General features: G+C 38.9%; 2 protein-coding genes across 2 annotated transcripts; one reads left to right on the forward strand and one right to left on the reverse strand.

The window, feature by feature from the left end:
• Window positions 1-3,242: 3,242 nt before the first annotated feature.
• On the reverse strand, window positions 3,243-26,122 carry LOC108426519 (CDP-diacylglycerol--glycerol-3-phosphate 3-phosphatidyltransferase, mitochondrial). The gene is made up of 12 exons (XM_017696089.2): window positions 26,035-26,122; window positions 23,538-23,668; window positions 18,238-18,436; window positions 15,365-15,442; window positions 15,077-15,173; window positions 14,277-14,466; window positions 13,800-13,978; window positions 9,921-10,342; window positions 9,728-9,803; window positions 7,860-8,008; window positions 6,955-7,114; window positions 3,243-5,096 (listed from the first exon to the last, which is right to left on the reverse strand). The coding sequence occupies exons 1-11, from the start codon at window positions 26,062-26,064 to the stop codon at window positions 6,995-6,997; spliced, it is 1,671 nt and encodes a 556-aa protein (XP_017551578.1). The 5' UTR covers window positions 26,065-26,122; the 3' UTR covers window positions 3,243-5,096; window positions 6,955-6,994.
• A 76-nt stretch (window positions 26,123-26,198) lies between these two features.
• On the forward strand, window positions 26,199-28,998 carry socs3b (suppressor of cytokine signaling 3b). The gene has a single exon (XM_017696090.2). It carries the CDS (start codon window positions 26,233-26,235, stop codon window positions 26,905-26,907), a length of 675 nt encoding a protein of 224 aa, XP_017551579.1. The 5' UTR covers window positions 26,199-26,232; the 3' UTR covers window positions 26,908-28,998.
• The last annotated feature ends 43,091 nt before the right edge of the window (window positions 28,999-72,089 follow it).

A 72,089-nucleotide genomic window follows, 5' to 3' on the forward strand; every position in this document is an offset into this window, starting at 1 on the left:
ACAAATCTTGGCTGTTTGTTTTGCACAATCATGCATTGTGGAAACTGATGATTTTATCCACCATTTATTCTCTGCAATATAGCTCAGAGACACTTTTTATGATTTCTTTTTTTTTTTTTTGGTCACTTTTCACACATGCCTAGTTCGTAAGACTGGCCAACTTCAGCAGGGTCTTCATGTCGTAAATGCTGATAAATGACCCTTGACAGCATATAAAGTTTTACAAAGGCATTTAAACAACCTTTGCTCTTTTGATACTTCAGATAAGTTGATAGTTTAGAAAATGATCTAGAGAAAGACTGTTGGTTAAAACCATTAGTGAGACTGTAGAGCCTGTGCTGGACCCCCTTCTGGGAAGGATCACTATTATAAAGGGAAAGTAAATGTTTTGACTGAAATTGGTCTGAGTTTTGTACATTACTGTATATAGCTGATTTCTGTTCTAATCATTTACAGTTACTTATCACTTGATGCATGAACCAAAGATAACAGAAGCAAAGACCAAAGATATGAGAGACCTGCCTCTGTTCATGCAGCTTTATTGTACTTCATTCTGAATTATGTGAAATTAGCCCAAACTTTAAGTTCTCTCTGAAGGTAAACTTTTCTCTCTTCTTCTAGAAGCCTGACCAAACGAAGACATTGAATAGGCAAGTCACTGAGTTATGTGCCAATATTTTGGACATTTAGTCTGGTAGTAGAGGAGGCAGTGGATAGGGCAAGATGGAGGCAGATGATCCGCTGTGTCGACCCCTTAAAGGGAGCAGACGAAAGAAGAAGAAGTGTCTGGTGTGTTTCACATGCTGAGCCTATGGAGGATGTAAAACAACATGTCAACAACCTTATCGATGAGAACTTGCTCTGTCTTTTTGTAAACCAGTCATGTCAAACTGGGGACTTTCTTGGCCAAGGTAATGCGGATATTAGCGTTTACCCTCATTTAATGCTGAATCAGCATGCTTAGGTCTGCAGGAGTTTGGCCCGCGAGGACTGGAGCCTAATGTGATGTACATCAATCACTGCTTGTCTGAGAAGCAGAAGCTCCCATTTATCTCTCAGATCACTTTCCAAGTATGTGGATGTATTTTAAAGGGATATGTGTGCAATTTGCCATTAACCTATTTATTGTTTCTTAGTTATTAGTCATGAAGAAAGAGATAAAAGCAGACATGGCATCACCTGTGAACTACATACAATAAATATACATCTTTTTGTTTGTTATTGTGAGTTTTGAGGCAAGTCTTTTAGTTTGACATATTTGAGTGAATGTGGTGGAAGGACTTTTCTGACCACTTGTCAAAATCACCACAAAAACTTGGAAAGAAATGTTTTTTAGAGTTCTGTGTGACACATGAGGCAAATGATAATATTCACAACATATTCCCCATTTTAAAAGTTTCTCTGACTTAGTGGCTAAAAGGCTTTTCATACTTTTTCTTTATTTCATTATTTTGTTAGTAAATCTAATAAAACTTACTGGAGAGTGTTATAAGAGAGATTAATTGTTTGTGTCATTATAAGGGGATTTCCCACATACTCATAATAAACAAAAAACCATCACCAAGAACAAGAGATTAAGTGAAGAACTGCTTTGGCTTCTGTATTGTAGGTTTTGGCTGAAATAGAAGAGTTTAGGAACCTGGACAGAGATGTAGAAGGGGCAGCCAAGTGCTGGAAGATGAATCTGAGGCTCCAGAGATGGAAAAGTTTTCCCAGGAGTGGAAGAACAAGAGTAGCTTACAGGAACTGTGTATGATATATATGAGACCAGACTGAGTTATGTGCTTTCCTGTCAGGTAAGAGAAAAACAGTTTCCTAAGAAAGAGCAGGCATTGCTTGTTGATTGTTTAGCTTGGAGTAAATATCTGTCAAAAATATACAGCAAGTATGTAACACTTCTCATTTGACTCAAACATGTTAAAGCCAGGGTTGCAGGGGCGGGGGGTGGTGTAGTGATACACACACACACATTATACATACATTTATTTATTTCCATTTTCCATACTGTCCCCTTATAGGTATGAAGATGGGCTTTACCTTTCATAACACCAAGTACTACAATATGTGTCTGGGCCAGGGCAGGGAGGTGATAGAGGCCGCTGTATGTCAGGCAGCAGTGAAGGGACGGGTATCTACCAGCAGAGGGCATTGCAGGCATGTCCTTTTTAGCAATTACTCACCAAGTAAATTTCATGTTGTGTAATTTCATCTTTTGAAAATGTATGTTGTCTATTAATCATATTACTATTATATTATATTACATAATACATTTTAACAATATATGTCCCGATATTTAATTTTTCTACACTGTAACAGACCAAACAGAACCAGGAGTGTCGCATTTAAAACATACTAGCGAAGACTATGAATACAGTGATTTCATATACTGTGCTGCACTAAATCCAGTTCATCAGGAGTAATTCTGCTGTTGTAACAACAAAAAGCACAGTTGTTCAGTGTTCTTTAAGTATGACCGATATCCAGTACATGCTCAGAACATCACATTGTGACAATGATGTAAATTATCATAATAAAAATACATAAACCTGTATGGATTGCATTTTAATGCTGAATTTATTTATCAATAAAATGTCAAGATCATTGAACGAACTCAATTTAGGTCTAAAGGTTAGTGCTTTCGCTTTGAAGGGAGGCATACAAATGATTTGACAAAAATTAAGCGTCATCATAGTTTTTTAAAAACACTGTAGGGTTCCAATGTTCCTGTTTTTCAGGAACAGTTAACCATCACTACAGACATGGAAGAGCTAGGGAAGGCTCTGTTATTAGATATGGTACAGAGTCAAGGACAAAACGTGCATACCCCTCTGGCCTGGGTGCCCCCCGCTAAAAAATGTGTGCTATAGTTTTTTGATATCATGTGCAGTTGAATTCACTTGCTTTACTATCTACTTTTTGTGCCTGCAGGAATTGGAAACATGAACAGCTGACTTTGCCATGCCTGCTACAGTTTTGGTTGGCTAACTTTTTCAGCCCCCCCAGTCCTTCCCCACTACAATCATGCAGTTCATAGTCAGGGAAAATCGATGGCCTTTAGATGCAATGTTGCTGAGGTAATTAAAAAGATTTGGGAAGATACTATGAGTCCATCAAGAGAGGGTGCATTTATCTACAGCCATTTTATGTAAGGTGAGATGCATGTTTTCCTGACATGCTAGGAATGTTTACTGTTTTTTGTTAGGACCCCATCACTGCAGGGTGTAGACTGAAAAACACACAGAGTGATTACCAAAACTTTATTTTTATTTTTTCAAAACAGCAGCTAGTGAACCAGAACACAGTTTTCTACGAAAACTTAGTACATCTAATCATATACTGCATGAAGAATGAAATATGACTTTCAAGGCGGAAATTCATAGACCAGTTGGCCTAAGTCAAGGCTTCAAGTAGAACATTAAACCAGTTGCTGTAGAATTGCACAGATTCACAGCTCTCCAGCACGTTGCTCACTTACATATTGGTCTCCCTCAAATATAAACCCTAACTCACAAAAAAAAAACAACAACTTTAAATGAGACTTTAAAAATCCTCTTGCTGGTTCCAGTCTTTCAATAAACAAGCAAATGTTCAATACAGCTAGGCTCAAAAAAAAAAAAAAAAAGTAAATAAATATTCAAACATTGTAAACTGATCATTCTTTACATGCCATCATAACAGTGTAATACAGGGATGTCCAATTTTATCTGCACAGGGCTGGTGTGTTTGCAGGTTTTCACTCCAAACAAGCTGGAGCACAGCTGACTCTACTTGTTTAATTGTCCCAGTCTTCATAGATCTCAATAGGTGATCTTCTGCATGGTTGGAATGAAAACCTGCAGCCACACAGGCCCTTTGTGTATAAGACTGGACAGCCCTTGTGTAATAGTTTGCACATCAGCATGTTACAGCCTCACATTAAGCCAAAGGTGCTGAACTTATTTTTAGGGCTGGGGGTGTTACGTTTTTTTTTCCCTACTTTAGACTCGCAAAGCTTGGCCAGTCTTTAACGTTTACTCAGTCTATGTTGTAGGTGATTGTGATGGATAACATTTATACATCAAACTTCATGCTTTTTCAGCTTAAGTGCCTAATTTCAACATCTATGCCTGGAAGCAATTACACAGTAACTGAATACAAGAATAAGAGCATTAAAGTATGTTAAGGCCAACTGTGTTCATTCACCTTTGCCTGGGTTACTGTTCTGTTAAGGGAACAACTTTTGGATCTGAAGACCTAATAGAAAGAACTAGAGACAGCTGTACTTACTGCTTTCTTTACAGCTTATAGACATAATGATTTAAATGCACCTAATTATTCAACCCTTCCATTTTAATAAAACTGCACAACTGTTCTGACATTTGAAACACATGAAAACAAAACGATAAACCTGACAAATTCTGACATACCATTTGTAACAACCAGTGCATAGGAAAGAAGTGGTGACAGTAACAGGGTTATAACACTCATTTCTCAGCTCAGCAGAGCCTTAACACTCTCCACTTCTCACACTGAATCCTTTATTATATTTTCATAAATATGCCAACATTAAAAGAGGGGAAAAAATGAGGTTCATTAGCCAAGGATATGCCAAATGTACAGACACACCTATAAATAATAATGCACAGTGGAAGTTAGGTTAGCTCCATAATCACCACCACACTGGGCCATGTCTGAATGAAGCAGGGATGTCCAAACTCAGTCCTGGACTGTATCAGCACTGTACAGTCTTAGTGCTTACCCTGCTCCTCTTAGCTGATTCAATTCATCTGTTCATTGTCAAGTCACTCTGACATTACAGGGAAAGTACTAAATTCAGTGCAGCAGCCCATCTGGACTGCATCTTCAACTGCGTCCTTAAAAACATGGTGGAAATAAAGGAAATCTTTGTTGTAAAAACATTTTGAGAGAAGCTCACTGGGACACTCGGTTAGGTGTGATTGTGAATGCCCATCTAATGAAGCAGATGCCTGCCATGCCCATTATCTTCATTAAAGCTATCCTTGTGGACCACCAGGAGAGCAAAAATGTATACGAGTGCCCCATGTGCAAGACATGCATGCAAGGGCCCACCCTTGTTTGGACCTTCAACCTGAAAACTAAAGAAAAAAAAACATGTAAGAGGGTGCCCACTGCAATATGCCTGCTTCTCAGTGCCTAGAGCATTGCAGAAACAACAGACAGTGGAGGTTGGGGGGGGATTCAAATAAATAAATAAAATAATCACCACTATTGAAAAGACTGGACTTTACCATTGTCATACACACCAAATACATTCACAACGGAGTTCTAATAACAAAGTTTTTTAATTTATTTTTTTATAAAGCACATTTAAACAACATAATTAAAATGACCAGTACTCTACATATATAAGACTTAACATATTAAGATACAGAAAATAGATGAGAAGTAAAATATAATAATAATATTAATAATAATAAAATAAATTAATAAATAAAAATAAGAATTCTTAAGGCTAATGTACAAGAGTTTTAAGTCTTGATTTAAAGACCATATTTAGATACTCCTAATATTTAGGGGTAGGCTGCTCCAAAGCAGTGGAACAGCAACCATAAAAGCAGGCAACCTTCAAGCTTCAATCAAAACTGTGGAGCTGTTCTGAATACCTCAGAGACCTCCAAGCAGAGAAGGGTGAAGCAAATCTGCGATGTAGGAAGAGCTAGTCTATTAAGAGCTTTAAAACTATTAAAAGAATAGGATAATAACAACAGAATCCTGTGAGGCTGAAACCAGGGTAACATGGTCCCTTTTTCTTGGTGCCTGTAACCAGTCTGCCAGCTGGATTTTGTATTAATTGAAGGCAAGTTAACAATGACTTAAGTCCAACTTAGCACAATAAAGCACAAATTACTTTTTTTTCCAGGTCTTGAAAGGAGAAAAATGCATAACATCTGTTTTTTCTTCATTTAAGTCGTAGGGAACCGTCCAGCTTTTAATATCCTCCAGACACTCACTGAGACACTAATGAGATGTTGTTGGGCTGAGAAGGAAGATACAGTTGGGTGCCATTGGCATAAAAACTAAAATAAATTTGATGTCTCTAATATTACACAAGGGAAGCATGTAAAATGAAGAGGACAGGCCCTAATATAGAACCTTGGGGGACATCATAGCCAATGGTAGCAGCAGGCGAAAAACAATTGTCAAGCATTGTTAAGCATTAAAAACTCACTATAAGATCTTTTTTGTAGTTTGTATCATTAAATATATTATTTCTATGGGTATAATATAGAAATCTAAAAGTATATATACACTCATATCCAACATTCTTGGATATTCTTGAGAATTCTGCGTCTGAGATATAGGCTACATCTATGTGATATATCGCAGACACAAAACAGTTGAAAAATGCTCCACATGTTAGCTGAAAGAGGTCAATGCTAGTACAGCTCAGAGGCTAAAACCTGGCAGCACTGGAACAGCGCATGACCAAATTCGTGCTGTGGTCTGGCCATGCTAGTTCTACACTCAGCTATGACATGGGATTTAGGCTGGAGGAACCACTACAGTGACACTGCACATTCTTAAGAACCCACTGTCTGGCAGTTTGGGGTTTTGTGTATGCATATTCATGGAAACTCTACATGTGCAAAGAAAAAAACAAACCAGTCAGACAAACCCAAAAACAAAATGCCGATTGCTGTTTGTGTGAGCATCACTCTCATAGAAGAGGGTTTTGGATTCTTTAAAACTCAATCAAATATCAAAGTACTGACATTGACAGATTATGAAATTTTACACTGATATCAAAATTATGTAGGACACTTTACATATTGACTGTTGAAGTATGCTTAGTTTTCAAGCTTTCAGAAAAAAAATAATTAAGTTCATTATATATGTTTCACGCTCTTTATGAACCCAATCAATTGTTCTATGAAAACATGGAGGTCAGGGGGGATTTGCATGTCACAGTACCTCAGTATTAGATTAACCAACCTGGTACGTAAGAAGATCAGAAACTCAGGCATGTGGATTCTCAGAAGAAGTTCTTAATGAGAGGAGTGACCAGCTTCACCCATAACTTAACATAGCGATTAGGCTGCTTAAAGGTGGAGCTTGAAACCTCTGTGGACCTCTGGTACAACAGCTCTTGCTCCTGAAGAAGAGAGAAAGCAGTTGCACGTCTAATGACCTGTATTAAATTTGGATTAGTTTCCCAGCATTGTTTGCATGAATCAAAGTAATTATGTATGAAAAATTTAAATCCCCTCACATCATTCTAGCAAAGAACCAAGATCCCTAAAATAATCTATAACAAATAACAAAATACACAGTACAGTTTTTTTTCTAATGTGTTTTTCTCTGCCATTCTGACCACTGTACAGTAGTAACCTTTTTGCAACATGTCAGTCATACTAAGAAACAACACCAACAACACCAACAACCTATTTTTGTTCTTTAAGAAAACTCTGAGGCTTGGAGCTTGTACTTAACAATTGATCTTTACTCTAGCCATAATTCAGAATATTCATGTGATGACCATCAGAGGCCATGGCTTTATTGCCCTTGCTGTAAGCTTATGTAACCTTTATCTGATAAGTACTGACAGGAACTTTGTCATCCGAAGAGCTAGTGAGCCTTTGTACCTATTTATGATTACTTAGACTTTATTACGACTCATTAATGGGTTTCCCAGAAGGATCACGTGTCCTTGGCCTAATGATATACTGATGACTAAATGTTGTGCATACAACAGGCTTACTAACAGTGTCCAACATAAAAAAGGGAAAGGTGGTGTGGACTTGCAATATAATATCAGTCATATAATTACACAGACAATGTCCATAAAGTTTTGAGCTCAAATGAATATGCCGACTTTGTTATGCAAGAGTGATTCTAACCTTTTGCAAGTGGGCCTGGAGCTCTTCATTCTCTGTTAATATGGCAAGCTGAGCCTCTAAATCCCTGTGAACAGAGCGATAACCAAAATTGGGAGAGCCAATAAGAGTGAGGCAGGGATGGTGTTTTCCTTCCAGGTAGTACCACAGTCCTGTGAAGAAAGAAGAGGCTTATTGAGGCTGGGGAAAAAATAAGAAGAGGAAAAAGAAAAACATTCATGAAGGGAACAACAGACAGTTCCCATTCAGTACCAACACACACAAACACTCTTTTCCAATCAAGTCAATTGGTACAGAGCAGCATTTCAAAGAAATTGGTTGTCAGATATGTGGTGGACATTCAAACTAGGTTAGTTGTGGTTTCCGTAGGAAAGCAAAAGTATTTGTAAATACAAGAGTCTATGTGAACGTTGCCCAGCTTAAATAGCATTATTTCAGCTTGGCCACATTTCGTAGCTGGCCCATGGTTTGTGAGCTCAATGACATGTGGCCTCCATTCAGCTCTTACAGGAAACCCTGAACATGAAATATGATATCTTGGCATTTCGGGACAAACAGATCCTTCCATGCCTTCAGTTCAGAGGCAGGGACTCAGCTGTCAGTACAGCCAGATTAGACTTGAGTACTTCATATCATCAAAATTACAAGATTAAAAAAAGTAAGAGACAAATTATGATGTAATACTTCAAAGGTCTTTACTTAGTGCTACATAAAATGTCACAATGAGAAGCATTTTACCCTCAGGTAACATTCTTTACAGATCAGGCAACACTGACGGGAAGGCACTTATTCTTCAGGACTTCCTTGTATGTACAAACTGTCTATCATGCATCCCAAATGCCTTTGTGGTAACTGAAGGAGTTTACTCAGTGCCTGAACTATACTATTCAATTTCAAAACATTTTAGTTAAAGGAGTTACATCATGACCATACTTTATCTCTTCTCCTGCCTCCCCCTGTCCATTGCTCACTCACTCAATCAGTCAGTCAGTCACCCTCACTTAGGCCAGCTCATTGTCTCTTGCCTGGGGTGAATAGGTCCCTTATAGGCTGAGGGCCAGCGTCAGAATGCCAGCTAATGGTCATTGATTCTTTTTCTTGCTTGACCGAGGGGACCTCTGCACCCCATCTATTCCCACTTCTGCTCCTCTGTTTACTAGAAATGACGGCACTGACGGGGCTTTATCTAATAAGCGGGACTTCTCAACGGGAGCGTGAAATTGAATTCCAGTGATGCTGCCCATATTTACTGAACTTCAGCTCTCTTGCTCTCGCTCCCTGCTCTATTCTAGTCTCTCCCTTCCCTGTCCTGCTCCCTCCCTCCAGCTCATCTCTAGGTCAGGAAACAAATGGTGTACAAATACTGTTTTGTTTTATCCATTTTGTTCAAACATTATGAATAAGTATTAAGTATTACTAAGTCATTGGAATTGCTAATTAAATCTATCACTCCATATATCCATTTCATGGAAAAACCCGAAAAAAAACACACAAAAAAAGTTAATGTTGTTATTGGCGCTCCTGGAGTTTTCAATTTGTCTTAATTGACAGCCCAGAACAGAAACGCTGAGATGCCTCAGATGTCAGCAAAAGCCAAAGAATCTGGTCTGTGCATTCTTTTGGTTTACAGAGAAAACATTACAAGTGTCTGGCAGCCTCAGTGGCCTAAAGCAGAGCGGGAAAGGATCAGAGGCTAACCCATCAGACAAGAGATGCTGGGAAACCGACTCAGTTTCTTAAAATGAGTTTTCCAGGTATCCTGAAGTTTCCCTTACAGGGTTTACTGGGACCGTGGCACCACAGGGCCTCCAATTATTCAGTGTATATAAGGAGATGGTGTACACACAGGGTGAACTGTCAATACCACTCACCCTTGGCATGGAAAGTCCAGTCAGAACGATGATACTCATGTAGACGGACACGACCCTGCTGACCTAGGTCACATACCTTTAATTTTAAAAATGTATATAAATAAAAACAGGCAGTACCACATTTTATTATAAGAACTATAAACATGTTTCTAGATCAACAGTTATTGCCAAATAAATCAAGGGGCTTGCTCACCTTTCTGTAGAACTGGTGCGCAAGGTGAACGTAGGCTTCAGGAATGGCACCTGCCACCCCCTTGGCCCCAAAGAACCCATTGACCTCTGGTGAGGCCATGAGGATGCTGTAATCTGCGGCAGTTCCCAACACCAGTTTCATGTAGGTTTGTGTCAGGTTGAAGTAACCTGAGGTCAAGTAAACTGTGTCTCCACCTGCCTCCCTCAACAGTCTCTGTGTTACTTCCTCATCTAGTCGAATGCCCAAAGGCTTCATCTGGACAAGAGGGAAGACCCATGTGTCACTGGGCTCTTCGCCACATTCTAGTTCCAAGTCTGAATCCTCTGAGCATTCCAAATCCAGCATGTGCCGCTGGGTCCTAGCAGTGTTCATCACCTCCATAATCTGCTGCCGTGCTGAGGCTGAGAATTCCAAGCGGTTACCTGAAAATCAGAGATTACAGTAAGAGGAGAAACTTCTACATCCACTGCTTGCCAGGCATTTGGAATTATCTGAAGCAATAGCTCTATGAAAATTCTGATTTACAAACTTCCCCCTATGTCAAATGTAGTGAATCAGCCAAGACATGTTTAGTGTTAGGACTGCTTCTTTATTTTGGCACTGGAAATGTGAGACTAATTAGGCTAAAAAGTAACAGAAGCTTACACAACAACTATAAAAGAAGACATATTACCATCAGACAGTTAAAAACAGTAATAGCAGTCCACTTGAAGTCTGAATTCTGTCCATTTCCCCCTTAATTATTAATGTTAGAAACAAGCAAGAACACTTGAGATAAGTGTGTGACAATTTAGGCCTGCGGTTTGCAAGTTGCTAATTGGTGTGCATAACCTTCCACTGTTAGCTATTTTAGCCTCATTAGCTCCAATGCAAAACTAAACAAAGAAATTTCAGACACCAGACTTGATTGCACAAATTTTGCCCATACCTCAGATGAAGTAAAATTTGACTTTTGCCAAACTATCACTTTAGAACTACCACTAGTAATGCTGGATCAAATGGTATATTCATAACTCTTTGCCTTCTTTAAACACAAGGGTCTTGAGTGGAGAAACATCAGCTTAATTCACAACTCATGTCGACATGTGTATTAAAAGCACTGCCAAAACTGCCTTTTTTCAATTTATATGTACTCCATGCTTCTCAGAGAGGCACGTATAAGGATCTCGCAAATGCATGATCCAAACCTCAGAGAAGCGGGTCAATAACTGCTGACCGTCTGGAAAGGCGCTCTGTCAAAGCCTGGCGCCTCTGCTAGACATAATGTGCCACGGTGAGTCATAGAAAGAGATGCAATCTGTAAATAATGAATTAGTTTCAGGACAAAAGCGCTGTGTGTTTATAATGTATGGTTCAATCCTACTGATCTAGGGCCAGTTTGGTTGTGCACTCCACAATGAGGATGTGTTAAAAATCGAGTGGGAGAAGCTAATCCAAAGACTGTTTTCCGACCGTAGAAAGGAAGCAAAGCCGCAAATATGTGTGGAGCAAACAAGCCACGCTTTGATGGCAAAGACAGGGGCTTTCCCCACAGGCAGAGCACCAGCAACCCCAAGCCTCTGAAGCCTCTGAGGACCAAACACATCCAGTTAAGAGGGCCGTGGAGTTCAGCCGCTCTTACCGACAGGCAGGAGGATCTGATTACTGGTGCTACACAGGCAGTGAAGTGCAAACTCAGCAGATGGGTTTTTCAATGGTCATCCACTTCCAGTTTAGTGGAAAGGGAGCTTTCATGCTCTGTCTTTATCACTCCTCTGCATAATTTGTTTAATAAGAAGGTGTTAGGGGTTAAAAGAGAACAAAAATAATTACGTCTGCATCGATCTAGAATGTCTGAGCCAAGAACAATAACTGGTAACTAACAAGATGTTGTGTCAAATACAAATTATGATCCAAAGATTGATCCATACATGAAGTGCAGTAAACATTAGACTTAAAATATGTTTCAAAACTGGATCACTGATTAAAGTTACCCAGTCATGACAGGAACAGTTACTGTATTTGGGTCATTCCACGCCTTTCTGGCCATGTGATGGATTTCCATGAAGAACATTCGAATATTGAGTTTACTTGCTTACAGATTGACCTAATGGAGCTTAAATAATAATTTGTACAAAGAGTGTTTCATTCCAAAATGCTGTAATTCAATTTGTAACAATTTTGTAAATACATGTTTATTAAAGGAATAATAGCTGATGTATAATAAAAAACAATTTTATTCCTCTGAAAAGGAAGTGTAATAATCATGTAGCGCTGGCATAGGACTGATATGTCACTGATATTTCTAGTGTTTATAGCCCACTCCCAACAATAAACATCATGGAAAAATAGAGTTTTTTAAAACGTGGTCTATAATGCATTTCGGAAAGAAACTCTTAAAATACAAACTATAATATTTAACTTTAAAAATCAACTGGTTTCATGTTAAAGTCATACAGATTATCTTATAAGAAGATGCACCTTTATGTCAGATGTGCAATACTTCAAAATGCATTTTTCCTGTCAGTTTTCAAGATTTTCAAAATGGTGTTATCCACTATGCCATCCATTTCAGTGACCGATTTGTTCATAAAATAAACTTTGAAAAGAACTGAAATGCCAATTCAGTAGTGGGCATATGTGCATAAGCCAAGCAAAAACAGGGTGCCAAGTTACTGGTTGTCATTTCATTATGGGATTGATGATGACAATTTTGAACATTTATCAATGACTAACGTATCATGTACACCATTTTTCCTCCTTATGCTTATACTTAATTTATACGTTTACATTCTGCCCATCAGCCCATCTCTCCTTGGCAGATTCCCATCTCAACAGACTCTTGCAAAGCCTTGCTCACACCTTCATATTTATCTATCTATTGCACCCTCCCTCTATCCCTCCCTTTGCTGATCATTTACCACCAGCAAGGTGACATCACCACTCTATTTCTGGGATCTGTGACAAACTGTAGTCCCGTTCAAGAGTGGTTATGTCATGGTCCGGTTCTAGCTTCTCAGTGGCGGTGCTTGGGTTACGGATATGGCTTTACAGAGTGGACGTAATCACTCATTCACTCGTCTGTGCTCCTCTCTGAGCCCATGGAGCAGTCTAAATGTAAGACACACCAGCCATAGATCAAGGAGGGTACTGCTGCCACTGCCAGCATCTCTGGAGCCTACTAAAGACTCGACTGGCATAGGCAAACTTACAACAATACAAAGGTTTTTTAAAAAATTTGAGTGCTACAAGGAAATGCAAGTTCAAAGCTTTAGCTGCAATACAAACATCTTATCCATGTATGTTATTGTAAGAGGAGAAAAGGGTGTGTCAAGTGTCACCAATCATAGAAAACAATCCACAGCTCTTGCCAACAGTTCTGTAACTCTTTCTGAGTTTTCTATCTTTTGTAGACTTCCTCAACCACAGCATAAACAGAAGAATATTTCACATGATCCGCTGTGGCGACCCCTAAAGGGAGCAGTCGAAAGAAGAAGACTGTATTAACATGCTACTTGACAGCATACTCTGACCAAAAAAAGAAAGGTAAAGTAAATCAACTTTACACATTACATATGCCTTATCCTATGTGTAACTGATCAGCCAAGACATTTTAGCTTCTAAAACTAGTTTTAGTTTTACAATAGACCTTCAAGGCTAATGTAGCTAATAACTAATGCAACAATACGCTGTACCAAGAAGATCATAAAACTGTACACCTAAATGATCAGCACTTGCCTCACAGGATCAAACATAAGCAGGTCCAATCTGAAATTACTTAACAACTCAGTGCATAAGTGCTTTATGACCGTGTATTTTATTTTTCACTGAACTACTGATTAAATCTGGCTTTGTGCTGTACTGGTTCACTGATAGCCAGAATAGCAGACATCCACTTGCCTTTGTAGGGGTGAACCATTCCCTCCTTCATGTGAACAGTATCATCAGGGCCCAGCTGCAGTGACACATCACCCACAGCTCGCACCAGCTCAGCAAAGAAATCCGCCACCTCTCTGCAATCTTCCAATAGCACATAGCGATCCTGACGATTAGTGAAGTAGGAATCGCTCAGATTCGCTCTGCCAGAGGAGGTCATATAAATGATCACTCAATGAACACTGCTGGGTGTTAGTGTTTTTTATTATTAAGCCACTAAATGGTGTTGATCTTATTCTGATCACAGGTGGGGTGTAAGGGATTAATAATAGAAGTAGTTTTAATAATGCAAAGTATATTTAAGTTAAAATAAGCAACATTTAGCGGCCATGTGAAACAAAAATACTGAATTTTAACATTCTAAAATTTGCATGCATATGTAAGAACTGTATGTATTTGCGTTTGATGACAGATAAGTGCGTGTGTTCTTTCTGTCCATACCCACTGATGATCAGGCTGTCATCAAACAGGTAGGCTTTGATATGCTGCACGCCAATAGTCTCATTGAAGCGTTCAGGAACTAAAAGGCGCAGAAGACCCCGCAGGTCTGGTGTGTGGTACAGACACACCCTCATCTGCTCTGGGAAACGCTGCAGCAATGGCAACAGCATTGTACGAGAATTATTCTTTCCTGGAGAAGACACAGAGGCAAATTCGCACACAAACACACACATAAGCAAAATAAAATCATGTATACAGGCAGCTACCCAAATACTGTATAGGATCACATACCTATTTAATGCAAGCCAAGCTACATGAAACCACAATAGCACATTATGATTACTCAATGTTAATCACTGACTGAATGGACTCAACAAAAACATATTTTGCCACATTCTCAAGTGTGATGCAAAGCTGAAATGATAGGTCAATAACAATTCCTGAAAAGTTCCCCTTCTTGCCACAAGAAAAGCCCATAACATAACAACTGTAATCATCACTATGGAAGAAAAGCACATGCATAAGCAATGCAAAATTACGGAATTGCACCAATATGCACAGACTACACTGTTAGCTGTGCACCTCAGTAATTCTACAGAAAGGAAGTAGAAGACTGGGTTTTCCCTAAGTGATTTCTGCCTCATCATCTTTTCTTAGGAATATAATCATAACGATCATGTTATAACATGCTGTCATGTTAGTTGTGGACCACTGTGTTGTAAATACATGTGGGTAACAAAGCTTGAGCAACTGAGAACACAAGAGAGCATGAGCAGGAAGGACAACAGTTCCTTACTAACCTCTTGATCCTCTGGTGTAGTCCAGTAGTACAGAGACTTTGAAATCGGCAGCTGTATCTTCCTGAGAGCGCTTAAGTGCCTCTTCCATACAATCAACCTGTATTGAAGTTATTTACTTTAGAATTAAAGTGATTAGCAATTTTCTGCAAACATAATTATGCAGCAATTGAATTCTTTAGCAGCAGACAAGTCTAAACTTTTATAAAGACAGTAAATGTTCAGTTATCATTCAGCAGATCTTATAGACAGTTTCAGGTTCACTTAAACAGGTACATAAAGAATACATACAAGATCTTGTTCTAGTGGTCCTGTGCCGAGATACAAGGATGCCAACACCACCCGTCTCTTGGCTGTATTGATACGAGCCTGGCAAATCACAAAAATGGACACTTTAAGAGAGACAAAACATTAGCGCTACATCACAGCAGAACACGACGTTACTGTGACTGACTGACACGGTCATTATAATTCCTAATTGTGCACGACTGTGGTGTCAGCTGTCTTGGTTATCGAATTCTTCGTAAACTATTTGACTCCCCATACAGGCTGTAAGCTCCAGAAGCCAATTCATGCAGCAGCTGTTCAGTGGCTACATTTCTGAGGCTTCATAATAGTGTCCAAAGCCATTTCATGCACTGGTATCCCAAAATATTTCATATAAAGAGAGCAGTAATAAGACCCTTCGCTAAAGAGGTTGTTAGCTGTTAAATGTTAAATTATACTAAATTCACATCATGCTCCCTCATCTGATTTCATTCCTTTCTTATTTCTATTTTCAGCTCTTCAGTTTTCAAATAATTGCCAAATACTAGATCATAAAGCTGTTACAATTACTCAATAAAAATTCAAGTGATTGAGTTTAAATCTGTGAAAGGCTACGAATTGATTGTTACTGTTCAGTTAAGTAGCTTTTTTGGTCTTTTTAAAAAAAAACGTAATTGTTAATTAATAAACTATTCTAGCAAATAAATTACCCAAACATAATCTACAGTGACAGCACTACACTACATGAAGCAAATTTCATGTTTTTGCTGTTTCCACTCTCAAAAAGATGTCTTTTATCAGCAACCTCTCAGTAATTTATAAATTCAGCAAAAAAAAAAATCAACCATATAGCTCTGAGTGGGTCTTCAAGATCAGCAAAAGTTTCAAGACCAATCAATCAATACTCTTTCAAGTAAGTGCAGTGTGTCCTATAAGGTAACAACCCATTCTAGTGAATAGAACCGCACACAACATAGAGTGTATAATTACAGCACTGACGTGGAGAAAGCCAATCACATCTAACCTAGTGATGGGCTAGCAGAGAAACCAAGCTGAAAAGGCTTAATTCTGACTTTTGTTTATTATTTATATTGTTGTTTAAAACAACATTGAGTATTACCTAAAGACTAACCGGACACAGCAATAAAGTTATATCATAGCAGAATAGAATGCTATACTTTAAGGGGGCAGGGAAAAAAACAAACAAAAAAAAAACACCATGTGATCAACAGCAAGCCAGTAATATCAGGCTTGCCAGTAACAGGAGGAGTAATTGCTGGTTTGGAAATAAAACACCCAACATTAATTCTCAGACACGTCACACAGAAAGCATTTTGCACTTCAGTTTGAAGGCCCTTCCTGTCATATCAGTAACAAATAGAATTAATTACTCTGACTGATGGCAATTGGCTGATAATGTTGGCCAATTGAAAATTTTCAAAAAGCTACACTTAAATTACATTTATTTACTGCAAAATTATGACTCTTCTCTTTTTTGATGCCCAACAGCAGGGCTTTAAACATGATAACAGTTTATCAGTGTTATGTATTTGCCAACATTCCTTTTCATCTGTTGTAAAATAATATCTACCGTTGCAGAATGATGTTACAAATAGTTAGCTAGCTAAGTTAGCTTCTCTTAGCTGCTGGCAGTTTGATGAATTATTCAGATTATAGTGTTTACATTTGCAATTACAACAAGATGATAAATATGAATGGACTTGCATCGAATCCTTTGCATTTTTTGAGACGCTCTAGAAAACTACATATGTTCACATCTAATGTTGCACTGACCAATTTTAGTCTGTCCATTCAATCAGATTATTTATGATTGTTTATGACTTACTTTCTGATATGGGGAATGGCCATCATATACAGTACTAAAGTACCAAAGTCTTAGGCACGAAGCAAATTATAAGTACAGTAAAAATGAAGATAAAAAAAGATTAATGTTTTCAGAAAACATTAATCTTGTTGATATCTTGTGAACTAGTTTGCACATCTGTCCTAAATTGTCCCTAGGTGTGAGTGTGTGAGTGACTGTCTGTGTCTGTGTGTCTGCCCTGCGATGGACTGGCGACCTGTCCAGGGTGTATCCTGCCTTCCGCCCGAAGACTGCTGGGATAGGCTCCAGCTCCCCCCCGCGACCCTGACGGAGAAGCGGCTTAGAAAATGGATGGATGGATGGATGGATAGTTTGCACATCAAATGGGGCTCCATATTTCTCCTGGACACCCCAGCCATTACATAGATTTGTTAAAATTCCACCGCCAGCACACTAGATTGAACATAATTAAGTGCTGATTAGCTAAACCAGGTGGTGTAAATGGTAACTACAAAAAAAATGCAGGCTTTCCTCCAGGAGAGGTTTGGAAATGGAAAAAGAAAAAAAAACATTGACGTACATTAAGTTAATTGAAGTACATTAAGCATTTGTATTTATTCTAATAAGAGTTTTTTTCCTGAGTAAACAGAAAAACACTAAGTACCTAGATAAATAGCTTTTTAAACAGAATTTTCTCAGGTCTCAAAAACCTTTTCCCAGCACTGTATATAATCAGGTCACTCACCTCCCTTGGCATTTAATAAAATCTATATTTACATACACAAACGTACATTTGTACTGTGCTAACTGGACCTGATGTGATATGTATTACCTTAATTCAGAGATTTCCAGCTATGTGCTTTAATTATCCATATTTTTTCAGACCATGAACTACTGGTCATGTCACTACATGGATAGAGTATAATCTGAAAGCTTGACATGAAATGTCCATCTCTTATAGCTACACATGATCTCAATGCAAATCCTGTGATTAAGTGATGAACTTCATGCACAAATTATAGGGAAATAAAACAGTATATACTGGGTTCAGATCCAACATGCACGCACATACCTTCATAGCCTGATAGAACTCATCAGGGGAGTGCAGGATATGGATGCGGCCCCCAGGCACTCTGAAGGCAGGCACATGGTCAGCAATCCAATGGAAGCGAGAATGGAGCCTTGCAGCTCCAGTAGAGCTTGGGGACCTGGAAGAAGCTAGCGTGGGGTCTGCCTCAGCCAGGAGAGGAGCCAGGAGTAGCAAAGAGGATCTTTACAGTGAGAAGAGTGCAAAACATAAAAATTATATACAACATAGCATCGTACAGTATGTTATAAGCTTGTTTTATAATAATGTTTTGGCTCATTTGAAGACTAACAGGATAGTAAAATTGATTTCTTAGTCTTAAAGATACAGCTGGCACTGACAATTCTTTTTGTCTTCCTGCCAAAGTTTGTGTCAGTAAACTGGTTGGAATGGTTGAATAGTATAGTGGATAACACTGTTATCATGCACATTGTCATGCACAATGTTTTCTTTCCTGTCCAGGCAGCAATGCCAATGCTATAAAAAAGTCCTTTTGGGCTGGACTCCTAATAGTACACTTACCTACCACTGCTCTGGAAAAGATAACCTGCAAGTTATTAACATGTTTTGGTGTAAAATAAGCATAGATTTTTCCACATCACAATTCTGTTTTGCTTTAACAGAAAAGATTAAAAGTTAGAAAAATAAATAAAGTGCTACTTTATTAGAACAAGGAAAGTTCTTTTTTTGTAGTCAAAAATAATACATCACAACATATCACAATATGTCATGTCACAACACTTGCAATAGATTTGTCCTGCAAAATAACAGAAATAGAATTATCTTATGGTGATTTGCACTACTAAAAACAATGCTGAAATGGAGGTTTTAAAAAAAGAACACTTAATCCTATGCAGGAAGTTAACAGTTATTATGCACTTCCACTTACCAAAGAAAAATAAATACCAAAGAATCTACTTTAAAGATGTACACAAATATGTCAAAATCATGATTAAGTTTCCACCTGATGTTAAATGCTACTGTTTCAAAAAGTGTGGCAGAAAGAATGAGCCATCATGAGATCATTTCTGGTTAATGTATTTCATCAGTTTCCTCTGACGTGATTGTAGTTTTTGTTCCTATTTCACCTCCTACTGAAGATGGTAATGTTCATAGGGAGAATATGACAGTTTTACTTAAACATCACAACTTTTAAAGAATAAAACACAAGCTGGTTAGAGGGACAATGTGATTAGTCATACAGCTGTGATAAATAAAATAATCTGTGGTTGAGGATTCAAAGGAACTTGACAAACGTTCCTGGTCTGAAACAATAAAAACACCAATTATTTTCATCCGTTTCCAAAAAAGAATTCTCAATATTAGATACAGGTCATAATGACTTCATCTTCTTGCTAGAGGGTGACTCTACTCTGGAAACAGAGAAATACAATTTTCATAATACGAACCTCAATATCTAACAGGAACATTTTAACAACATAGTGGCAGATGCTTCTGGTTAGTGGTTAGAAAGAATGTCAGTGAGTTCACAAAATGAAAATGAAATAAAAGATACTAGATAATGGAAACCTCAGACATCTAACTTTTCATTTCAATGTGGAACGGCACTATTTCAAAACACCTGGCAACATTTTAAATACTTGTGCCAGATCCTTCCAAAGCATATTGTCACTGTCATAAAAACAAAAAAACAACACAAACAAACATGCACGTCCATTATTTTTCTACATCATTTGAGCACAGCAGCTGCTCTTCATATTGTGTAAAAAGTTTAGAGAATAATGTAAAAAATTAACATTTTGGGGATACATGTTTTTTTTTAAGACAGTGACAATGTGCTCATTATTTGCGATTGCAAAGTTATTATGTACATAATTTGAGGGATAAACACGTAGCAGATTTATTTGTTTATCTACCAACACTTCACATTTTCATTCAACACTTTTGAGCAGCATAGCACAGCTACTTAAACAGAACATCAAATTCAGTGCCAAAAACTACAGTACTCAGATGACAGGAAGGCAATAACACAGCCTAGGAGAGACGGCATGAAGTCTAACTCTACAACTCTACTTAGATCCACTGCCAAACACCAAGGTCATCCTGAGTTCACCACAACCCAATCCCAGACATGTTTTTCTCAACTGAACTTGCTCTTGCCACACAAATACAGTTAGACTTCAAACTCTTACTGTAAAATCAAAAGGAGGGAGGTACTTTTAGACTACCATGCAAAGAAACCATAACCCTGCTCAAGCTGTAGCCACCCCAAGAATAAATAAAGAAAATATGACAGATGACACATGAGTTACTGGTTCCATCTACTTCTGTGATTAGCTTACTCTCATTGGTTCACAACTCAAGGCCCAATGCATTTGTATCATTCTCAGCATAGAACAATGTATGATTGTTTTGTTGCTGTGCACCACTGAATAATGAAAATGATAAGCTAATTAAAATAGACAATGTGCCTGCTAGCCAATGACAGCATAGTCAGATTACATTCACTATGAGCTAGAGCAAGATCAAAATACAAGTTTGTCAGCCAACCTGATTATGCAATCTGATTACATATGCATTCGCAACTGGCTCCAAATTGATATCAGTCAATGAACAAAACATTAAGCTATAGCTGTTTTAGGCCAAAGTCCTTACAGGAAGTCTGTCCACTCAACAGCCAACTTGGCAGCACCACCAGGCAGTTTCCAGTCATACAAGACCAGACTCCTATCTCTCTGAATAGGAAGATCCCTACAAAACTGAAATCAAAATACACATTAACGTTTCAAATATATACCCGAAATCACTGATAAAAATCACAAAAACAGTATAAGTAGTCTACAGCATTTGGCTTAGATAACACACAAAACACAGAATTTTGCAGCCTGCTCTGGCTACTGCACTCACACAGATCTCCACAAAGAGTGGGGGCTTTTCCCACTTGTGGCTTAACCTGCAAGCTGATTGGCTAATTAACGGACATCATGTTGAGGGTTACAAGCTTTCCCATTCATCTTCCAACCACTGATCAGTCTCTTCCTTTATTATGAATCTGATTAAGCTTTAATGCAAGGTACAGATGGGCCTACACAACATGAACAACTACAAAATAAACTTATAAAAACTTCTGGACTTGCCAAATATGAGTAATGAAGTTACAAAGTGAAGTTCCAGACTTTGAGATACAACAAAAATGCATGTCTCGTTGGTTTGTCCTGTTTGATTTCTTTGAATTCTTTCATTGTTGATCAGTGAACTTTTACTCGTCTTACTAGTGCTACATTTATTAATCTTAACCCTATATAAGTTAACATCTTTATATAAGTAGATAGACTAAACATTAGTTTAAGATAGTACAGGTAGATATTAACATTTTGGCTCTTTAGAACACCAAAATCTGATTTTGAAACATCAGAATAGCAATGGATAAACTTTCATTTGAAAGTATTTATAACCAAACAGGATATTTACATTTTCAAACATTCAACCATTTTCACAGCCGCACACTTGCATTCACATTGCATATACATAACGGCCAGACTTAAGTGTAGGGCTTGCTCTTGTTCTAGGAATCTGGGTCTGACAAAATTAGGACAAATGAAGGACCAGATGAAGAAATATCAGTAAAACATCTAAAACAGGCATGCCAGCTACTAATTACAATTACAAATAGCTCCCCAAGAAACCTGCATGGACAAGGAACTATCTGATGATGACCACAAAACACTTAGTTGTTTAAAAACAAACAAACAAAAAAACCCCCACAAGACAGTCCAACAGATGAGGAACACTAAACAGAGGAAACGCTTACACATTCTAGAAAATCTGCAGAATGTCAGTGATCAAAGCATGCAATAAATCCTTTGTTGACAAATGACAAACATTGTGAAAAACAAGAATGACACAAAAAAGGAACTGCCATTAACCACACATTTACACTTAATGCCTGAATCATGGTGGAGACCGTTTTGCAACTTCAGAAAACATTGTTGCCAAAACTAGCTCAGTATTCTTGACCAATGGTGTAGCTGCTCATTACTGTACACTCTTGGCAAAAGGGGTTCTACACAGTGTCCAAAAAAAAAGTTTTCTGACTTGAAACAACAGTAGGACCATTTTTGGTACTATACAGAACCATTTTAACAGTTTTAAAAGAACCAATAACAATAACACAGAGCAACTATTACAGAAAATAAACATTTAACTATGAAAAAATTATTCATATGTTCAAAAGGTTACAGTCAAAACCCTACATATTGCCATATGCCCCACATATTACATATTTTCTTTACTAAATAATCCTTGAAGTACCACTTTTAAGGGGTGTACCAGCAGGATCACTTCAGAAGATAAACAGAAAAACATTTTCAAGATACCCAAAAGCATAAAGATGTCCGTAAGGGACAGTTACCCCAAACACACTGCCCTGTAAAAGTCAAACTGAAATCAATTTACACACTGTAGGTGAGGCTCTGAAAGATGCCTGAAACAAAGATGGGTGGACAAGCAGAGCCTCACTCATGAGACCAGGAGCAAATCTACAGATCATAATCCAAACACTCAAAGCACACTTTTGGTATTGAGTATAAGCTTGTCAGACAGGAGTGGATGAGTGGGTAACACAGGTTTCAGATCACACTTTAGGATTTGGATGCTGATGCTTGAATAGGTAATTACCATTTTAAGGCAGTTTGATTATGTAATAGCTGAACATGAGGTGTCAGGAACGACTTGCTGATGAGGTCACTCAAAAGATTCAACTGAAGGAAATGCTAAAGGGCATCAGGCAGCCAATGGCATCAGGCAGAGTGGGGTATCATGCAGAGTGGGGCATCAGGCAGAATGGGGCATCAGGCAGAGTGGGGCATCAGGCAGAATGGGGCAGCAGGCAGAGTGGGGCATCAGGCAGCCTCGGTGACAACAACTTTACACCGGATAAACAGCACGTGTGTTTCTCGTAATTTAATAGTAAATAACACTTGAACAAATACTATGTTAAGTATACATCTGTCGGTGAAAACAGATGACTGCGTGTTAATGTTCCTGCCTCTAAAACGAAAGGTACCCTAACCTGAACTGAAATAAGGGGTCAGTCTAGTGCCGGAGAGTTAGAGCTTAACGTTCAGCGCTGTGATGATTCGCTAAAACAGGACAAACTGCGCAATTTCAAAACTGACAAACACGAATTGACTGTTCACCAAGGCGCAGCGTTAACAGGCTACCCAGAGGGAAAGGCGGGCGTGTGGACGTGTTTACAGTGTTTACAACCGAACTGCTGGAGGGACACCACACCGACCGAACGCTGAAAAGGAACCAGAATTTACCCTCGTCTCTTGTCGTGTGTCCTCACAAATCTGTCTGAAATCCTGGTGAAAACGCCAAACAGAGCCGGAGTACACACAGAGTACATCAGTCTCCTCCAAGTCATGGGGGCCGCCATTTTTCCAAAGCCTTCCTGAATAATCGAATAAACTTTATGTGAATGAGAGAGCGGGAGCGGGAACACACACACACACACACACACACACACACACACACACACACACACACACACACACACACACACAGCACTTACAACGATAAAAGCACGACAATAAAAATAATATTAAATATATTTAATGAGATATTCTTTAAATTCTTTAAATATTATTTAATAACAAATGATCTTTCATTATTTTTATAGCATATAGCTTTCTATTTTAACATAACATTTTAACAACACTTACCATATTATGTTTTTTAGCTAAAAAAGTGAATTATTTATTTTGCCACTTGACTCCGTCCATATATGTTTTATAACTGTTTCTAGTAATGGAGCAGAGGTGCATTTTACATTTTTACGCATACGCATGGCGCTTTTATTATTGTCTGAATATATATATATGATATGATATATGATGATGATGATGATTATGATGATAATATATATATATATATATATATATATATATATATATATATATATATATATATATATATATATATATATATGTTTATGATTTTTGACTGCGCCCGTATCTGTTTTTGTAACTGGGGTAGAGGAGCGCTACACACACACACACACACACACACACACACACACACACACACACTACTTATTTATGGTTTGATTATTATTATTATCATAATCATCATCATATCATCATCATTGTCATTATTTTTATTATACGAGAAGAAGCACAGTCTCTGGACAATACGTTGACCAAGGTGGTCTTGGTAAAAATGAACCTACAGCTAAACATCGTGATCGCTCTCCTGATCATGGGGCTCTGACTGTAAAGCGCCATACTCGCTTCACCCTATAGGCGGCGGACGACCGGCACCGTCTTACCCTCCGTGTACGGTATGCATTTTTCTAGGATGGAGAAAGTTGCTAATTAAAAAAATAGCGCATTTGGAACGAATGTTTCGGCATTGCGTGTCTGCAGAGCTTAGACCTCCTGCTGTTCATCTGCTGGTGTTTAAGAGTGCCAACAGTTGAAGCCTCAAATTGATGAAAAATACATAAAGTCACTAAAAATGTGCAGTATTAATATATCTATGATTAAAAGAACAGCGTTGCGTTGCGTTGCGTGCGCTCGAGGCTGTGCAGCTAATTCTGCAAGGGCGCTTTAACTTTTTCACCTTGCAGCCTGGCGGAGAAGGGGGAGGGGAGGACTGACTGCCAATACCAGGAATCGTCCCGTAGAAAAAGGTCACGCTGATTATTTATTGGCAGTCCGCCAGAGAGTGAGAAAAAAGTGTGTGTGTGTGTGTGTGTGTGTGTGTGTGAGAGAGAGTGTGTGTGTGTGTGTGTGTGTGTGTGCGCGCGCGCCCTTGCTTACTGGAAGAAGAAGGGGTGGAGCCTTTTTGAAAATATCAGTCTGCTCTGACTCGATGAGAAGAACAGTACTTCCACTACCCCTCATCTGGGGGAGATGTGAGAAGGTTTACCAACCGAATCCGAACTGATAAGCATTAAATCATTTCCACAGCATCATTACGTGTTAAAAGGATCCCACACGGAGCGCCACAGCCCTCTGGTTAAAAAAGGAACACCTTGGAGATTGGGATCGGATAAGACTTTCAAGGTAACTCTAGCCGTTTAGCTCTGTTACACTGTTTTGTATTCAGGCGTTAGCGCTGCGCTGTGTAGCTCTGTAACGTTACTGTTAGTGACTGTATGTTTCCGTTGCACTGTGGATCAACCGTCCCTGTTTCTACTTATTATGCTACAGTGTGAGGCAGTGTTAGGTGTCATTTGGTGTTAGAAGAGTGAAGTCTGCTAAATAGTCTACCGTCGTCCTGCTAAACACTGTCGTCATGGCTGGACCACTGCACCCTGGCGCCTTCTCTTAGTGTTCTGCATGGGATCGGTAGCCCCTCTCAGCTATTGTGTCCAGCTTGCAGGATATATTCACAATGCAACACGAGAAAGAGCACGTTTGGCATGAATGAGGAATTGGGTCATTCACAATGAACTGGAGGACCTCATTCACATTATCTGGCTCGCCAAAAGCCCGTAGGCGATCGAAGTGTTGCCTGTATCAGGTGTACATGCGCGGCAGTGCAGCAGTTAACTAAAGATGAAGTTTCGATTGCGCTCCAGTTAATCTGCCTGCATGAATATTATGCAGTATAGGACATACTGATTCCCCCCTTCATGTGGACATCATGAATCGGTTCTGTTTAATCTCTGAACCTACAGGTCGTTTGGTTGTTCAGTTACAGCTATAAGCGCATGGGTCCTCTCATCATCTCAGATGTCTGAGTTTTCTCATCAGAACTGGCGCCAAGAACTGCTCAAAGCCTATGACATGTTCCATGCAAATACTGACATACCTTTTCCTCCTTTCCTTCATTCAGCTGCATCTCTTACCCATTGAGACATCATTGCTTCTTGATGTTGAGGAGGCAGTGGAACTCTGGGCTTTGTGTTGCTGCTCCCCGGTGCACACGCGCCCTGGCTGGGACGGCCCCTCGGCCCTGGACCCCGAGCCCCAGCGGCGGCTGGGCGGGACAGGGCGCAGGCAGAGCGCCATGGTAACGCACAGCAGGTTTGACGGCGCCATGAGCAGCAGCCCCTTCCAAGGCGGAGTGCGCCTGCCCCCCCACCGCTACAAAACCTTCAGCTCCAGGGCACAGTATCAGATGGTGCTGGCGGCTGTGCGCAAGCTGCAGGAGAGTGGCTTCTATTGGAGCACCGTGAGCGGCAAGGAGGCCAGCGCCCTGCTGAGCGCTGAGCCCCCTGGCACCTTCCTGGTGCGGGACAGCTCTGACCACCATCACTTCTTCACCCTGAGCGTGAAGACAGCCACTGGCACCAAGAACTTGCGCATCCAGTGCGATGCATGCTCCTTCTTCCTGCAGACGGACCCCCGGAGCTTGCAGGCTGTGCCGCGTTTCGATTGCGTCCTGAAACTTATACATCATTACATGCCCTCAGCCAGAGGAGCAGGAGCCACCACATCTGTGGAGCAGGCTGGAGTGGACAGTGTCGATGGCAGCAGCGGGGTAGATGGGAGTACGTACTTCATCTACTCCGGAGGAGAGAAGATTCCACTGGAGCTGCTCCGACCGCTGGCCTCCAGTATGTCGAGTCTACAGCACCTCTGCCGTAAGACGCTTAACGGCCACATAGACATGTCCGCTAAGCGGGACCAGCTGCCTCAGACGCTTCAAGAGTTCCTTGAGGAGTATGATGCTCCCATCTAAACAGCCACCATATGGTTCTGGAGCAGAGATGCTGAACCAGATGTGTCTTTAGATGTGCAGAACTGTATGGGCAGTGGCAGAATTGACCAGCAAAAGCCCATAAAAAGATGGGAGAGTGGAGCAGTGGCACAAGCACCAGAGTTTAATGGGTGTGAATGGTTTGCTCCAAAAAGCTCTTGGCATCTATCAGTATTGCAGGCCAGCCATGGTCTACCGTGCCTTTGACCTCTGTAGTGTGAACTTTGGGCAGTCGGTTGCTGTATGTGATGGACAGCACAAAGTATGTACAAACTGTTGAACTGATAGCAGAGCAGCCGTGGACACGAGTGACACCAGATCGCTCGGTCATCATTTTTAGCCCCCAGCTTTTTGTTCTCGGGTCTGTTCTGCAAACAGACCCTGCTGAAGATTCACACAAGTGAGATGAAGTTAGTGCAAGGGTTAAATGTGCTGCTGTGGCTAAGTTCTAGCCTTTTGCCATAGGAAAAGCTCTCTCACACTTTCTCATCCCCTGTTGACATTTTGACTCTGCGTTCGCCTGTGTTCAAGGGAGTGCCTAGAGCTGGGTGTTTGCAGTGACATATACATTTCCACTGGGGCTTGCCAAGCATAACTGCCTCATGAGTAGGTGCAGGGAAGCGGACGGGGCAGATACTCACTACTGGCACCGCTGTGTCAACACTGGCCACTATGCGGGGTCACAACACAAGACTGACGTTTCAAAAACGCATTGAGACGGAAGGATCAAAGCAGACAGGAGAGGCCTGTTTCTACAGGCAGTTTCAACCTCTGGTCTTACACCTCTCTCTGAAGGAAAACTCGGCTGACTGTTGTAACTTTGTTCTCAACAGGAACCAAGGTAAACAGTTTCAGTTTTGCTGGGAAATGGCAGACGAATATAAAACAACATGCTAGTGAAGAAATTACAATACAATACAAACTTCCAAGAGCTGACCGTTTCATGTACTGTGAAGCAAAGCCAAGCACAGTATGCAAGAGCCTTATTTACTGGTCCTGGAGTTTGACATGGAGGATTGTGTTCCTCTAAAAGCAGGGGCGTTCATTCAGACTGTATGTGCTAAGGAGTAATCAGTCATGCCTCGTAACCCTCGTTCAATAACAATGACGTAGTGTTTCTTTCAGCAGGACATGCTTTCTACAATTAAATGAATGTATTGTGAGTCAATGGAAGGGCTTATGGTTCCACTTGTAGTTCTTTGCTTTTTTTGTATTTTGTCCAAGAGACAATGTTTACATGTGTCACCACAAGAGGACAACATGTTTTGTACTCTGTCTTTTATAAAGATGTGGCATCTTAAGGTCTAATCTAATGACCCACAGTGCAAGCTTGAAAATCAGAAAAAACAAAGGCATTACAATAAAAAATGCAGCAAGGAACATTGCACATATTTATATTTATAAAATATTTCAATAATTTATATTAAAGAGTACTATTTTTACAAAACAGATCTTGCTGTGTGCTTTAACTTCTTGAGAAAATCCATTCTTCAGTTTCGTTATCACATGCATCCATGCACAGTTTGATACTTGTCCTGTTTTTATTTCTTTTGCTTGAGCATTCTGTGTAGAAAACAGATTTTCCTCTTGCTATACACAGACACACATACGCGCTGATGGAAATACCACAGCTACTCTCTCTCTCTCATAAACAAAGAACTGAGGCTCTCTTTTTTCACTCCTTCATGTTTTGTGTGTGTTCTCACAGGATGTCACCTTGTGCATTCTCTTCAGCTCAAAGCTAAACTCTGCACCTCCTTTCACCTCAGAGCTCTAATAACTTCCTTTATAACTATATCCCACAACATCACACCAATCTCATGTAAAACAGCTGCATAGCCATGTAACATCAAGGTGGGATCCAGCAGTTCACATTAAATATGTATAATTTCTTTGAGTTTTGACCATCTATGAAATGCTATACTACATAAACTGAGTTTGCTGCTGTATTTAAAGTCGGCAGACTTTTTTCCTCTTGCTCTGAGCACCAGACTCCAAGCTCTTAATGATGCCTCATTGATTACTGACTCCCTGATTGATTATTTTGCACTGTAAGTAAAAGCTGTTATCAGATCTCTGTCTTCTTATTATTGTAATTAACACACTGCAAGAGTAGTAGCCAATGAAGCACCACTTAATGGCGAAGTGAAAATGAAATAAATAGTCTTGGATGGATTCCCAAGTCAGGCTGGATGCATGAAGTGGTAAGACCTCGGTCATAATCTCTCTGAGCGCTTCTAGCAAAGCAACTTAGATAATGCTATTCTTTTGATTTTGGGAAAGCACATTTCTTCACAAAAAGTGAAACAGATAGCAATTATTACAGTATTGTTACTATCATAGATCATTGTTCTATAGAGTAATTCATTGTGCTGTTTAGCCACTCAAAATGAAGGCATTACTCTTTATCTAAGACTTTAAAAACACAGTAATAGTGAGAAGATTTGGTCACATATTTGCTTATTACAGTGGAGAAAATCCTGTCCTTGTCTGAGATTTACTGTGAACAACTTTCCATTCACATTTTAATATTATGTAAGGCAGCAGGTGTTTCAATTTACATATACATATACACACTCCACAGTTTATTTGCATGGCACTATAATATAATGCTTATTTGCATCAAACCAGGCTTGGTCTTTCCTAAAAATATATTGCTAAAAATATATTGCTCTTACTGCAAGAGCTGCCACCTGTATGTCTGTCTGTTCCTCTGCACATCACGTGCAGTGACATTAAAGCTGAAATATTCAAGTTCCGTGACATTTCATAATACTGAATACTGGCTCAGACCACTGAAGACAAGATTTGAATGAAGAGAGTCCACCTACCAACGCTCAATAACCATAATAATAAAAGATGATAGCAGAAGAATCCGTGGAAAAAATTGCAGATCGGAATGTTATTACAGTGTTTTCATAATTCCACCATCATATTCAAGTTTATAGTATATATTAATGTATTGTAGTTCTCGAGTCCAGCCTCAGTCTTGAGATAAGATGGACTTGGAAATTGTTCTCGAGCTAAGCGCAGTGCCTCTGAGGTAACTGGAAGTCTTATCTCTACATGTTTAATTGGGTTTTTTTTTTTTATTATTTGTTGATGTTCATTGGTTCATTGCATTTGATGGCAGATCAGTATGTTATTAGTATGTTTTCATGTAATAATAAATGTTTTTTGGTTTAGGTGGTGATTCTGAATAAGTCTTAGAGAAGAAGAGACATAATCTCACCATCATTCGCTTCCAAAAGTTACCGAGCAAATTTATATTAGGATTATAATATAATATAAATTATTTTTATGCAAGACATTATTTAATGTAATATTTTACAAAATATACTATAAAATATAATATTATTTATTAATATGTATAATGTATACGGATGATAATTACAAAGTACAATGAACTACAAATTAATTCTACTTTTTATTTTTATATTCTGAAAAAATCTTAATCTGGTCTTGACTCTGCCTCACCATATATGGTCTCAGTCTTGACTACAAAGTCTTGGTCTTGAGTCTGTCTAGGTCTCAGTATTGACTGTGATTAAAAATAATTGTAAAATGGAATATTTTGTATGAAATATTTAAAACACTAGTATTTGATAAATACCAGAAAGTAGTATTTTTGTATGGAATCTGTCATTATGCACTTGGTGGATGTATGTGGACAACACATCCATATGTGCCTGTTGAACATCTCATTTCAGAACTATGAGAATTAATCCAGACTTTATATATTAATCCCTTTGCTACTGTAATACCCTCTACTCTTCTGAGAAATCTTTCCACCACATTTTGCTATGTAGCTAGAAGGATTCACTTCCACTGAGCTAAAAAGACCATCAGTGGGATTGAGCATTGACACTGGGTGAGAAGGCCTGGTTTACAGTCAGCGTTCCAGTTCTTCCCAAAGTTGTTTGAGGGGTCAGAGCTCTGTGCAGACCAGTGAAGTTCTTCTACACCAGCCTCAACAGGCCGTTTATGGACATCACTTTGCACAAGGGCATTGTCAAGTTAAAACAGGAAAGAAAAACAGTTGGAAGCGCACAATTCTCTAGAATGCCACTGTATCCATTAAGTAGCATTAAACTTTCCCTTCACTAGAACTAAGGGGCACAGCTCAAACCGTGAAAAACAAACAACTTCAGATTCCTCTTCCACTAAACTACAGTTAGCACTATGCATTCAGGCAGGTAGTGTTCTGCCTAAGTTCATCTGTCAGACTGACAGACACCAAAGTGAGATTTGTCACGCCAGAGAATGTGTTTCATTGTGATCGTAGGCTTGTATGTGGGTATACATACAGTTGTGTGCAAAAGTTTGAGTATGCCCTGGTCAAAGTACACGTTTTGTTAATTTTCCAAGTGAAAATAAGGAAACACATCTTCTACACGGATCAAACTTTTTTCTAACTTGATTACTCTCTAACGGCACTGTCAGGACAATATCCGGTTTTTTACATAATTTGTAAACATCAGCTGTGCTTTACACTGTGTGTCACTGCATTTTATGTTTTTTTATGTTAAATTCAGCAAATAAACAACAATTGTGCATTAAATTGTGCAGAAGTGCAGAAGTGTGTTCTGTAGAGGATGTGTTAACTTCAGTAAAACATGTAATTTGATCAGGGGTGCCCAACTGTTTAAAATTGCTTGTTGAATTAATGATTGCTGTAACTGCATTCTGCAACAACAATGATTGCTGTATTCTGCAGTAACTAATACAATGTAGGTTGAAATATTATAAGCTGTGAGAACATATTTGTTTTCAGAAGAAAACCTTGTATCTCCAAAATGGAAACTTTACAGAAAAAGCAAAAAAACAACAACTTTACTTTTATTGTAAATCAATGGAACCAGATTTTTTTCCAAGTTGTTTTGGTCCGTTTCTTTTGGTCCATTTCAAATTATGTCAAAAACTCAAAAACAACAAAAATGACATACAAGGTTTTTCTTCTGACAGCAGTGATTTGTGATTGAATGATAAGTAATATATTAAATATCTAATTATAATAATTTCCTGATATTTTATCTGCCTCAAGGTTTGACCACCATTTTTCAAATACCAAACATTCTTGAACTTAATTTTATTATAACTTTATTCTCAGTTTTACATGGCATTTTCAGTTATTACAGAATCATCTACAGCTCTGTTCATCATTCTAAACACATCTACCATTTCTTATTTTATTTTTTTACAGCCAGCTATTTATTATTAGTAGAAACCTAAAAATCTGCATTGTAAAGATGTAGCATTATAACAAGATTCATTTTGTACATGCACTGCCACAAAACAGATTTTATATTAAAGGAAATCCCAACTTCTGAACAGTAATGTATATTAGATCATTGCATTGTTGTGTATTCAAATAAAAGAAGCAGAGCCAAATCTAATCTTGTAATTGCAGCTTGCTATTTAAATGATGCATGTTGACTAATAAAGAAAACAAAGGCTGCTTTACTTGCATGCTTGAAATGAAAAATGAGAAATGGTGAATTCTTCTGTCCTTTTTTCACTTTTAGTTGTGTCTGAGCATTATGGGTAAATTCCATACTCATTAGTACGAGACATTCAAACAGTAGCTGTGGTGTGCTTTGTGTGAGATGATGTGGAGGAGCCAGGCAGAAGTACACAAGGAAAAGAGAGGTAGACTCTGTGGCTGGTTTATATTACAGGAAATATTTGCAAAAGAGGTACACACACACACACACACACACACACACACACACACACACACACACACACACACACACACACACACACACAAACACACACACACACACACACACACACATACATACTATGATTGCTTCTCCCAACTCCACTATCTGCTGGTGTTTTCTTTTCATGCCATTTGGGAAATCTGCACCTTTCCTTTGCGCTCATTTAGGCCCCTCCTCCCCTCCATCCATCTCCTCCAAGGTCCAGAAACAAAAGCTGCTGTCAGTGAGTCCATGGCTTAAACAGTCAGAGACAACGCCCGCCAAACACAAAGCCCCAGGGCCGTGGAGTTCCCGACACAACCAACCCCCCTCCCTCCCCCTAATACAGTATTGCTTTTGTGTACACAAAATATGACACACTCACACACGCAAAGCCCACAGAAAATGATTTCCTCCACATATGACACAAAACACCCGCTGCAGCCAGAGAAGAAAAGATAGCAGGATTGCAGGAAGTTTACATTTCCCAGCTATCAACAGCTATCAAGGTGTAATCAGGGCTTTCCTGTAAATCAGCTCTCAACCTTTTCGCTGTATTCCATTCTGATGGGCTTGCTGTGAACAGTAAGGACCTGCAGTCTGCCGAGTTTGAATTGTATGAACTTGGATTTTGCTTATCATTGCTGTTGGAATTAAACTTTGTATTTACATTTTTTTGAAGTTGAAAATACTAGCTGCCCTTTACATTGTGTGGAAATTTCTTGATGAACAGATCAACAGACATTAATTACGAATAAAATCTTTTTACCTTTACTTACCTTTTTACCTTTACTTAACTTTTTATCTTTACTTACATTGAGAACATATTTGCAGAAATACAAAAATCGAAGCCCTTATAATGCAAACTCAGCAATGCAAAAGAGTGCTACTCTTGATCCAGATATTGCTTATCATGTTTATCAGACCATCAGGTTATAAGCTCCTGTACAGGTCTAATTCTGTTCACTTGCCAGCATATATGATAGTTTTATTGATGTTACTGTTAGCTTCTGTGCATGAGGAAATGTGCATGATAAACATGCATTCACTTTCATTCTAAACAAATCTATTATGCGCATCCACACTGTGGAAAATGGTTTAACAAAAAATCTATCTATGGTAATAAGCAACTGAGTTAGTTTTATTCAACTAAAAAAAACTTTGACAGAATGGTTAATTCAAAGTAAATATATAAGTTGAATAAAAACACTTTATTAGTTGAATAAAACTGATTTCCTTGTTACCACATGAAGTAATATTTTGGTTGAATTGACAAACTATTTTTACAGTGCATTGTGCTTTGAAGGTACAGTGCATTCTGCAGTTATAAACTTACATATTTGAGCTCAGATATGACTTAATCACTTGGTTTTGTTGTAAAATTGAACAGGAGTCTTTAAGCTCAGAGTTCTAGATGGATCAACCAAAAGTAACCTGAATAAACATGTTTTAGAGCTCTGCTTCCTGTGTTTATACAAGCATTGCTTGCAAAAACCTCTCATAATTGGTTCAGTGCTTATATATTGGCAAAAGAGTTTAGAATCCTCAGGGAATCTTCAATAACAAATGTTTCAATACAGTAAAGCTCATGTAAACAAAAGACTGCAGAATTCCCAATATGGTACAGAAAAGCATACATAGTGAAATGAAAACTTCTGCTTTATATCTGTGCAGAGCTAACAATGCACAGCTGGTCTGAGAACAGTTTATGCTGCCACTATTTGGATAAGTTGGGCCTTGCAAGTTCGGGTTTACTGAAGAAGCAGTGTTCTCACTTCTGCTGTGTGTTTGTATGAGTGTATGTGAATGTGTGTGTGTGTGTGTAGAGGCCTCACTGAGTGACTAGGAGTAACAGGACTCCAGAGGGTTTGTGTGTGCTGGGAAGGAGTCCAGTCCTCTCGTGTGTCAGTCCCATATTGTGGTTGACCTAACAGGAAAGGAATGTGAGGCTGTTTTTTATACATCCTGTACCACTGCAGAGGCCCAGGGAAGACTGTGTTATGAGTGGTTGTATGTGTGTGCATAAGAGAGAGTGTGAGAGGAATGTGGAATGTGTATGTATGTGAATGCTTTACTTGTGTTGCATATTCATATTTATGCATACTTCTGTCAACAGTGTCACCTAAAAGAAGGAATCCATTGTATACCTAACATACTGTACCTCACAAGTCCCTTTAGATACTAATCAGAATAATATTCATTTATCATCAGCCTTTGTTCCTGTTAAAATGAACAAAATGAACAAACTTTCAAAGCAGTTAAATTGATCACTTTCTCTGTCTCCACCACCTTAATGTGTAGTCTTTCAGCTTCACCATCATTTCCATGACATCAGCATCAGGAAACTGCTATCAAAACAATGAACCCAACGGCACTGGCAGGACAGGGTGTGTATGCTTCGATGAAATTACATGTTCACATGATGCCTCACACAGTACATGCAGATAACTCACATGGCGTATGCATTACATCACTGAAATTTTAATTTATTCTCAGGGTCCAGTGGGGTATCCTAGTTATTGGTTGGGCTTCTGATCTCTAGAGGCAGGGAATCCCAGTGAGAAAGCTTTTGTTTGGGGCTATTTACTCTAGAAATAGAGACACTTCATCCTAATGAGAGAGCTGTTGGTTAGGCCAGTGTTTTTCTTGTGTACCTACCGCCCTTTCAATTATTCCCTGCTCCAGCACACCTGATTCAGCTTACCAGGTAATTATCAAACTTTTCATGACCTGAAACATATGTGTTAGGGCCAGAGAAAACATGAAACTACGAAGGGTGATGAATCTCCAGGACCTAAACTGAAAAGCATTAGGTTAGGTCTATGCTCCCAAATGAAGTGGTTCTCAATCCTTATCCTGCCCTGCACATTTTAGAGTGCTCTCAACACACTTGATAAAAACTAATAAACTAATCCACATCACTTCCTGAAGTGCAAGGAAAGTACTTCAACATGCACGGCACCAGTTTAACAGGACAAAGACTAGAGGGAGAGGAAGGCAGAGATTATGCTAGTGAGAGAGGTGCTGATTGGATGTATATTTTCTAGAAGCAGGGAAAGGTTTTCCCCATGAAAGAGGTGTTGGTTGGACCTACATTCTCTAGAGGTAGGGGAAGTTTATCCTAGGGGATGAGATGCTGGTTGGGCCTATGTTCTCTAGAGGCAGGAAAAGGTTATGCCAGTGAGAGGGGTGTTGTTACACCTATGTTCTCTAGAGGAGTGTGTTTCTCAACCCTTGTCATGGAGGCCCCTGCATTTTTAGTGTTTCCCTACTTCATACAAACCCAATCCAACTAATCGGCTCATTAACAACGCAGTATTGAGATAAAGTGGGTGAAAGTTGAGAACCTTAGGGGCCACGGGAGTTCATCACAGTGAAAGAGGTTGGGCCTATGTTCTCTAGAGGCATGGAAAGGTAAGGCCAGTGAAAGAGGTGTTGGTTGGGCCTATGCTCTCCGGAGGCAGGGAGAGGTTATCCTAATAAGAGAGCGGTTGGTTGGGGCTATGTTTTCTGCAGGGGTTTTAGTGCTGTGGGAGGTCACAATGCGCAGCCTGGGATGAAAGATGGCTTGTGGGAGAGATTTACAATGGGGACTCTGTGGTCAAACATTTAAGGCTTGTGGCATTATGTGAGTGCATCTGATTGTGGGTGAGAAATGAGAGAAAGGGGTTATGGGGAAGAAGGAAAATGGCTAAGTCTTGAATTCCGCTGAATTTCAAGGTAATCATGCATAGTAGAAAGCTGAGACTGTGCTCACTTTCCTCACCCTCTAGCACCGAGGACACTCCATCTCTCCCCTCCTCATTCTTCTGTTCTTTCTCACCGGGTGCCTACTTCATCAACCTCCTATCTTTCCCTTCCTTATTTCTGCCCTTTGACTCTGTCTCTCCCCCAGTCCCCAACACACTCACACACACACACGCACACACACACACACACACACACACACACACACACACACACACACACACACACACACACAAACACTAACCCTACCCCAGCTAACACACATGGTTCCCATTCGCTACATACCTCCTGTGCCATCAGAGCCTGGTTTCCAGGAAAGAGGCTCTTTAATTGAGTTGACTCTTTACTGCTCGCGCATTGTGTGTGCGTGTGTGCGTGTGAGAAAGGGAGACCGAATGAAAGAGAGGGAGAAAGAGAGAAAGAATAAAAGAGGGGGTAGTGCATGTGTATGAGAGCTTAAGTGTGTGTGTGTGTGTGTCTGAGAGAGAGAGAGAGAGGACACAGGCAGGAAGGGGAGGTGCAGAGCGGGAGCTCATGCTCAAACTCACGTTCCTTTACTGTAAGAACTCATTTCCCCCCTCCTTACCGCTCACTTTTTTTCTTCTTTTCTCCTTGCTTTCTTTTCTCTTTGTTTTGAACAATGTCCTGACAACAAGACGTTCTCTGCAGAGACAACATGACCGCTTGATAATGATTCACATTTGATATATGGTTGACCTAAAAGCATGCATTAATGAAATTATGTTAGAGGATAACGCAATGATATGAGCACAGATCAAATTATTCAGATGTTTATTCAGTCTTTTAACTGCAGTGTAAATCAGCTAAGATAGATAAATGTGCACTGCCGTTGCAAGGAACAAAAATATTGGTGCCCGAAGGTTTGTGTGCAGGATGCCATAAAAGAACCTTTTTGGCTTCCTAAACAACCATCCGTTGAGCAGTTCTTTAGGGGGCCCACTTTTGTAAATGAGATGTGTAAGTGCTGAGAACCTTTTTAAAGTTTCTTTTTGAAGAATCTCCACACAATGTACCTTTAAATGGTTCTTTACACTCACACATTTCATTTACAAATATGATTCTTCAGAGAACTATAATGGTTCTTCTATGGCATCACTCAAAGAACCCTTATCAGCACCTCTTTATGGAGCAAATAGCTCCAGATAATAAATGCATTTCAGCACACAATGTCTCTGTGGTGAACTCATGATTCTCACATGGTGAGGAAAGCATATCTGTTTAAATGAAACGGTGCAAATATTTTACAATGAAAAGCCTGTGTCATGAACCCATAGGCTTTCAGAAGCACCAGCAAAGTCTTATGTGCTTCATGAATTTACATGGCTGAGTAAGTGCTTTAGCATGCACAACAGCAGCAAAGCTTTACAACCTCTTGCACGTACTGCCTTTATATCAGTTCCCACTATTAAGCCTGGATCCTGTTTCTTGCACTCTGTGAATAGGTTATATAAGTTATCAGAGGTGTACCATACCTGGCATGGCATGAATGGCCCAGAGGGTCAATTATGATATTTTTTCTTGCAGCTTTTTCAATGCATGGTACCAGATTCACTTGAATTGATTCTACTGGTGCTTTGGTTTTCCATTGGTAACTGGTAGACCTGCTATTTTTGGTATCACCTCCATCGAGGTTTCAAGCGAGCTGAGCTGATACCAAAAGGGGATGTGTAAAATTGAAAAAAAAGTTAAAAATCTGAAAAAGTTTGTTTCCCAAACTCTCCTTTCATTTTTCACTAGTTTTGCTGCCATCAGTCTCTTTTGAACAAAATTTGTCTCCTTCACTGCGTTTTTATGTGGTGTCACTGTGATGGCCAGCTACATTGAGGGGACACTTTATCTGTAGTGAAAATGATGTAGATGGTCCCAATAGCTGGTGAAAAAATATCTTTAGTTTTTATTTTCCAACCTGTCTTTAACCTTTAGTCTAAAAACTAGCTGTTTTTGTTACTGTGCCTTTAAGACTGTGTAAATGTAAATATCCTCCGCTCTGATTGGCTGCCTTGTGCCTCATCCATAAAGCAGTCCAGGCTGAAACACTCTTGAAAACATCAGCATGAATGGGCAAGGCTAAACTGCTCTAGACTGAATAAATGTATACATCAAAGTGCAAAAAAAAATTTGTAACACCACAAAAACAGTAAATTCAAAATGGGCTGTTTTTGCAGCTTGTATGGCCTGAGACTGTCTATGTGATACTTAAAACTCTTTCATTCAACAAAAAAAAGGTGGGGGGGGTAGAAATGTTTTTCCATGATACAGGCCCTTTAACTGACTTAAAAAGATAAGCAATGAGGATGAGAGAAGACTTGAGTCATTGATGGCAAATGTCAGAGACATCAAAGAACAAGATTCAGAACAAGCTGCATTAACAAAGCTGCAGTGAAGAAAGCAGAGCGATAGAGGCTGAGAAAAAATAAAGAGAGAGAGAGAGAGAGCTGGCGAACACAGAGTATTCTCGGCTCGAGCGGACAGGAAACCAGAGAGATGAGGGGCTTCCTGTCTGCTTGGTTAAAAAGGAATAAAGGTGACACCTGAACATTTCAGTAACGTTCCTCACACATAAACATCAAACCACTCACCACACACACCTACAGCACCACCAAAACAACACACAGTGGCTCTACCAAGAAATGAAGTGCAAATATATGCACACAAGCACATACGCACATGGCTTTGTCTTAACCAGTGCATTTTTGCACAGAGGAGAGGTTAGAGCGCACATGTGGGCGGAATGAGTTTCGAAGAAATCTCACAAGGTAGTGTGTGATGTAAAGATACCCTAGAAGAAAATGAGGGTGAGAGAGAGAGAGTGTGGTAGAGGTGTTAGAAGTAACACAAAAAGAACTAGACACATGACAAGATGCTTTGTCACCAGTACAGATTAACTGGCAGATGCTTCTGGTGGTTGTTTTGTTTGACTTCTGCTTCACCTCTGGTTCTGTGGTGGTGGAGAGTCAGCTTACTGGAACATGAACATGGGCAACGTACGTCTTTTTCTATCCGAGCTGATATCTGACCTCATTTTTCTCCTATCCCATTACCAAAGATATTCATATAACTGTGACCTCAACCCACATTTACAGCTTTAAAGAAAAACTTGGTTTAGGCCGCATTTAAACCCTCATATTTCCTGAAAACGGAGAAGCCACAGCAGAATGTGCTGCTTCCTAGATATATGTAATGGCTAACTAGGGCTTGGTTCCTTACAAGAATGCTTGATAGTCTGTTTGGAAAGGCTGTGTTTAATCAATTTAATGCTTTGAAAAATATTTTTTGTATCCTGCTGAACTTTGGTGCTCTGCTTATATAACATATAGGTCACACTATTTTTACTATAATCCTGGGCAGTAGATAGAGGTAGTCAATTATTATTACTGTTATGAAATTCTCAGACTATGCATTAGATATATAAGTTTAAGCATGTGCAGTGTTTCCAACCAATGCAGGGAATAAGTGATTTCTCAAAAGCTCGGTAATAAATTATTCATTTAAATAAGTTTTTTATTAGCTAAATTTAACAGTGCTGTGTCATTTGAATTGTCATTCTCCAAAAAACAATGTGTCTTCATTTCTTAGATTTTTATTTTTATACATCAGTTGAACTCAGCAGCTGTACTTTTTACTGTGTAAAAATGAATGGACCAATAGAAATGGAGGAATGCTGTCTTTTGTGGACAGGAAAAAGTCATTTTACAGGTGGAAAGATTTAAGCAAATATAAAACTGGTGACACATTGGTGAAGTCCAAAAGCTCTAAAACTGGCTAAGCTTTTACATTTTCTTTTATGGCTAACATTTTTGACACCTATTATTGCAATATAGCCTATATGTAAAGCATCAATAATCTCAGTAGCAAAGATTATTCAGGCTTTTAATTAGCAAACAATGAGCAGTAGCTATTTTTCAGCAATACTTAACTCTTTTATGCATGGTGTCCACATAAGTGGATAACTTCATTTCTTTTTTTTAAAGGTGATCCAATATTTAGAAGCATTTTTGCATATTGCTGCTGTCAAAATAAATAATAAAAAAAAGTATTTCTATTTTTGTGACTTTAGTTTTCTGCATAATTTTATCTCAGCAGCTTTATGTTAGGACCAATAGAAATGCTGCTTGGAATACAATCAGCCAATTAGCCTAGTAAGGAGCATTTTTGCCCTCTCCTGTAAAGTTACCATTTTGGAGACACTTGTTTTTATTTGGACAATGACACTACACATGATATGGTTTTAAGTCAGCTGAGTAATGAATTAACCTATGTTAAATGCGAAAATTACACATGTGCATTACCAAACCAAAGCAATATGTTTGTGTGACAAATCTATGGGTCATTTAGAAGTTCCTAAGAAGTAGCTTATTTAAGTAGCACTACTGCAGAACTTCCACTGAAGTATATTTTCAGCTTCTACTTAGTAAGTCATGGTAAATGATCTAATTGGCCACAGTGTATGGAGAAGACCTTAGTGTGGAACATCTCAGTCTCAGTCAAGACTCAGCACTTATGTGACTCAGAAATGACTTACAGATTACTTAACTGATACAATGACGTTCTCTGCAAGACAATTACAATAGGTTTAAGATTCAATTATCAAGCTTTTTAATTGCTTGTGGTTGATTACTGATGTCCTAGTCTGATGATCTAGGGTTATTTGGTCAGTATGACAATATGCTGCATGCTTCTTAGGCATGTTGGGATAATAATAATAATGTTTGAGCACTTCAGTTTATACAGATATGTACCCTGACACTGATATACACTGCTCAAAAAAATAAAGGGAACACTTAAACAACACAATATAACTCCAAGTCAATCAAACTTCTGTGAAATCAAACTGTCCACTTAGGAAGCAACACTGATTGACAATCAATTTCACATGCTGTTGTGCAAATGGAATAGACAACAGGTAGAAATTATTGACAATTAGCAAGACACATTCAATAAAGGAGTGGTTCTGCAGGTGGGGACCACAGACCACTTCTCAGTACCTATGATTTGCCAGAGAACACCAGGATTGGCAAATTCGCCACTGGCGTCCTGTGCTCTTCACAGATGAAAGCAGGTTCACACTGAACACATGTGACAGACGTAACAGAGTCTGGAGACAAGGTGGAGAGCGATCTGCTGCCTGCAACATCCTTCAGCATGACCAGTTTGGCAGTGGGTCAGTAATGATGTGGGATGGCATTTCTTTGGAGGGCCGCACAGCCCTCCATGTGCTCGCCAGAGGTAGCCTGACTGCCATTAGGTACTGAGATGAGATCCTCAGACCCCTTGTGAGACCATATGCTGGTGCGGTTGGCCCTGGGATCCTCCTAATGCAGGACAATGCTAGACCTCATGTGGCTGGAGTGTCAGCAGTTCCTGCAAGATGAGGGCATTGAAGCTATGGACTGGCCCGCCCGTTCCCCAGACCTGAATCCGATTGAGCACATCTGGGACATCATGTCTCGCTCCATCCACCAACACCACGTTGCACCACAGACTGTCCAGGAGTTGGCGTATGCATTAGTCCAGGTCTGGGAGGAGATCCCTAAGGAGACCATTCGCCACCTCATCAGGAGCATGCCCAGGCATTGTAGGGAGGTCATACAGGCACATGGAGGCCACACACAATACTGAGCCTCATTTTGACTTGTTTTAAGGACATTACATCAAAGTTGGATCAGCCTGTAGTGTGTTTTTCCACTTTAATTTTGTATGTGACTCCAAATCCAGGCCTCCATTGGTTAATAAATTTGATTTCCATTGATGATTTTTGTGTGATTTTGTTGTCAGCACATTCAACTTTGTACAGAACGAAGTATTCAATGAGAATATTTCATTCATTCAGATCTAGGATGTGTTATTTGAGTGTTCCCTTTATTTTTTTGAGCAGTGTAGATGTAAAATATTTTGAACCATTCTCATTTAAACCGGCACATGAAAACAATGACTTAAACGTTTCTATAACTTTGCTGGTGTGACGCGATGACAGAGTACCAGACGCTTGCGGATAAAAAAAAATCCAGAAAGGGAAATCCACAAATCAAAGTCGAATTCCAGGCAAGAGTAGTGAAACACAGTGAAGCTCGAATAAAGAAAGGTACAAAAGGGTCAGGCAAAAATCCAAGTAGAGAAAAACAGGAAATCAGGTCGATACGGAAGAGACAAGTAAATCATAAGAAAAGATACTAAAGACTGAGTATGAGATATTTTTTCTTATGTCATTTGATCAATGCATAGATGATAATAATTTTAGAGATTCTAATTCATTATTCAACCTGGTTTTACAGTAAAGATGCATCACCATACATTGCACTTGCATACATTGCATCTCTCTCCCTCAGCACAGTGCTAACTGATGTAGGCATCTGTAAGCTGCTGTAACAAAAGTGACAAATCGCATTGTCCTCCAAGCATGATCAGCTGTCCAGTGGTATTACATGATCAGCAGTTTGAAAAGATGTGGTGGCATTGTACGTTATTTGGAGGAAGCATGTACTGTGTGAGTCATAGGCAGAAACCTAACTAGCAGTTGGGAACTGACACTGACCAAATAAAAAACATTCCCACATGTTGTCCAGCTCTACAGGTGGACGCAAGTAAGAATACACAAGCCATTTCAATAAATGCAATTAGGAAGGTATATTTATACACTGAAATGCAAATTAAATCAGACATGCCATCAGAGTTGACTGACATGCCTCACTGACATGGATTTAGGTCTGGACTGTGTGGACTGTGCCAAGTTTATTTACACACAGTGTTTTCCTCTGTCAGATCTAATCAATACTTTTATTTCTGCTGCCAGAGGACTCTTCATGAAGTCATGACCTAGACCCCTCTCCCTCAACAAACAGTGACACACAATATTTATTACACATACACAATCACATACATGTGCACACCAGAGATTTCCAGAGATGTATGGACTAAATGGATTGTATACCGTAAACAGCAGTGTACTGTCATATTTTAGTAAATTTGTCTTAGCACTCATGACATGAATATAGATCTATAAATACATGCTATTCAGTTTTATATTAGTGATGGAGCTTCATGACAGATGACATGTCAACATTTTTTACTGCATTTCTTTCCAGTGTCCTTGTCAGACTAAAAGAGCAGGGCTATACCAGCTGTGCTTATGTTACCCATATGTGTGCTATTTGCCTCTTCCTGGAATATCACAGAGGTTAATGATTATGGAAATACTATTTTTGTAGTGTTTTTACATCTTGGGACATGCATGCATCCTTGCGCCAGACTGAGCTTAAGCTCATTTCCCTGAACTTCCACAAAGCATAATAATTATACTTGATGACAGAAACGTTTGCATACTAAGAGCCTGATGCACTAAGGCTTTTATGCCAACAAATCAGAATCATTTTGTCCATGTGTTATGCATGGCGCTGATGCCATAGCCTAATTACACAGTATATAGGATGTGTGCATGGAAAAATGCAAGATGTGCTTTTCTTCTGCGTGCATATGCGTATAAGGAAGGGCCATGCAAGATGTGGGAGGATGGTGCAAAAAGTACAAGAAGATATTACTTGTGGACATATTCTACAGCTGTCTGACTGTTCTGCTTGTTGGGATCTTAAAAGATGTGTTGTTATAAAAATACCTGTTATTTCCGAATGGGCAAATCTTTTCAGTAATTTCAATGTAACCCCACTTGACTATTGTATGTTATTACATGATGACACAGCCATGTGATGATAGACTGGTATGAAAAAGGCACTGATCTATATTTTGGAGATGTGGTCCTTTAGTACAGTCTTCTGAATGTTGACAAAGATATTCAAAAAGTTATCCAAATGCAGCGGAGAAATGCAAAAACAACCGCAAACAAGCATTCAAACATAGTATTGCAAAGTCTTCTGGATGTCTACACTGGAAATGTCTCAAACTAACATTTTTTACTATTATTCTGACTCACTAAGTCAACATCTTGAGAAAATAAGTCAGTATTTCGACCTAACGAGTCACAGTTTGAACCCGAAACAGATATTTTCTGATGGATTAAAAAGATTATAACATTTTTTATACTAGGTGAAAATGGGCTTTCATATGAAAACTTTGTGACTCAAATGTGGTTATATCACACTGCTCAAGTTAACCTGTTAAAATGTTGTTATCTGTGTTCATTTGCATGGAAGTTCTTAGAAGATAATTTACTAAATGGGCCACCCCCACCAGCACAAAGTGTAGGCAGGCTGTCGGTAATTAGGGCCTATTTTCTGCCTCTCAGGTGTATGTGTGTGAGAAGATCCATCCATCCATCCATCCATCCATTTTCTAAGCCGCTTCTCCGTCAGGGTCGCGGGGGGGTGCTGGAGCCTATCCCAGCAGTCTTCGAGCGAAAGGCACGATACACCCTGGACAGGTCGCCAGTCCATTGCAGGGCAGACAGACAGACACAGACAGTCACTCACACACACACTCACACCTAGGGGCAATTTAGCATGTCCAATTGGCCTGACTGCATGTCTTTGGACTGTGGGAGGAAACCAGAGAACCCAGAGGAAACCCACGCAGACACGGGGAGAACATGCAAACTCCACACAGAGAGGACCCTGGTCGCCCGGCCGGGGAATTGAACCCAGGCCCTTCTTGCTGTGAGGCGACAGCGCTACCCACCACGCCATATTTCTTGCCTGCAGTAAAATAACACACTCACAAAATGTTTTGGTGGGAAAGAATTTCACCTGTAAACTTTCATTTTCTTTTTTGTCTCACGCTTGTCAACATCTTTACAGGGCTTTTTTTTAACCCTGCACCTCACAAGCCAGGAGTGAGTAGGTGGGGCTATACACAGTTTGCCTGATTAGCTGCATTCTTCATAAACCAATGTTAAATTCACATATTGTGTATGCAATAAAGGCAACTAAGGCTGTTAGACTAAAGATTAAAGGATTATCACGATTATAAGGTTTAACAGGGAAGCAATGAAATATTTGGTCTCCTCTCATAAATTGAGCCAAGATGCAACAGCATTTCTTCATCCTTCAGCCTATACAAGTAAAATGCACCAATGTTGAACCCAACCTTTGGCCAATGATTAATTAAATTACCCAATTCAAGAAGTAACATTAAAGTCAGACAATGCTAGACGAGATGAAAATGTTGAAATCATCCATTTCTCTTACCCTCTCTTTCTGCTTTTCATGAAATTGACATTTCCAAATACAGCAAATGTACAAAGGAAGTGCGCTTCTGTTTGAACTGTTTCTCAATTTCTCTTCTTCTTCTGTTTTTTGTGTTTTCCTGCAATGCAGTCTGGAAAAAAGATTGCCAGAATTGCGGCGCATTGCAGGCAGTGACTGACGCAAACGGAACAGCTGTAAGACAATGTGTCTTCCTTCCCAAATATGCTCCAAAATAAAGGTGCTACAAAAATAGAAGGGCTCTCAGACTGCCGAACAAAACACCACACTCTCAAAAATAGAGGAATAACAATAATGTCTTACTAGTATTTGTTAGTGAATTAGTTTTGAAAGACAAAGATTGCCAAAACTGCAGAACCTGACAAGATATGCTCAGACATAAAGAAGGGTAGCAGAAAGGAAATAGGAAATAGAAATACGTGCATGATAGAGACAGGAGACTCCCTCTGCTCAAATGTGTCATTCCCAGCTGTTGTCTGGAAAAGAGAGAAAAGTCTTTCCCTCCTGACATCAATGAGAGACTGTGACTCAAGCTTACTTCCACAAAGTTATCCCCCTTCCACGTCTGCTGACCGCGCAGCCAGATAAAGCAGGCTTCTTTTGTAATGAACAGTAATAAGAAGCCTTTAGACAATACTGAGCGCACTAAAAGTGCAGGAATTTTAACTGCAGTACAGTAAAGTAATTTAACCATCCTTCAACCAACATGCAGTAAATCTGTTCATAAGAAACACTGCCATGTCAACAAATGTTAAATGTTAACCCCTGAGAAGCTAAGCCCTCCCACTCATAACTACATAACTTAATGAAATTTCTGAATAGTCTTTATCACTCATTTTTAATTCACATTCAGTTTTTTTATAAACAATTTAAGATAGATAACAATAACAAGCCTGGGTTCAAGGAGTTTAACTAAAATCTAAGCATGGCTTTTCCATTAGTCAAGTTCTGAGGAATTTCCAGCGATTTTGTGCTTGCCTTTAAAGCAAACGGCATTTATTTATTAATTTTCATTCCTTTCTCCAAACCTCCTCACTATGAACAAACCTCACACTGAACAGACGAAAACAACAGCCCTGCCAATTTTCCTGGAAATGCTGAGTTTACCCACCATCCTTCAGGCAGGCATGTTCCCAGATGTCACGTTGATTATGTGACAAAATGGATACAGCTCAGTAAGCTTCCCCTGGAGAGTCAGAGTGTATGGGTTATTAGGTAAGAGAAGCCTATTGTTGGGAAAATAGGACAAAACCCATTGGAAATGCTTGCTTCAGTGAACAGAATATGTTTTCCTGGCTGTGCTCAGTGGTGATTGTGGCCTTGGTGGTGATGTGTCATGTTAGGACAGGCAGGATAGACCAATCTCCTACAAGCTTTGTGTGTGTTGCTGTATGACTGACTGACCTGGTTTACCAGAAACACCATCAGATATTTCCTGTATCGTGGATAACCGCTGCTGCTTCTTAAGCAAGCTTAATCACATTTCCTTAGATGAAGTGAATTGTACTTCAAAGAAAGGTGATCCAGGCCAGGGCCTGTGCCCCACATTAGCATTTTAAAAACAACATCTTTTGAGAACCCCTCCCAGCAGTGCCAGGAATAACTGGATGGACAATCTCAGAATTTTTTCTAATCAGTTCCTGTTGTCTCGTTCTGAAAAGAATTTCCTTTTTGCTTATCTTGGCTACATCCTAAGACATTCTTGTTGGCATTCTTCTGCATAAGGGGATTTGCAAGCTATTTCTCAACAAGGCAAAAAAAGAGTTAATACATATACAAACATACACACACATGCACAAAAGTCACCCTTCATTTATTTAATTTCCAATCCGAAGTCAAATTTTTTCAGACTTAGACAAAAAAAATCAGAAACCGTATATTTACGAGAAATTAGTGATATTTTTCCACACCTCTAAAGTTCTGTCTTCGAAGTTGGTTACATTTTCTGCTTCTAAGTAAAACACAAACACATTCAGTGATGTTGAGTCCACTGCTCTGAGAACACCAGCAGCTTCTTTGCTTCTTCGTCTCTCAAACATGAAAGTACAATTTATGTGATGGTGACCGTTTTGGTGGCCTAGCAGGTCTTGCACAGTTTTTAGGATCCCATTTTCAACACCCTTAATAATTTTTCAACAATTTAATTTTGGATAATCTCTCTTTTTCACTTCTTATCTTTGACTTTCTCCTTCCTTATGTAAGTGCAATTTTCCTATTTGCTCCTCTGAAACAGTGACCTTCAATTCCCAGAACCTCTTGGATGGCCACGTGACTCTGACTTCTCAACACACAACCTATCCGAGATCAGCCTTGCCTGAATATTCTCACCTATTCTGTTTATCATGTGATCTGTTAGGTCAGCTTTATAAGCCTGGGCTTTAGCTTGGACAATTTGCATGGTATTGCTGCTGTTCCCAGAGCTGCTGAGTGTTTCATTGTGCATTCTGGTTTCTTTTCCCTGTTCATTCACCATTTGCCTGTTTATTACAACTCTGACTTTCTGCCTTATCCCTTTGACTTTGTTGTGATGGTGTTTTCCCGGTTTTGGATTGTTTTGGACTTGTTTTTTGACAATAACTATCTTGCTAATAATTCTATCTTCTTACACTGGAAATGAAAGAACTGTAGGCTCTCTGACCTTCATACTGCACATTATCTGCAAAGAAAATTCCATTCAAGTGGATTATTTTTCAATTTTCACAGTACATTCAGAAAGAAGCATTTCCACTAGCCCTGATACTATAAGTACAACACACTACAAAAAGAAGGCGTAAATGGAGAAATAATCTTTGTACAAGTACTTACTCTCTAAACAGTTTGCATTAAATGTGCAACATAATGACAGTATCCAGCACTATGCAATGCTGCATAGCCCAGCTAATCAAGTAAAACAAAATCTCAGATCAGGATGGACTATAGAAAGCAATAAGCAGGTTCTCAGAAGACAGACACTGAAGCAGGGCAGTAAAGTGTGTACAGAAAATAAGATATTGGTGAAAGAGTTGCTGTGATAGAAATTAAAGTGTGTTTTGTGGAAAGTAAATATAATTCCTCAGTAGAAAAAGTGAGGGAGGGAGAGGTTTACGGAATCTGCAGGTGAGGTATAAGTCCAGTAAGTCAGGGGAGTCCAATTCCAGTACTGGAGGGCTGGACTCGAGCGCAGTCTGGTGATTTTCCGGCTCAAACACACCTTTTAAAGCTGGTAACTAACTGCTGGGTTGAATCAGGTGTGCTTGAACAGGAAAATGTGTTGGACTAAGGCCCTTCTGGACCACAGCTGGACACTAAGGAGACATGAGGGTCCTGTGGTTAGAGATTGGATAAATATAGAGAAACAGTTTACAGATTTGAGGTGCAGAGGCTGTTTAATGAATATAAGACCTTACAAAAATAATAAAGTGTAATTGTTTAGTTGCATTTTTTTATTTAAACATACTTATTATCCATGGACTGTTATTATCAAATATGGTGATAATTTAAATAGGTGACAATATTTCTTTATATTTATTAAACTATTCCCTTTGTTCCCTTTCCCTCAGACATACATGCTTTAAACACCATTTGGAAAGATTATAAAATTTGATGTACTCTCCTGTAGAGAGAAAAGTAGATAAGGCTCCTCTGCTGTGGACCCGATTCAGTTTTTATTGTACTGAGCTAAATGATGCATCTTGAGATGTGCTTGTAGATTGTTAGTATTACCTGTCTTACTAATAACAGGTTTTATGCAAAGACAACATAAAAAGTTAAAATCCAGTGGTTCTCCACATTTATGTGGTTGGAAACCAAAATATTGCCAAACTGGCATTTAAATTATTAAGTAATATCACAAGCTAACATGGATAGTAATTACATGATAATTGTGTAATGCCATCAGGGTAGCCACAAGCTATAGGCTAAGGCTCTGTAAAACTTACTCGGTGTGTGCAGCTGAGATTTAAAGTTACATTACTGTCCAAGCTTAGTTAGAACTTATGTTACATTGTAATTACATTTTTAAGGCAACCATGACTTCATGGTTATTTCCTTAAAATGACAAAACATAACCACAAACAAACTGTTGAGTGACTACAAATTGTGAAACTAATTTAGAAGATAATGGGCAAAACCAAAAGAAACTCACATTTGTTTGAAAAATTATTAAATAGTTCCAGTCCAAAAATCTAATTGGCTGAGCTGTGTTCAAAATCACTGTAGAATGTCTCACAATAACTGAACTCTGTATTACTGCATCACATCATGACAAATCATTGTGCTGTTAATGGAATAATATTTGATTATAATGCTGCTCACGAGGACAGAGCGCACTGATGGAGTAAGAACTCATTTCTGTTTATACTGGTGCTGATAATTTGTTTTCTTAACTAGAACCAGGATATTCAGCTAGTTAACAGAATAAAAGATAGATAGCAGGCTTGAATGAAAATACGATACGATACACTATAAAACTGCAATATAAAACTTTTAAGAATGTCAATTCAATGGCTTACATGTTTCAGTAGCATTAAAGTAATAGCATTAAATCCAGGCTGAATCTCAAATGGCACCATACTCCTTAAATAGTGTACTATTCAAGTTTTGAAATTGTAGCTTCTATAGCCAAATGTAGCATTGTTTGTTGGGTATAGATGTGGCTTTAGAATGCCTATTTTTATTGATATTATGCACTGTTGGTGCCAGTGTTAAGTTCTTATGTACTCCACTTGTTAGGGAGCATGGAGCTGTCTGGAATTCAGCCCCAGCGAGTTTGGTGAGCAAAAAGTACTTATAAAGCAAATGTTTTTTGCATTATACCACACTATTATATCTAACCAGTCATGGGCTGGAGGTTAGGGAACCAGCCCTGTGACTGGAAGGTTGCTGGTTTGATCCCCAGAGCTGACAGCACATGACTGCAGTCTCTTTGAGCAAGGCACCCCCAACTGCTCCCTGAAGCGCTGGGCTGCCCACTGCTCCGGGCAAGTGTGCTCACTGGCCCCTAGTGTGTGTGTTCACTAGTGTGTATGTGGTGTTTCACTTCACAGATGGGTTAAATGTGGAAGTGAATTGATTTCCCCCTTGTGGGACTAATAAAGGTCACTTAACTAACTATGTTTCCTATACATTTTTATACGACAAAAAGTTCCAAAATAATGAAATGACTGCAGTATACTGTGTGCGACTGAATGGTCTTCTCCTCATTCAACAGTGAATGGTTAATTGCCAATAATACCATATGCTAAAGGGGTTAAGTTTTTGGCAGAATATTTGTTTAGGTTGATTATTATTAATAACAAATCATTTTATCACATTTTATGTTGGCCACCATTTTATGAAGCCAGCTTTGCATCGTGCCTAAGAACACATGTCCTTGAGATAAAATCGCAGTAGTGCATGCTGCTTTATTGTAGTATGTATGGAAACTGAGGGCCGGAGTCTAGCACAGTTTGATGATTTCCTTGCTCTAGCACACCAGCCAAACTTGGTAATTAGCTGATGAATTGAATCAGGTGTGCTTGAGCAGGAAAAGCTTCAAGCTGTGTAGGAATCTAGCCCTCCAGGACCGGAGTTTCCCGCCCCTGTATTATAGTTTATGTGCCCAGTAATTGGAAACAGTGAAAACTATGAATAATAATATTATCACAGCTAAACATTAATTAATATTATAGCATTACATTATAGTAAACAGATGTGGAATTAATTACACACTAATTAAACATGAATAATTCATATTTTATGATTAATCCTCCACGTGTTATGTACAATTAAACAATAATTAGTTCTGGCCACGCGAGCCAATTGGTTGAGAAGCGTTCTAACTGTGCTGTTATTTTGCCGTAACAACACATTACTTTCACAAGCACTATCACTCCGCTGAGATGCTGTTGCTAAGGGATGACTTTGACAGATGTGGGATTCGCTCAAGGCATTTCAATGTTTTTACTTCTTAATTTGCACATGAACAGAAAATGGACAATTTTAAGATCACATTTGAACCACAACTGATTTGGTCAGACTCTGAAGATGAGACAACACTAGAACACCTAAACAGCCTGGAATTAGCCAGAAATTAACCGAATATCATCCACCAAACAAAATAGGCTGTAAAATGTTTTACAGACTTGGTGAAACAAGACAACATTAATATGGATCTAACAAAAACTGACAAAAACGAAGCTAAACTTGATATTGCAGCAGTTTTATGGCTCTGTCTGATTTGGATAGACTCTGAAGATGACACTACACATTTGAAGAATGGTATTCGGGTATAGTCGAACACATGGTGGAGAGTGTGTTCTTGCAAAATTACATCACGGCTGTGATTTGGTCATAGGCATGAGCTGAAGGCGATGTTATTTCGCGATAACACATTCCCTCTCGTGTTCTATTGCTTAAATATTCTATATATTATTATCACAGCAATTTCTTCATCATCTTCACTTCTTTGGTAACCACCAATGACAGTACTTCAGCTCACCATACACTCATGACAGAGGAGCAGCAGGTTAACAATGTATTGTAAGCCAAGCAGTCACCATTAGATGCCAGCCACAACCCAGAGGATACATTAATAGTTTTGTTGGTCATTTACTTTCATGCAGCCGCTGGAGTTAGTCTCAAAGCTGCCATATTCATTCACTGTGTCACTGCAGCAGAAGAGCCAAGAACAACGGCTGAGTCTATCTGCCTGGAAACACATAGACGCCTTGAAAAACAAAAGTCATCTCTATGGCAATGGCAGGGTTAGCATAAGAGATCCAAATGAGTTCCAGAATGATGGATGATTTCCCTACACTGTAAGGGTGTATGAATTCAAAACAGAACAGTGTGAGACATTCAAGATTCGGCTAGAAACATGCCCATGAAAAGTACCATGTGTATGGCTATGGCATTCAAAAAGTTTGATGTCACTGGCTTTCACTGAATGCCTGGAAAAAATCAAACCTTATAGCATGTCACGATGAAGTTTACACAACACTTACTGGGGTAAACTTTTATCAGATGCAGACACTGGAAAGTGAAACCCGAAAGTGCCTATTGTAATGAAGACATTGAAAGAGATGTCATGCAAAAGCATCACTTCACCCAGTTAAAGAGGTGGAAACTTTTCAGATGCTTTTGATATGATTTTAGCTGTAAATGACACTGTAGATTATGTACATCTTGGGATTTGACTACTACACTGTTACAAGTTCATGTGAAAGCCTCAATCAATCAAATGCAAAGACATTCAAATTCAGAAGGCTGGACTGTACAATACATAAATTGGCTTCAGCCTGTGAGACTATCTTTGAATCTATTTTTTGCTTCACCCATTGGCACCTCTGAAAATGAGTTGCAGTACGATGACCACAAAGCGGTATACTGGCCTGTCCGTCACCTCTTTGCTAACCAGGCTCAAATTTACTTTGAAACTCCTGTTCAGAGGTGAAATAAGGAGACTGCCAAGGCCATGCAGAGGGCGTGAGCAGGGGGGCAACAATACTAGACTTACAGACTCTCTCTGACTCAGTCTCACACATGTGATCCAGCAGTCGTGGATCACCCTAAACTGCAGAGTCAGAGTCATTTCACAGCAAAGCAGAGCAGAGTACAGATCATATCTAAACCCACAGAACAACTATAGGGTAACCACTACAGTAGGAAATGAAAAGAACCCAGTCATTTAGTACCACAGAGGTACAGTAAAACCTTTAATTTCATTTTAACTTTATCAGTAATGTCACAGAAACAAATGTCTCTCTTTGACCTAGAGATGTAGGCCAGTACTATGAGGCAGACCATTAGGCTGAAAAGAGATTAATGATCTCTCCTCAGCCTAAAAGGGGACTAACTAAAGACATGATTCCCACATAAAAAATATACAAAGATCTAAATGTAGAAAAAATGCTAATTTCTTCAAACTTCTCTTGAGGGTTTTGAAGCGTTTGTGAGTGGGAGTATGACAGCAGGCCTAGTGAACTCTCAGCAGGCTTTAAAAAGGCTATTGGAGAGTAGAGAGAAGGGTCTGAGTCACCTTCAGGAACAGATGTGTCCTCACACGCTACACTCTGCCTCCATGTGCGCACAGCATGCGTCACTACTAAACCCCCTCCACATCATCACCCACCACCATGGAGTTTCAGCCCACAGTTAATAATTATGGAGAAGTAAGTATGTATATATTTAGACAAATTGGTTCAAATCCAGGCCAGGCTTGCTTGCAAAGTAAATGTCCCAATTACTCTTACACTTCAGTCAAACAGTCAAGCTGTAAATCGCAGGAGATAACAATCAATGCATTATATTGCCTAGCTACATACTTTTAGAGATGAAAAAGTTCATTTTCCAGGAACTACACTGTTATTACGGGCCAAAGCTCAGACAAACATGTTGTAACATACATTCAAAGTGATAGCAGCCTGCAAACAACCCGGATACAACTTCACGATTAGCAGTAGTCTACAAGATAACACTTCAGCTGTATTCTAGTTACGTAATTTAGCTTTAGGCTAAAATTTAATGTACATACGTAAACAAATGAAATAATGAGGCATTCTATATTAAAAACCTAACAACATAAACATAAAAAACATATAAGAGAGGATGTGTTTCTTCCATTTAGAGTCATTTAAAACATCACTATCAGAATCACAAGGCTCTTGCCTTTTCATGTGGTTGAAAGTTGCTCTCAACTGTGGTCCCACTTTCAGTAAGTGCTGTGTGTTACTCGTTGTTTTCTTACTGGTTGCTTCATCTCAGAGTTCCAGCTTTGCATTGCACTGTTGAAATTCAGTGAGGGGTCACAGCTCACCACAGGATTGGGCCACTATCATCAGGAATGAGGGTACATGTTTACACTGAGGGCAAAGGGCTGCTAGAGTTGTTTGAAAATGTTATGGGCCTGGGTTTTCCAGATGCTAAATGAACTTATGCTAAATCATAATGTAAGTAGGATAACATCAAAATAACATCTAAGTCCATTTCCAACTATTAAAATTCAGGAATCTGTTAGCTGGAAGGCCTGCCAGCTCACATTTTTTCTGTGCATGAGGCACTTCTAGCTAAACGCTACAATGTAAAAAGACTGGCTGCATTTATAGTGCAGTCTGTAAGTATTTTAATGTTGAAACAATGACTATGAACAATGACTATTAAGTTAAAGGGTATGTATTTCCATACTGAAGGAACCATGTAGAAATGACAGATCTGCTTTTACATGCTCCTCCTATATTAAGGGTCCAAATGAACAAATCTCAATCCCAAAAATGTTGAGATAGAAAGCAGTGATTACTAGTTTCTGTTTGACCTGTATTAAATTTTAAGCAGTACAAAAACATTTTTTTTTCTAAAAGCACTCTTTCCAAACTAGAGTAGAGTAGCATGTTTTCCACAGTGTTACATCCCCTTTAGTTTTAATAACACTTTATTTGGGGACTGAAGACACCAATTGATTTTGAAAGCAGGATTTTACATGGGTTCTGCTTTGTACAATACAGTTATAACATGCATTTGTGGATGTAGCAACAGTTTTTTCTGACAACAGTTTGTCAAAGTATTCCTGACTCCAAGTGGTGATATGTATCATAGAAGCATGACAGGTTTTAATGCAGGAAAGCTTGAACTGGCGAGCACTGATCCATCCTTGTCCTTTCCTAAATGTTCCTTTTATTCCCAAGCATGATTGCACCACCTGTTTAAGATGTTTTTTGAACATTTCACAATGTTTCTGGTCTGAATTTGCCATCACAATTTTGGAATGCAGGCATCAGTGTCAGAATTAGTGTATACTTAAAATCATAATCATTACTCAGCATCACTTTTATTTATTTAGCACCTTTCCCATGCTCAAGGATGCTTTCCAATCAGAAAGTAACAAAATACATGATCAAGAATACACACACACATACACTTCCATGGTTCCCACAGCTACTGGGATGGTTGTGGATTTCACTGACCACGGTATAGAGTCATTTAGCTATCCCAGAAAGAGTCTTTGGCCACAGAGGAAAGTCTCACACCAAAACTACAGCACATCACACATAAGGCCAGCCCGGGAAGCTTCAAAGGTGGAAAATGTCATGAAGACATGAAGGGGTAGCATTTTCCTGCAGCTGAACACCACCTGTCTTGGCAGCCTCATAGCTGCAAAGCAGTGTCACTCAAGTAGCTGGCTAAGGCAGCCACGTAGCTGCAATGTAGTGTTGCTTAGGCAGCCAGCTCAAGATGCCTTGTAGTTGCAATACAGCATCACTCAAGTGGTTGGTCCAGGCTGCACCATACCTGTGATGTAGCATCACCCAAACAGCAACAACAAGAAGCCTCTGATCCACAGTTGCTCTTGGCCACTATCTCACTGGATATGATGGCAAACTTATCAGCCAGCAGGGAAACAACAAAACATACACACAAACAATACAAAAGAAAGAAAAAAGACGATGTAAAGCGGCAGCCAGCACACTTACAGCCAAGCACACGTGTAAACCCAACAATGAAGTTGATAAGGTAAAAGATTACAGAGATAATAAAATTTACTTGCATGTTACATTCTGTCCTTACTTTTTTGGAATTAGGTTAGTAATTGAATAGCTGGCTCCTGCCTTGTTACTTGGCTAACTTCATGCTGTTGGGTTGTTTGTTTATGCTTAAGAGAGCTAACAAAAAGTCTAGTGTTGAATCTAGATGTGGCATTTGCATCTGGAATCTGCTGCCAACACTGGGACCGAAGAACTGTCAATGCTGGTAAAGCAGGCTGTCATTACATTGCTAAATCAGAATAAACTAGAAAAATAGCCAAAACACACTGAGTGCATCAAAATCAAATGCTTGGTACAATTTTAAAAAGCAGGGAAGCCAAATGACCTGGCAGACTAGGGAAGACCTCAGCAGTGGATACATGAAGAAAAGTTTTAGTCATAAAGAACAGATGAACAGATCATGGGCAAAGATCATGGGCAAAAATGACAGAAAGACTATCACAACATTAGAGGATTCACAGACAAATCACTGGTTTGTCTCGAGACCAGAAATGCCAGCTTACAGTTTGCTTAAATTCTATTGAGATTTGGGCCAAGGTCTCATGGGCAGAATAAAATGAACCTGCACTAGAGCGAGGGAAGCTAGAGAGTATGAATATTCTGTAAAATAGTATAGTATAGGTATGTACGGCAGAACTGAGCACCTGTCTCTTTTGATGATGACTGTCAGTCCTCTTGAACATCTTGAAAAATTCCTCAGAAGTCAGTGGATGGCATTTCACCTTGCAGCAATACAATGACCCAGCACATACTGCTAAAGCAACTATGGAGCCTTTCAGGGCCAAAAACAGTCACCTTCCCTGAGCTTGCATTTCACTTACTGAAGGCAAATCCAGGAACTATAAATGGCTGCTTTACAGTTCTGTGAGAGGAACACTATGAAAGAAGGTCAGAGCCTGGTGGTGATCTGTGGGTCACAGAGTTCAAGTAGTCTTTTGCAAATGCTGAAGTACTATAAAAGAAGTATAAATTGATTAAGGATGTTCATTTGCCCATTTACTTTTTTCCCTGATATTTTGAGACTTTATATAAAAGGGTTCATATGATTCAGTCAATATAAAAGAAGTAATCGATTAATTAAGTCCAGAGAATTAAAGCTGATATTCTGCTCATAAAACCAAACAACAGAAATTCAGTCAAGTCTAATACTTTCTGGACTAAATCACTCAAATAAAGCTGAATATTTATGTGCTAAAAATTTTTGGAGCTATGGTCTCCAAAACTAATCTCTGACTTGAACAAGCTATTTGGAAACTCTGAGTAATAAACTGATAAACTCATTTGTATGAAGCACAGAATGTTAGCCACTCTTAGCAGCTGTCACTTGAATGATGGTATTCTGTATGTGTGTGTGTGTGTGTGTGTGCGTGTTGGGGGGACATTATGTTAGGGATGCGCAATGCATGTATGTCAGGAGATGTTCTAACTAGACATTGCCCAATTCAGCCATTCAAGGAATTGCTTGCAGACACTGGGAAGATGACTCATGCCTCTGTCAGGAAACCCTTCTCTCTTTAACCGCAAAGTGCCTTGAGCAAGACACGTCCTGTACAGCTTGAATACCAACTTTAGGGTAGGCTGTGAATAGCATTGGGTCACCATACATGTCCTTAGGTGATTAACTAAACTCCTCCCTCTTCTGATTAGATTGAAGTCAGTGTCACTACACATAATGTAATAAACAGTCTTTATGCATGTGCTAATGTCTCCTTATGCAAATAATGTTTGTTGCTGTGGCAACATTTCATGATCACAATGTAGACATGGCAGTGGAAATGATTAAAGCAAGAAGAATGGGCATCTCTCATGGCAGCCAAAAGATTAAAGGGGAATTCTATTGATTTTTCAAAATGTCTGAGTAAATAAATCATGAAGAGGTAAACAGAGACATTCTCAGTGGTATGATGTGAAATGTTCCTTCCTCAAAAACTAGGCAAGTCAGCATTGTTTACAGCAGTGGTGATAGGAACCAAACAACCAAAGTGTTAAAAGTCTGTAAAAGGGTTTTGCTTATGACAGCTTTGTGGTACGATTTTGGTCCAAATGTAATTTTTAAAATACATTGACAGTGGAGAGGGACATGCAGGTCATTATAAGGCAAAATAGTTCCCAAAGAAAGCTTATTTCCTCAGATTTACCACTATTTAACCAACTTCAACAGAAGACACATGTAGGTTCACTGTCCTTTTGGATAGCAAATACAGTAACTATTTGCATAGTAGATACTGCAACACTGCAACACCACAAATTTGAGTTTGTAAGTTTCTCTACAATGCTGGGACATTTCAGAAAAAAGACAAGAATCTGTGATTTGTTAATTCTCTTGAACCTTTTCTCAACTAACAAAAGTACAAAGAAAAGACTAACTTAATTTGATTTGGTAAATATAAACAAACTAATTTGATGCCTGCAACACACTCAGATAAATTGGGTCAGAGGCATGTTTATCACTGTGGTACATCACCTTTCCATTAAATTACACTTTCTGTTGAACTCGTTCGGATTCAGGATACTCATTGTTTCAGTTCAGCACATTTGCAGTGCTTATATTTGGTGGTATAGCTTTGTTCTTGGACCTCCCAGGACAATCTAGCCAGCAAGAGATTGCAAAGTGGCTTACAGGGGAGCAACAAGAATGGACAGACTATAGCAGCTTAAATAAGTGCCCTGATGAGTTTAGCCAATGACATGTGCAGCAAGTGATTAACCGATTGAGATCAGTTGAGAACAGCTTGTGATTTGAGATTGGGGCCTGAGCTTGACTTCATGGACTACCTGAACTAACACTATACTCAATTTTTGCAAATTTAATTTTTCCCCATTCTTGCTTGATCAGCTCAGATTTTCAATAGGAGTAGCATGGCACGATCTGTGTCAATGATATCTTCACAAGTCAGCCATGCCGTGGGCACTGATTTAATGACAGATGTTGGCTTTGCACCTTGTGATGATAAAAGTCCTGAAAGGTTCCTTGTCTTTGGCACGGAGACTCAGTGATTGTTTTTCCCAAAAACAGGCTGAAACATGAACTCATATAACCAAAGAACACATGCCACTGTCTTTCAGACCATCCGAGATGAACTTGGGCCCAGAGACCTAGGTATTGTTTCTGCATTGAATTGATGTAAAGCTTTCTCCTTGTGTGATAAAGTTTCAGGTTGTATTTCTTAGTGTAGCAGCAGACTGGGTTATGTGACAACGGTTTTCTGAAATACTTCTGAGCCCATGTGAGTATATTTAACATAGTAGTGTTAGTGATGATTTCTCATGCATTACCTTCTGAGGGCTTTATTATGTACGTTAGATGGTTAAAGACCAAAATTCTTTGTAAACTTGCATTAATAATGGTCTTTTTGAGCTGTTTGACAGCTCCCTCACAAAGTGTGGCACATAGTGGTGAGCCACAACCCATTTTTGCTTGCAAAGAATAAGCTTAAAACATTTCATTCTTATTTTGCTCCATCACAACTTTTTTGAGCGTACTACATGCATCAGATTCAAAATTAGTTTATATTTACAAAATATAAACAAGTTAAAGTCATTTTTTTGTTCTTTTGCCAGTTGAATACAGGTCCAAGCAAATTAAGGAATCACAGATTCTTGCTTTTATGGCATTGAACAAATGTCCCAACTTTTCCAAATAGGGTTTTACTTCTTATCAAATAGCTTTGAATGATGTTGTTTACATCTCAACAATTGAATTATAAAGAAATTTTGAAAAATCACCAGAATTCCCCTTTGATCATAGAGTTGGTCAAAATATCCCAAATGAAATTGTGGATCTTTTACAGTCGTGGATCTGCTATTTTGAAGACATATGACTTACTAAGAAGGAAACCATACAGCTTACTTTCTTATGTGTCACTTTATATTAGGAAATACTGGTTTTGGGCAGGAGGTATCTGAATAATGCCATTAGGATGTGGCTTCTTTCTCATTCAACTTCAAGTAGGGGCACAGTTAAAAAGACATACTTTAAATATGTTACAGATATAGGATGAGAAAAAATTGGATAGAAAAACTAAAAAGGACCAAGAGACTTTTCACTATTACTGGTATAATACTAACCAGAAGCCTAACTGGAAATGGAAGTCTCTGCATGAAAATGTCATAATATGAGAGCCTAATTTTTTGATTGTTTGATTTTCAGTTCAGGAATTGGGTTCAATTCTAGTGTGAGCAATCACTGCTTCTATGCTAGTTCACTGTGACGCATTCTTGATACTCACTGTTTATGAAACCGTCTCTTGGGCCTAAACATAGTGGTTTTGAATTTGAATTAGAGGCAATAAATACAAATAAACATTATCCCCATAGCAACATTATTTCTGTTGAATTGACTGTAGGTACTGTTAGATCTGCTAAGAATGAGAAACGGTCAGAGGAAAAGCCTCCAACCTAGCTCATGCCAAATAACTGACCGAGAAGCATGACTCATGGCTTCCTTGCAGTGCAAAACTATAGTGAATTCCACCCTCAGGCAAATGGTGCAGCTATGGAAAAGAGTTGTTAGCACGTCTCTCTGTTAACTCCTTATGAGCCAAATGTAGCTGTTACTGCAATAGTGTTCTTTTATAGTGGTATACAGTTTTATCTAGCCCTTCTTATTGGAACAGCCAACAGCTTTTCTACAAAGACCTTTTCGACTCAAGTTTAAAGCCTAAAAAGCAGTCACTGAGATATTCTTACTTGGCAAGTATTGTCTAATTAGATCATTGATTTAAATAACTGCAGTAAGGTCTTACAAATACCCTTTGATCTTCCAATAAATAGAAGCAACTACAGATATAAAATCCTATTTGTCATGGCAAAGTTCTCTGATTTTTTGCAGGAGAGAAAACTTTTCAAGTTTCAATATCATGTTCAAATCTATGTGACGGCTCACATAGAAGAACTTATAAATGTAAGATTTTTTACTTCATTGGTGGCAACTTGGCCACCTTCCATTCTATCCCTTATATGTACACATACCTAAGAACCATAAGACTGAACATTAAGGTCAGGCCTATATACTCAAGTTAACTCACTGAACCTGTCATAACAAAAACCCCTCTGGAGTTCCAGGAATCCCTCTTTGTGGGCCTAGGCTGAGCTAATTCCATTAAAGCCACTGCAGATAAAGCCAGAGGCATTCCAGGAACCAGAGGTGCTTTCAGCCACATTCCTCCACACAGCATCAGCATCTGCCAGACTGACTCTACTTCTGCTGTCATCGGGTTTGTGCAGTTCAACAGAGAAAAGTCTGCCAATTTTCCTCTAATAATACCCTCATCTGCCTTTTTAAGGAGGCTCCTGGTGAACACATTCAACATGAGGGGTTAGCGTCTTGCTAGATGTGGCACACATGATTGCATTAAACAAAATATTCAGTGTGTATTTCTGTCTTAATGTATAACTGCAGTTACACTTTTTTATCTTCTTTCAAATCTCAAGTCCTAAGGATAGGACAGACATTTAATTTAATGCTTAATGGTTTTGGTTCTTGCTCATATGCAAACTGAAAAATGTTCTCATGTCTCTGCTCCTGTGCTCTAGTTGACACAGATGAACTCTCTATTTGACTGTTAACATTCTCACAACATTCTCACTTTCACAGTAGGTTCCAGTTCCACAATAGGTTCCAGTCAATGTCTAGGTTCAGATATTCATATATATATAGTATAAAATAGATAAACGATGTGTATAGTTAAAACGTATATCCATGCATTCTCCCTTTTAAATTAACTACAATTTTATTTAATGAATTAATCCTGGTGAGTTACAGTTTTAAGTATTATTCTTGATCACAATCGCTACTTGTGGGAGACTACAGAGGCAAAAGTTGTATCAGTTAAATTGCATCAGTTGAATTGATAAATAAACTAAATAAATAAATAAAAACCTGAGACAACACACTGATACTATGATGTATATATTGCATGTCATCTCTACAGAGTTATCATGTTCTAGCATGTTCAAGCTTCAAACTCAAGTTATAAGAAAGAAAATAACTAATATTTAGAATTATCAACAGTGTCACACAGTCCCACTGTGTTGTCCTTCCAGGCACAATTGTCACTGTATATACACTGCTCAAAAAAATAAAGGGAACACTCAAATAACACATCCTAGATCTGAATGAATGAAATATTCTCAGTGAATACTTTGTTCTGTACAAAGCTGAATGTGCTGACAGCAAAATCACACAAAAATCATCAATGGAAATCAAATTTATTAACCAATGTAGGCCTGGATTTGGAGTCACACACAAAATTAAAGTGGAAAAACACACGACAGGCTGATCCAACTTTGATGTAATGTCCTTAAAACAAGTCAAAATGAGGCTCAGTATTGTGTATGAACTCCCTACAACGTCTGGGCATGCTCCTGATGAGGTGGCGGATGGTCTCCTGAGGGATCTCCTCCCAGACCTGGACTAAAGCATCCGCCAACTCCTGGATAGTCTGTGGTGCAACGTGGCGTTGGTGGATGGAGCGAGACATGATGACCCAGATGTGCTCAATCGGATTCAGGTCTGGGGAACGGGCGGGCCAGTCCATAGCTTCAATGCCTTCATCTTGCAGGAACTGCTGACACACTCCAGCCACATGAGGTCTAGCATTGTCCTGCATTAGGAGGAACCCAGGGCCAACCGCACCAGCATATGGTCTCACAAGGGGTCTGAGGATCTCATCTCGGTACCTAATGGCAGTCAGGCTACCTCTGGTGAGCACATGGAGGGCTGTGTGGCCCTCCAAAGAAATGCCACCCCACACCATTACTGACCCACTGCCAAACCGGTCATGCTGAAGGATGTTGCAGGCAGCAGATCGCTCTCCACGGCGTCTCCAGACTCTGTCACGTCTGTCACATGTGCTCAGTGTGAATCTGCCTTCATCTGTGAAGATCACAGGGCGCCTGCGGTGAATTTGCCAATCCTGGTGTTCTCTGGCAAATGCCAAGCATCCTGCATGGTGTTGGGCTGTGAGCACAACCCCCATCTGTGGACGTCGGGCCCTCATACCATCCTCAAGGAGTCGGTTTCTAACCGTTTGTGCAGACACATGCACATTTATGGCCTGCTGGAAGTCATTTTGCAGGGCTCTGGCAGTGCTCTTCCTGTTTCTCCTTGCACAAAGGCGGAGGTAGCGGTCCTGCTGCTGGGTTGTTGCCCTCCTACGGCCTCCTCCACGTCTCCTGGTGTACTGGCCTGTCTCCTGGTAGCGCCTCCAGCCTCTGGACACCACGCTGACAGACACAGCAAACCTTCTTGCTCGCATTGATGTACCATCCTGGATGAGCTGCACTATCTGAGCCACTTGTGTGGGTTGTAGAGTCCGTCTCATGCTACCACGAGTGTGAAAGCACCACCAACATTCAAAAGTGACCAAAACATCAGCCCGAAAGCAGAAAGGTACTGAGAAGTTGTCTGTGGTCCCCACCTGCAGAACCACTCCTTTATTGAGTGTGTCTTGCTAATTGCCAGTAATTTCCACCTGTTGTCTATTCCATTTGCACAACAGCTGTGAAATTGATTGTCAATCATTGTTGCTTCCTAAGTGGACAGTTTGATTTCACAGAAGTTTGATTGACTTGGAGTTATATTGTGTTGTTTAAGTGTTCCCTTTATTGTTTTGAGCAGTGTATATATTTACATTCCCTGTGATCATAATATAAAGGTAGTTGGGCCACCCAGTATGATTAACATATCAATGACTCTTTAAAGATTATATTTTCTCCAATAAAAATGTTTTATAACAAAAAGGCTTATACACAATTAAACTATGCCTGTTCAGAGCTTTAAATCCAGAATGTGAAGAACATCCTTCAAGTAACTTCTTAGAAACTGTGTGTGTGTGTGTGTGTGTGTGTGAGAGAGAGAGAGAGACAGAGAGAGAGAGAGAGAGAGAGAGAGAGAGAGAGAGAGAGAGATTAAATGAGTGAAAAAAAGAAATCAACAGTTATCAGTCGGTTCCATGAAGTACCATTCGTGGCCAGCAGAAGACAGATAGCACACAAACAGACTGAAGTCAAGATCCTCACTGCTCCATTTATAAAACCTATCCATCCAAAACCATCCAAGAACCACAGCCTAACAGTACTTATCCACAGAACAGGGCAGAGGTCAGCTTGTCAGTGTGCATACAGTCCTTTATCCGTTTGCTTGTTTTCCCAGCCTCCTTCTTTCAAACTACCCACAGCTGTGGCAATATTTGGATCATTTCTAACTTCTCCTTAGCCTTCAATGTTATGTTATATTATATAAGTGTTTTATTAAGGCTGTCATTCTGACAATGATTATAGGAACAGATTAAAACCTACTGCTCCATGGAAAAATTCATGCAAGCTATTTGACTCTCGTGATGAATTACACTTAAACAGATCAGTTAGGAAGTCACATTGAGTGTAAATGTAATCACTGTGAAAGAATTTTTTCCTCCCTGACCATAATAAACTGGAGTCCTGCAAAGCAAAATATTTTGATTATTACATAACAGAGCAATATCCTTTAAGACTGCAGATTAGGTGGCCTTTTGGTTTTGGGTGTAACTGTTTATTTGATATGGCAGTGATCTCACTGACAAGATGCCATATACCCCAGATTAACAGAAAGCAGGAACAGCACATCTCTCTGATTTGGAGAAAACGTTTTTGTATCAACTTTGTATCAAACACAAACTTACCTGTTTCTCCTCATCAAGATGAAGCCGTAAGGTTTTAAATATCTGGACAGAAAGCTTCTATCATAATTAGTGAATCATTATGTTTTTAGTGCTCCAAATTTGTTGGATAATTGCACAATCTCTGCAAGGTAATGTTGCAGTCAAGCGAGGTAAGTCAGAGTCTAGGCCAAGATCTGGACACATCGAGTTTGAGTCAAGATCAAGACTTTGTAGTAGTCAAGATCAATAGCAAGAGTGGTCAGACCTTTTTAGAAGCAAATAAACATAAACTAAACCAATAATACCCGGTTAAGTCATCCCAGAAAGGAGCAGGTAGATCCTCAACCAACAGATTTTTTTCAAACGTGTAGAGAGCGGACTATCTGAATCTGCTTGAAAATGGAGTGACACTTTATTTTGAGTAGTCCTTTTAGATAAAACAAACACTAAACAGACTCTTATTAAACATGTGAAAAACATGAGGGTTAGGATAAGGTTTTGACTTGAGGTTAAGGTTAGGGTTAGGATTAGGGCCAGGGTTAGGTTTGAATGATGGAAGCAACATTCCCTCAAAGGAACCACAGTGATTTTAAGGTATAATTGTGCACCTTAAATTAGTTTTTCCAGGTGAAAATGACATATTTGTACCTTTTCATAAATGTCATAAAACAGTAAAATAAAATAACAGCCTGAAGCCTGAAGATGAGACAGGGTATGTGGAATCAATACATTTTAGAGAATATAATTTCAATAGATTATGGTACAGTTATGTTCCCTGACTAAAGTACTGAGATGTACCCTTGAAGATCCCACCTCAGTGACAAGAGAGGTACTGCCCCAGAGACTATTTACTACCTTTATTTCTAAGAGTGTACTTAATGTAAGTAATGTATCAACAGAACATCTACAAAATGCTTACGTCAGTGTATTCAGATGCTTCACTGCTGCTTCTTTACTGATACGTTGTTGATCTGATACTGATAACCTGTTAAGAGTTTATTAATCATCTACAAAGTGTATAAATAATGTGTTACTGAAAAATGTTACTGATTTTCAATAATGATAGAAAAAAGTTCAGTTTCCAGGTACCTCAGATAGGGGCACAGTACACAGGTGATTTTGAGAACATTTTTTGAGTCTATCTTACCCCGAAACAGAGACAAGACTAAGTCAAAATATTGTCGAGACCAAGACAAGACAGAGACTGTTGACTCATAGTCTTGGGACCAGACTTGAGTACTACAACATTAATACATGGGGGAAAAAAATAGACAAGTCCTGTTCCCCATAGCTGATCTATTTCGGTTACACTCTTTATAATAAAGTTGCCAAAAAGGGCTCTTTGGAGTGATGTTATAGAACTGAGGACTTCAAATCTTCACCTTAAATCCAGTTTCAAGTCCTGGATTTTGCAGTCAGCGGTAAGCATGACACTAAGAGGCCAATTAGTTACATCAACAGGTTAGATATGTATCACTGAGTATGTTTACACACACTCAATAATCTGATCATAATTGAAAACTACATTCTAGATGATGGATGTTCATATTTTCAGGTAAGGTGGCGTAATGTTTAGGCGCAATTTAGGCGCAGTTTAGGTTTTACATTATGTCTTAGTCTGCGAGTTCATTGGCTGCAAAGCAGAAATCTGATTATTGCCTGACTCATGTAAACCTGGCATTTTCACATTATCTGATTACTCAAGTGCATGTAAACACTTTGATCGGATTACTGACAAAATCTGATTTTCTGCAGTTATCAGATTATTAAGTACATGTAAACACACTCAATGATTACAAAACAGAGAACCAGTAACCAGATTTAAGGTCCAGATCTGAAGACCTCTGTCAAGGAAAGACCACTTTGGTTCCCTGAGGAAGCTTTTACATGTATGTATGTATGTTTTTTTTACAGTTTTATGTAAATAAGATTGTGAAGAGCTCATTTCTACAGTTTAAAGAACTTCTGCATAATGGAAAGCTTCAAAACCAATTGAAGATTTTTTCATAGTACTGTGCATCCAAGCCAAGAACCATTTAGAAACCTTATTTTTTGTGTTTAATTCAGCATAGAATCTTTTACAGTACATATTCCTTCCCAGAAATATGCTGAGCATAATATTTTTTCCCTTGCTGCATAACATTAATTAGCATGACATTTCAAATCAAATCAAATCAAATTAAAAAAAACTCAGCATAAATACACCAGGAAACCTTCCTTTTTATTTTCAGTAAGCACTGAATGTCACGCTGAAGCATCAGAACCAATGGGAAGGCTACAAATACTGGGTATGAAAGCAAAGCAGCCAGTGACCCTCCCCAACCCCCCACCCCCCATGCTCAATGCTTTATGGTGCTCCACTTCAGGGAAACCATGTGACTTTCCACACAGCACTGGGGGAGAAACTCAGAGGGAGAAGAAGATAAAAAAAGGGGGGGGGGATTAATTAGGGTCGACTGAGGATGTATTACACAGTGAGAGTTAGAATGCTGAGTGAGATGGGTAAGAGATGGAACTAGGCTAAGGAGAAGGGACAGGCGCGTTACTGGGAAAAAGCTAATTTTGGGGGAAGTAAGAGGAAAAGGACACAGCGGGAGAGGTGAGAGGAAACGGGGAGCAACTGGAAATGCAAAGCTTAGAGATCTGTTCACTGACTACAGCTGGCAAGGGAATTTAATGAATAAATGATGGAAAATCTTTAGAAATCATATGAATATTGCAAGTAAAAAGATCAAACTAACAAATCTGCAAAAAGTAAGTTTTGCATATCTTAACAGTTTACAAAATGTGATTACTTTGTTGTACTTAGGATGTGTGTGTACAAACGAAAGCCTGAGTGCAGGAAGAAAGAATGCATTTATGCACAGGGTGGAAAGAGAATAAAGAAAGTATACTTACCTTAAAGCACAATGACAAAATCTTACTCGATTAAACGTTTGGAGCTAAAAATATACTGTAATGAATGAATCAACATTTAAACATACTCAAGTAAATAAAAGTTAAAAGCAAACATTATAATACAAAATTAAAGATTTTGTTTGTATCGTGATGCAGTGTTGGAGCCTATTAGACAGTTCTAATCCTTACAAAGCAGCATAGTTGTGGACAGCATCATTTTGCAGTGATATGTATTGGGTTTTAATAGAAGCAATGCATTAAAAGGTGCCCTCTACTTGTTGGCAAGAGAAAAAGAGAAAAATCTCCCAAAATAACACTTGCAGCAACAAATGCAGGTACTTTAGTACTTTCTAGCCCTGTTTATGTATTTAGAAAGACAGTTAATTAGATAGGTAGAAACCTTATTAATCCTCATAACAATTGTGATGATTATTTGAGTAAATAACAAATTAGTACATACTACACATCTCAGCAATACACAAATGTACTGAATTAAATCTTTTCAGAATAGCTAAATCTCTCATTTATACAGATATACAGATATACTGCTCTGTACATATAGTTGCTATTGGGACCAAATCTTGGATCTCCATGTTGTCAGCTGCCCTTCATTATGAATAAACCAGTAGAAATAGGTCAAAATGGCTCAGAGTAAAATATTGTTACATAAACTTACACTGAAGTAAACAAAGTTTTTCTCTTCTCCTCTAAAGTTACTATTTTGGATATTTAAGGTTTTTGTTAGACAGTAACAAATAGACATTCTCTATTTCAGCTGTTTACATTTCATGTTATTATGTTTAACATATCAAGCTGCAAAAAACTTTATTCTGGCTGGATGAACATGTTCTGTTGAAACAAATTTACTAAAGGTATGTAGTAGAGGACTTCCGCAAGGCTGCTAGTTGCATTCTGGCATTTGTTGCTAGTGTGTCACTCAAGGAAAAATAAGGAAACAAAAACAAACTGCACAAGAAGATAATTTTGGCTGAAGAGATGTCATTCCACTACCTACATAACCACTCAGCTGTTGAAAATGAGACTAAGACCTGTTTCAGAACTGGCTGGACAATTGAGATTCTGTGATCTGTGACTGTAAATAGAACTGAACTTTAGTAACTTTACATGTACAGATGCGAGAGGTATGCTATCACTGATCTGCTCACTTGAAGCATGTTGTGAGAACATCAGCACAGATAAAATCAGTAAGTTATCAAACTATTATTATGTTTTCTTGTTTACAAAGCATTTTATAAAGACAGAATGTTTCCTGTTTGTAGAAGCCTGCTGCTTGTTCCTGATCAGAATTCATATATCTGAGAGAGAGAGAGAGAGAGAGAGAGATCATATTAAATAAAACTGATGTGTGTGTGTGTGTGTGTGTATGTGTGTATATAAACACATTACAACCATATAAATATTTGCATACTGACACAGGTTTCACATGGTTTGGTTCTAAATGGTTCACACAGTGTTGAGAGACAACCCGGGTGGTGCAGCTCGTGTATAAAACAAAGCCGGATTTTACACTGCCATTGTCCTTGGAGTTTGACTTCCTGCTCGGAACCAATAAAGATAAAAAAAAAAACCCTGACTGCAAACTGACTGCAGATGGCAAGTCCAAGTCTTACTTTTGCAAAGTCACCACTATGAGGGATACTGAAGGGTTACTTAGTATGAGACAATGAGTTCAAAAGTAGTGGTAATACCTGCAGATTATAAAAGAAAGGCACATTAATAAGCTGAAATGTGTGTAGGCAGTCTCCTTTTAGCTTTTCAAAAGCTCTCTAAAGAAACTCTATGAAGAAAGAAATGACTTTTCTGTGTGGCAATAGTGCAAAAACTGCTGAAGTGGAGGAGCTTGGAGACATTAGTATAAACTATATAAAGAAAATGAATGAAAAAAAGTGTAGTGTACTATGTGCAAATGTTCATTTGCCTACCATCAGCTACCATTAGCAGAAATCAGTAAAAAAAAGACACTATTACTGTGCATATACATAACATGTCTGACTGTAATACTTCAGGGTTTTAAAGGGAAATCCCAGTGATTTTTCCCCAAAAAATTGCATAATTAAATTGCAAAATTACATTTTATTTACAATTCTGATTCTCTAAAACAGCATTTCTGAATGACTTTTTCACTTGGTTATTGTGGTTGCTTATCTTAACCATTTAATTTTGCAGAGACTTTGAAAAAACAGTGGAATTCCCTTTAACAGGAAAAATGGATGCAACTAAAGGTATAATGATTTCAATGCAGCATTAAAAACTGAAAAATAAGCATTTAAACAGTGTATTGGAATATAAAATGGTATCGTCAATACACCCCTCAGTCTCTTTCAAAGATATCCTATTTATTGTCTTTCATAGAATCATTGTTACTATCTGGACGCACCCTTTTGGAATAAGGTAAGAGCAGGTAGGTGCGAAGGGGGTGGGGCTTATGCCATGTACAAACCAATGTGCCCAAAATGAGTAGGATTTTTCCTGAAGTCATTTATAAGTTCTATAGGCTGTGATTTTTTTCAGGCTTATCTATTAAGGGCTGAAAATGATCCATTAGGAGCTCATATGAGCTACAAATAAAATTTAATATCTAAACAGCTTAAATGTAAATATGTATTAGTTTTATATAGTATATAACATATAATATTTATACAGTATGTATATATCGTTCTCTTTGTGTATTGGTACATTTTTACTATATAACATCAAATCTATATAAAAATCAAATCTGAAACTATGGGTATCAGTATACTCGTAGCCGATGAAACAGGGAGTGAGCTAGAGAGACAGAGTGAAGAGAGAGAGAGGGAGAGAGTGGGAGAAAGTGCACACAAATAGACTGTTTTAAACTCTCTTACTGGAATAGAGTGTCATTTGCTTGTTATATGTTTAGACCAATGAAAAAAGAGATGTGCAGAGAACAATAAATTCTTCCTTTTGTCTGTATTGAAATCTGTAACATATAGAACTTTTCACACAAGTTATATCAGTAAAGCACATGCTTTAGGTATTTGCAGTAAGATTTGAAAGGTGCAATCACATCTTTCTCTGCAAAGAGTAAGAAAATATGTGCTGCACGTGGGTATGGTGCCATGATAGTAGGACATAATTTGTGACATTCCCTTTTGATTACTGATATTACTACAAGTATGTTGACGTAAGAGGGACTGATTGCAGTTTGAAAGAGAAAGTGGAAGAGCACCATCATCTGAATGCAAATAGCAGTAGCTCACGTGTGATATATACACATTCGTGCTCTATTTTCAGCCCCAGGGTTTATGGTTATGGTTATTGGAAAGGCGTCACCCTCTCTCTGTGCTTTTCCGAGAAGGAGTCAATATTTCTCTGTCTCTCCCTCCGTTCACAGCTAATCCAATTTTGTGTCAGAAAACCGACTCAAATGAGAGGCACAGCATACTTCTGAGGCCTATGCACAGCAAGTATGTACACAAACACACACATGCATATACAGATACTCAACAAAAGAGAAAAAAATACTCAAGTGCTGATAATGAATGGAATTTCAACCAAAAGTAAATGAATAAAGCCAAACAAAAGACTATATAAAACAGAAAAAACCTTACCTCGCTTACTTAAATGAGATGAATGCACAAAACAACATAAAAGTAACATAAATATTGGCCTGTATCTTCTGGAGGTAAATGAGAAAAGCACAAGTTTTTTTTTACACCAACAGATAGATGAAAGACTTCACTAATACAGGATATAAACTATATAAGAAAATAATGAGATCTTACACTTTTCTTAGGCAATTATTAATCATCTCAGACTGGGGTGATCTGAGTCAGAAATAAAAGAGTTCAATGTTCAAAAGATCAATGTGAGAAAATCAGAAGAATATTTCTTTCCATATTTGCAAAATTATATGCAAGTAGGGCTAGAGACATACGTAAATATCTAGAAACAGAACGTATCTTGTAAAAAAGTCAATACAACAATCAGGCTCATGAGGATATGACTTACTGCGCAGAATTAAGATCTGCATTTCTCTCCAACAACAATTCTTAACATTTATAACCTTTTATGGCCAGTAAAAAAAATTTAGAAATAGTCTACTGAACCTAAATTATACTCACATCTACAGACTATTTCTATCTTGCATTTTTACCACACAAATGCACGAGGGATACTGAAAGGTGTATGAATTGAGCTTACTGTTAAAGCATACACCTGCATTACTGTAACATGCAGAAACGGGCAAAAAAATATCTCTACAGGATGTGATGACCAGAGTTTTTGTGACAGGCCCACACACACACACACACACACTCAGAATATTGTTTATGCTTATGAAATAAAAAGGGCCGTCAATGACCCTATGGCTTAGATAACGCTCCTGGAGAGTTCTGATAAAACAAACAGTAGGAGATCACTTTGAACTACAGTCACACCGGCCTTTACTATAACAACCCAGAATCATGTGGTCTCGCTGCTTTTACTGGAATACCTGTGGAATCCCATCTACTGCCAGGA

This window comes from Pygocentrus nattereri, chromosome 13 (assembly GCF_015220715.1).
Source record: "Pygocentrus nattereri isolate fPygNat1 chromosome 13, fPygNat1.pri, whole genome shotgun sequence".
NCBI lineage: Eukaryota > Metazoa > Chordata > Actinopteri > Characiformes > Serrasalmidae > Pygocentrus > Pygocentrus nattereri.

Coding starts and splice junctions, on each gene's coding strand:
- LOC108426519 (XM_017696089.2), bottom strand. CDS start 26,064: ATGCAGCTGAATGAAGGAAAGGAGGAAAAG. Junction 18,437..23,537: donor ACACACGACAAGAGACGAGG/GTAAATTCTGGT, acceptor CTCACTGTAAAG/ATCCTCTTTGCTACTCCTGG. Junction 15,174..15,364: donor GACCACTAGAACAAGATCTT/GTATGTATTCTT, acceptor ACTTCAATACAG/GTTGATTGTATGGAAGAGGC.
- socs3b (XM_017696090.2), top strand. CDS start 26,233: ATGGTAACGCACAGCAGGTTTGACGGCGCCATGAGCAGCAGCCCCTTC.